Source organism: Nicotiana tabacum, chromosome 3 (assembly GCF_000715075.1).
Source record: "Nicotiana tabacum cultivar K326 chromosome 3, ASM71507v2, whole genome shotgun sequence".
Taxonomy (NCBI): domain Eukaryota; kingdom Viridiplantae; phylum Streptophyta; class Magnoliopsida; order Solanales; family Solanaceae; genus Nicotiana; species Nicotiana tabacum.
Window position 1 is genome coordinate 214,818,161 of NC_134082.1, and position 50,979 is coordinate 214,869,139.

The 50,979-nt window shown below is 39.1% G+C and overlaps 2 protein-coding genes across 2 annotated transcripts; both read left to right on the forward strand.

Annotated features, from left to right (window-relative positions):
• Positions 1-23,150: 23,150 nt before the first annotated feature.
• On the forward strand, positions 23,151-24,013 carry LOC142179328 (zinc finger BED domain-containing protein RICESLEEPER 2-like). The gene is made up of 2 exons (XM_075249018.1): positions 23,151-23,660; positions 23,711-24,013. The coding sequence occupies exons 1-2, from the start codon at positions 23,151-23,153 to the stop codon at positions 24,011-24,013; spliced, it is 813 nt and encodes a 270-aa protein (XP_075105119.1).
• Positions 24,014-24,090: 77 nt separating this feature from the next.
• Positions 24,091-24,868, forward strand: LOC107820052 (zinc finger BED domain-containing protein RICESLEEPER 2-like). Its single transcript, XM_016646260.2, has 3 exons — positions 24,091-24,492; positions 24,583-24,646; positions 24,729-24,868. Exons 1-2 carry the CDS (start codon positions 24,093-24,095, stop codon positions 24,627-24,629), a joined length of 447 nt encoding a protein of 148 aa, XP_016501746.1. The 5' UTR covers positions 24,091-24,092; the 3' UTR covers positions 24,630-24,646; positions 24,729-24,868.
• Positions 24,869-50,979: the final 26,111 nt, after the last annotated feature.

Consider the following 50,979-nt stretch of genomic DNA (forward strand, 5'->3'; position numbering starts at 1 on the left):
GATGCCTTGAGTAGGAAAGCGGTGAGTTTGGGGAGTTTGGCGTATATTCCTGTTGGGGAGAGACCTCTTGCAGTTGATGTTCAGGCCTTGGCCAATCGGTTTGTGAGGTTGGATCTTTCGGAGCCCAGTTGGGTATTGGCTTGTGTGATTTCTTGGTCTTTCTTATTTGATCGCATCAGAGAGAGCCAGTATGATGATCCTCATTTGCTTGTCCTTAAGGATAAAGTTCAGCACGATGATGCCAGAGATGTGACTATTGGTGAGGATGGGCTGTTGAGGATGCAGGGGCGGATATGTGTGCCCAATGTAGATGGGTTTCGGGAGTTGATTCTAGAGAAGGCCCATAGCTCATGGTATTCTATTCACCCGGGTGCCGTGAAGATGTATCAGGATCTGAGACAACATTATTGGCGGAGGAGAATAAAGAAGGACATTATAGGATTCATAGCTCGGTGTATCAATTGTCAGCAGGTGAAATATGAGCATCAGAGACCAGGTGGCTTGCTTCAGCAGATGGATATTCCGGAATGGAAGTGGGAGAGGATCACCATGGACTTTGTAGTTGGTCTCCCATGGACTTTGAAGAAGTTCGATGCTATTTGGGTGATTGTGGATCGGCTGACCAAGTCCGCGCACTTCATTCCTATGTGTACTACCTGTTCTTCAGAGTGGTTGGCAGAGATCTATATCTGGGAGATTGTTCATTTGCATGGTGTCCCAATTTCCATCATTTCATATAGGGGCACTCCGTTTATTTTGTAGTTTTGGAGAGCCGTGTAGAGAGAGTTGGGTACTCGGGTCCAGTTGGGCATAACTTTTCACCCTTAGACGGACGGGCAGTCCGAGCGCACTATTCAGATATTGGAGGACATGTTGTGTGCTTGTGTCATTGATTTTGGAGGGTCACGGGATCAATTTATACCGCTCATAGAGTTTGCTTATAACAATAGTTATCAGTCGAGTATTTAGATGGCTACATATGAGGCTTTGTATAGGAGACGGTGTAGATCTCTAGTTGGTTGGTTTGAGTTGGGTGAAGCTAGGCTATTGAGTACAGACTTGGTGCAGGATTTTGTGGAAAAGGTGAAGGTGATTTAGGAGTGGCTTCGCACCGTGCAGTCAAGACAAAAGAGTTATGTTGACAGGAAGGTTCGTGATGTGTCCTACATGGTTAGTGAGAAGGTTCAATTGACGGTATCACCCATGAAGGGTATTATGAGATTTGGGAAGAAAGGGAAATTGAGTCCTCGGTTCATTGGGCCTTTTGAGGTGCTTCAGAGTATTGGGGAGGTGGCTTATGAGTTTGCCTTATCAAGTGTGCATTCGGTATTTCTTGTTTCTATGCTCCAAAAGTATATTGGCGATCCTTCTCATGTTTTGGATTTCAGCACGGTCCAGTTAGATGGTGATCTGACTTATGATGTGGAGCCAGTAGCTATTTTGGAGCGTTAGGTTCGAAAGTTGTGGTTTAAGGATATAGCTTCAGTGAAAGTGCAATGGAGAGGTCGGCCCATGGAGGAGGCTCCCTGGGAGACCGAGCAGGAGATGCGGAGCAGATATCCTCAACTATTTGAGACTTCAGGTATGTTTCTTGACCCGTTCGAGGACGAACGTTTGTTTAAGGGGGGAGGATGTAATGACCTGGCCGGTCGTTTTATGAGTTACCGCTCCGTTTCCCCCATTTTTGCTTCTTATTGTCTTGTTCAACAGTGTTACGTGTTATTGGGTTCGTTGGTTCGGATTCGGAGAGGTCTTGTAAAGGAATGAGACACTTAGTCTCTTTTGAGTAAGCTTAGGTTGGAAAAGTCAACCGGATGTTGACTTATATGAAAAAGGGCTCGGATGTGAGTTTCGATGGAGCGTGATCGGAATGTGTTTTGGAGGTCCGAAGTAGATTTAGGCTTGAATTGGCGAAATTGGAGTTTTGGCATTTTTTGGTTGATAGGGGATATTTTGATATAGGGGTTGGAATGAAATTCTGGAAGTTGAAGTAGGTCCGTTGTGTCATTTGTGACGTGTGTGCAAAATTTCAGGTCATTCGGACGAGGTTTGATAGACTTTTTGATCGAAAGCAGAATTCAGAAGTTTTTAGAGTTCTTAGGCTTGAATCCGTGGTTGATTCGATATTTTGATATTGTTTTAGGTGTTTCGAAGATTGGTATAAGTTTGGATAGTGGAATATGACTTTTTCATGCTTTTGGTTGGGGTCCCGGGGGCCTCGGGGTGATTTCGGATGGTTGACGGGAGGTTTGGAGTTGGAATTTGGAGCTGAAGTGCTGAAACTCCTGTCATAACCACACTTGTGGCTTGGGGACCGCATGTGCGGGTACGCAGAAGCGCCCAGAAGGTCGCAGATGTGGAAATGGCCATGTGGAGCTGGAACCGTTGAAGCAGTTGTTCGAGCGCACCTGCGATAGCGCAGGTGCAGTTAGGGGTGTGCATTCGAATCGGTTTATCGATAAATCGAATCAATTATTTATTATCGATTTATCGATTTATCAATTTCAATTTCGATTCTAAAATTTTCCTTATTGAGTTATCGATTTTGATTTTTTCCTCTTCGGTTATCGGTTTATCGATGAACTGATAAGATATGCTAAAAAGACAAATATACCCTTATTCTATAATACCCTTTCCTTTACCCTAAGTCCCTAACCCTATTATTTCCTCTACCCTTATTCTTCAGTGCCACTTTTACCCATTCTGCCTGCCCCTTTAGAGCTCATAGTTTTTCTTCACTTTCTGCTTACTTGGTTCTTCTTTCACAGGTATTCCACTTTTACCTTCTCACTGTCTTTTCTTGATCATTTGATTTCTTTATGTTGGTAATGTAAATTTTGTTCCTTGAAGTTGCTTACACGTTCATTTAGCTTATCTGCATAATGTCATTTTCCTATTGACTCTTTCTTGGTTCTTTGGCATAGAGGTGAATATTGTTTAGATTTTCGCTATTTTTGTTTTGCTATTTTATTCTCTCCAAGATTGATAAAAAAAGATCGACTTTATTTTAATAATGTTGTATTTTAGATTTGTGATGAACCCATTTTCCCGATGGGAAATTTTATGATAAGTGTTATGAGTTTGTACATATATTCCTCTATTGTTTACATACAAGATGTCAAAGAAAACAATAGCTAGATTAGGTTGTTGCATTTCCTTTTCCTTTATGCCATGCTTGTTTATACATTTTTTCTTTGGAAGATAGTAACCAGAAAGAACCTTATAATTATTGTCTGGACTTACTCTGCACATTTTGCATCACTAATTGCGTTCTCATCGGATACTATATTTTTTCCAAAAAAAGAAGAGAGCCTTTCCATCATATACTGAGCATTGATCACAGCTTAGTGATCAAAGCTACTCAGTCAGATAAGAAATCCACTCCTGGCAGCCGTATAATTACTATTAAGTATTACTATTAAATTCCCTTTCTTTTGTTGGATTTCTTTCCAACCATAATTTTTAGGTCAAGAGCGAGGAGTGCTGACTTCGTCTTACTTTGCTTCATTCAACTCGTTTAAGACTGTAAGTTACATTCTTCATTCGCTTCACATGGCTGAAAATGATAAAATTGATAAAATGGTTGATGAAAGTAGAGGTTCTGAGACTACTGCTGCAACTACTCACTCGACAGTTACAAAACAAAGGAAAAAACGATCTCGGGCATGAGATTTTTTTGAAGAAAAAGTTGATGCTAAAGGAAATAATAAATATGTATATAGATATTGTGGACAAGAATATTTTGAGACGAAAGGCAAAAGTACGACACAAATGAATAGTCATATTAGTAAATGTCCAAGGAATCATTATAAAGTTGAAAAAGGTAAAAAACTATTACAATATCAAACATTACCGGGGGGTAATAAAGGTGATCTTATTCCATGAAAATTTGATCAAGAAGAGTGTAGGATGGCTTTGTGTCATATGATGATTGTTGATGAACTTCCATTTAGTTTTGTTGAGAAGGAAGGCTTTAGAAACTTTATGAAAGTGGCACAACCTTGTTTTCATATTTGTAACGACCCGGTTGGTCGTTCCGAGAGTTATATCGCCATTTCCCACATTTCTGCTTTTTTATGTATTGTTCAGCTGTGTTGAGTTGTATCAAGTGGGTAGGTTTGGGTTCGAAGTAATTTTGGAGTGAAATGAACACTTAGTCTCTTAGTTAGAAAGCTAAGTTAGAAACGTCAGCCTGAAGTTGACTTAGGAGTAAACGAATTCGGATTTGGATTTTTATGAGTCGGTTAGATTCGTTGGGTGATTTTAGACTTAGGAGTGTGTCCGAAATGTATTTTGGAGGTCCGTGGTAGAATTTGGCTTGAATTGGCTAAAGTTGGAAATTGGGCTTTATTACGTGTATATATATAAGGTACCATATTATATAAATAGATAGTGAGCCTACTTTACAAATATGTTAATAAAAATAGGATATGAATAAAATAGTGGGCTCAAAATCCACATCTGATGCACAACACGTTTTAGGACTTAAAACTTTTAATAGGGAAAATATTGATTCCTTGTTTCATTAGGAGATACCATAATACAAGGAATAACAAAGAGGGCATTGTGACGGCGGAAATATTTAGTGGGAGTTGACTAACCTTTGAAAAGCTTCTTAGTGGAGCTTTTGTGGAAGGAAAGGGCTATAAAATCAGGTACTTTATCAATTTTTGTACAATGGTATGCATGGAATTGAATTTTTTTGGCAGAGGATAGTTATTATATGTACCCTTAATTTCAATGATTTGGAAATAAATCCAAACCCTTCCTTTCAAAGCCTCTACTAAGACGTAGACCATCTATTTTCCTTGGTTGTTGGCATTAATTAACTAGAAATGTGGTAATGATTAGAAAGTATGAAGGAAATAGTAATAGCATCCATGATTGCATAGTAATATGGATAATGCAAATAGAAATATTGGGTTGAAATCTCTGCCATGGAAGAGAATTATGGTGATACAATTTCACCAGTTTTGATTTTTACCATTTTTGAATTTAGGAAACATAATACTTATGCCAATGATTTACGTAATGATTATAGTAATGATGATGGCAATAAAGTGAAACAATTATATAGTATAAGTCATGGCTTAGTTCATATAGAGCTTCTGTCTCGGTACTTTCGGAAGTACTACTGCTGACCGTGTTTGTGTACAAATTATTTATTAATTGGATCGGAGATTGACTTTTACTTTGACTTGTCCTGAGATTATGAAAATTATCCACCTAGACTAATTAGGATGTGTTATTCAATATTTTGGATAGATTCAGAGCTTTTAGAGATTGAGTCGAGGGACGAGGGCATCCCGGAGTAGGATTTTACGCGATTAAGGTAAGTAACAGTTTTAACTCTGGCTTTGAGGGTATAAACCCGGAGAAATTGATATCATGCGATTTTTTGGTGGTGATACCCATGCTAGGTGACGAGCATGTGGGTGTGCACCGCGAGGAATTGAGACTTGGTCCATCCCATAAGACTGTGAGGCCTAATGGCTATCATCTGTGTTTACGTAGTTACTTGTTGTTGAACTTGTTTGCCTTCAAGTTAGAGATCATGCTTAGGCTTTATTCATGCTCACATTATTTGTACTCAGTCGTAGAAATTATTATACATGTTTACCTCAGTTTCTATTATTTGCTGACATGTTGTGATACCTGATGTGGGTTGTATTCCCTTATTTGTTGATGATGGTGAGACTAGTGAGGTACATGATTGAGTAAGGCCGAGGGCCTGGTTGTGAGTATATTAATACCATAGCACGTGAGTTATCCTCGTAGCATGTGAGTTGACCGTGCAGGTCCAGGTATTGATACCATAGCGCGTGAGTTGTCTGTGTAGCACGTGAGTTGACCGTGCGGATCCAGGTATTGATATGATGGCACGTGAATTGTCCGTGCTTAGCGCTTGGGCTTTGGGAGCCCCTCCAGAGTCTGTACACACCCCCAGTGAGCGCAGAGTATTAAGTGTTGAGTGTGGAGTGCTGAGTGCGAGTGCTGAGTGATGGAGTGACATTGTTGTAAAGTTGCATTTACTTTTGTTGTTGCTGCATTTACTTGTTAACTTCTTTGTGGCATTTACTTAGTTCTGGAATTTACTTGTTTATTCATGTTTATTGTAAATTATGAAAATAAATAATTGGACTGTTTTACTTAGCTCGTCACTACTACTCAGTTCCTTAGTTATTTCTGTTACTACTGAGGTGGTTGTACTCATACTACACCCTACACTTTATGTGCAGAACCAGGTGAGTTAGAGCGTGGCGATCGTTGATTTCAGGCCGGCTATCTGTGGAGATTGCAAGGTAGCCTGCCAGCGTCCGCAGGACCTTGTTACCCCTCTTGTCATTTCTTCTTTTGGACAATTAAACAGTTTATATATCTTAGTTTATAGTTTTAGATGCTCATGACTTAGTGACACCCCGATGTTTGGGACTAGCTTCCGTAATTTTTATATTAATTATATTTAGAGTTGATTTAGTTTATGAGAAATTTGAATGTTGGTATTGTTTTAATAAATCCTTAAAATTAATTAGTAGTAATATTTTGGGAAATAGGCTTGCCTTGTAACACGATAGATGCCATCACTGTAAAGCCCCAGAAAATTTTGCTTAGTAATTTAAGACTTCGTGGTGCTAAGGTAGGCTAAATATTTTATCTTGCGTACAAATGAGGATTAAGGATATTATGGATATCAATTAGATATATTAATAAGTGTATAAGTCATATTAGAAGTGAATTGGGGTCTAAGGAGAGGCCTAAGTCTAAGCCAAGTTATAAAATTTCATAATAGACGAAAGTTGCAAATGAGTGCGCACAAGACCTCATTTTGGACAATTATATCTCCAGTTATATAAGGATTTGTGTGATTCAAAGCATATCAAATAAAATGTCTTTGAGTCTAGTTTCTAACGCTTCAAACCGTTCGTCATTCGGACATTCCTACATAAAGTTATGACCAAATTACCAAAGCAGCGCAGAAATTTGAACTACCGCGGCGCCCCATGCGTCGCCCAGCGCGCCGCGCCAGTAGTAATTCCAGTATGGTCCGAAATTTCATTTCCAGACACATTTTACACAGACGCCCCATGCCCCGCGGTGCCCCACGCAGCGCAGCGGTACAAAAAAATGGGTTTTTAAGACCCGAACCCCATTTCATTTAACTCGATTGAGGTTTATTTTTGGGGAAATTTCTGGTATTCTAGAGTGAAGGGAGAGCGATTCTAGAGAGAGGAAAGGGGAAAACTAAAGATTTCACTACTCTTCCTTGAATCACACCTTGAAATCGCATCAAAGGGTTGCTAAGGCTTCAAAGAGGTAAGAATTTCTTTTCCCCAATTCTTCAACTTTAAAATCTAACTAGAAATGGGTAATTAGTAAGATGATTCTTGGATGTGAGAGTATTCATTATTCATGCATGTACAAATTAGGTTTGTGGGAAGATTGTTGAATATAAACAAGTAAAGATTGGGTTGGGAAATGAAGGGAATCTTGTAAAAGAGATTTGAAATGCACAACTAGTAATTGATAAAATTCTCAAATGAGCTAGAATTATGAATATCGTCCTAATTTGTGTTCAAATTTTGTTATGTCTCAAAATAGATTGAATTTGCTAGAATTTCCGGAATATCGTAGTAATTAAAGGAAAGATCAAGAAAGGTATGTATGACTAACTTTGACCTTTGTAAAGTCACTTTGTTTGGTGTACGAATATTTGGTATGTGATATCTACGTGGATTATTTGTGGAATTCTTGTGATTGGTATGATTTGATTGATCGTGGTTAAGTCTTCCGATATAATGGTGTACGTAATTGGCAATAAACCAATTATATGGAAGGAAATCGTAAATGATGCAGTTGGAACAACTGTGGTAAGAACATATATAGATTGTATTGGCAATTATCGCGGTGACATAAAATGCATATGAGTTGTTGAATATGATGGAAATAGTATTGATGGCTATAGAAATTCTTTGAGAATTGTTGTTGTTGTTCTTTGTGAATTGTTGTTGTTGTTGTTGTTGTTGTTGTTGTTGTGTTGTTTGTGAATTGTGATTGTTCGGTGGGATCAGGTTGCGCGCCGCAACACGAAGTAATAAGGTGTGGGTTGTGGTGATAAGGGTGGCCGAGGTAATAAGGGTGGCCGAGGTAATAAGGGTGGAAAAGTGATCGAAATCACTATTGAAATGAAAATATGAGAAAGTTGTGAAATCATTGATGTGAAAATGTTGAAGGGGAAATGGAGAGATTGTAACTTGTTTGGCTTGATGGTTTTCTTTCATGTGTATTTGATTGTTGGTTCCATGACTACTTGTTACTTGTGTATGGTTTGAGTTTACTTAGGGCAAGTTTGTTCATACATACCAGTACAATTCAAATGTGCTGACGTCCCTTTTGCCGGGGGCGCTACATTCGTGTTATGATTGTAGGTGGATCCATAGCAGGTACTCCAGTCCACCGACCGTAGCTCCCCTTCACTTTCCGCCAGAAGCATTGGTGAGCCCTTTTCCTCCCGGGGCCTTGCGTGGCTCATGCCGCTTTTTATTTCGGAGTCTTGTTTTGGTTTTTGGTGTAAGGTATAGCCGGAGCCTTGTTACCGGCAAGTATTGTATCACTCTTTTATATCCCTAGAGGCTCCGTAGACAGGAAATGTGGGTTATGTACTTATGTATTTTGGGCAGTATAACTTGTAAACCACACTAAGTAACTATGTATGCTATGTAAATCTCGTAAGAATGTGTTTAAATTTATAAATGGGCTATTTCACTTGGTTAATGGGAAATAGAAATGCGGGGTAACACGTGGAATAGGAAAGGCACCCAGGTCCGCTTGGCTGGGGCTGCCCGGTCGAGCGCCGGTCGCGCCCCTCGATTTTGGGGCGTGACAAACTTGGTATCAGAGCCTAAGGTTTTAAAAGGGTCCTAGGATGTCTCAGAGCCGTGTCTAGTAGAGTCCTTCTTATTGGTGTGTTGTCGACCACATCTATAAGTTGGAGGCTACATGGGAATTTAGGAAATTACCTTCTTCTTTGTTACTCTATATCGTGCGGTGAAGTGAAAAGTGGAAGTAATTACCTCTAACTCGTGCTCTATTCCAAATTTTCAGTAATGGCACCTAAGAAGAGAGCTAGACTCAGCCTCGGGGCCAATGCCACCCCAAGTGTGGCTATGAATCATGTACCTAATTCCGTGGGTGAGAGTAACTCCCCGGTCTTGAATATGTCTGGCCCATTTATTCTAGATCTAAGTATTCCTATTCCAGCTGCGGCAGAGGGTGCTATCATCCCTCCCGCTGATATTCCAGATCCTGATGCAGTTCCAGCTTTCGGTCCCGGGGTTTCTGATGGGGACCTTAGAGGAGCCATCCATATGTTGACCCAGTTAGTGGCCGCTCAGGCCCAAAGATCCCATGATGCCCCTACGTCCTCCAGCAGACAGGGAGATTCCGCCAGCTCCAGAGTCAACCAGTTTCTGCAGTTGGCCCCTCTAGAGTTCACAGGCACAGACCCAGAGGCCGATCCGCAGGATTTCCTTGATGAAATGTATAAGACCCTTCGAGTGATGAAGGCTACAGAGATGGAGAGGGTTGAGTTGGCTTCATACAGGTTGAGGGGAGCATCGTATTCATGGTTCGAGATGTGAGAGGATTCTCGTGGGGAGGAAAGACCTCCAGCTAGATGGGATAAGTTTGTAGATGCATTCATGGACCACTTCTTGCCTGCCGAGACAATGGCATCCCGTGCCACTGAGTTTGAGGTCCTCAAGCAGGGCAGTATGAGTGTTTGGGAGTACCACATGGAGTTTGTAAGATTGTCCAAGTATGCTCCCCAGTTAGTGTCGACCATGGGTGATCGAGTTTGGCGATTTGTTTAGGGTCTTAGTCCCTTGGTGGTGAACAAGGATGATACAACGACCTTACACTCAGATATGAATTATGGGAAGATTGTGGGATTCGCTCAGGCCACAGAGGCTAGGAAGTTGAAAATACGGGCAGAAAGGGAGAGTAACAGCAGGGCCCGATCAGTGGGTCACTCAGGGAGACCAGTTCTGAGAAGGGGGCTATTAGGGTCATCCCAGTCATATGCTCAGTCCTCAGCAAGCGCACCGCCATCTATGCACAGTTATCAGCAGAGTAATCACTTGAGACCAGGTTCAGATAGCAGGAGACCCCATCAGTCCGATCGTCCAGGAGGGGGATCACAGCAGCAAGGGGGAGCTCTATGCCCCAAGTGTGGGAGATTCCATACGAAGGCTTGTTATTTGGATATCCCGGTGTGTTATATATGCGGTGTGAGAGGTCATATCCAGCGGGACTATCATGCGCCCAAACAGGGCATAGTTAGGGGATTTTCTCAGCCATCCGGTTCTTCAGCTGCTACATCATCCGCGCACCCTCCAGCTCCAGCAGGGCGTGGTGCAATTAGGGGTGGAGCTCGTGGTAGAAGTGGACCTAGCCAATTTTACGCTTTGAGTGGTCGCCAGAGTGTAGAGGCTTCTCCAGATGTTGTCACAGGTATCTTGTCTATTCAGGCCATTGATTGTTATGCTCTTATTGATCCGGGGTCCTCTTTGTCTTATGTCACCCCATTCATTGCTTCATGTTTTGGGGTAGAACCCGAACAGCTTCATGAGCCGTTCTCTGTATCAACTCCGGTTGGTGATTCTATCATATCCGCGTGAGTTTATAGGAATTATGTTGCCATGGTATGTGGTCGTGCTACCACGACCGATCTTATTGAGCTTGGAATGGTGGATTTTACTGTGATTATGGGAATGGACTGGCTTTATTCGTGCTTTGCTAAACTTGACTGCCGAACGAGAGTCATGAGGCTTGAGTTCCCTAATGAGCCGAAGTTATGAGGTAGAAGTTACATAAGGATGACTAATGAATGAAACTTGATCCTCATTTGAGGACGAATGATCTTAAGCGGGGGAGAATGTAAAGCCCCAGAAAATTTTGTTTAGTAATTTAAGACTTCGTGGTGCTAAGGTAGGCTAAATATTTTATCTTGCATACAAATGAGGATTAAGGATATTATGGATATCAATTTGATATATTAATAAGTGTATAAGTCATATTAGAAGTGAATTGGGGTCTAAGGAGAGGCCTAAGTCTAAGCCAAGTTATAAATTTTCATAATAGACAAAAGTTGCAAATGAGTGCGCACAAGACCTCACTTTGGACAATTATATCTCCAGTTATATAAGGATTTGTGTGATTCACAACATATAAAATAACAGGTCTTTGAGTCTAGTTTCTAACGCTTCAAACCGTTCGTTATTCGGACATTCCTACACAAAGTTATGACCAAATTACCAAAGCAGCGCAGAAATTTGAACTACCGCGGAGCCCCATGCGGTGCCCGGCGCGCCGCGCCAGTAGTAATTCCAGTATGGTTCGAAATTTCATTTCCAGACACATTTTGCACAGACGCCCCGTGCCCCTCGGCACCCCACGCGGCGCGGCAGTACAAAAAAATGGATTTTTAAGACCCGAACCCCATTTCATTTAACTCGATTGAGGTTTATTTTTGGGGAAATTTCTGGTATTCTAGAGTGAAGGGAGAGCGATTCTAGAGAGAGGAAAGGGGAAAACGAAAGATTTCACTACTCTTCCTTGAATCACACCTTGAAATCGCATCAAAGGGTTGCTAAGGCTTCAAAGAGGTAAGAATTTCTTTTCCCCAATTCTTCAACTTTGAAATCTAACTAGAAATGGGTAATTAGTAAGATGATTCTTGGATGTGAGAGTATTCATTATTCATGCATGTACAAATTAGGTTTGTGGGAAGATTGTTGAATATAAACAAGTAAATATTGGGTTGGGAAATGAAAGGAATCTTGTAAAAGAGATTTGAAATGCACAACTAGTAATTGATAAAATTCTTAAATGAGCTAGAATTATGAATATCTTCCTAATTTGTGTTCAAATTTTGTTATGTCTCAAAATAGATTGAAGTTGCTAGAATTTCCGGAATATCATAGTAATTAAAGGAAAGATCAAAAAAGGTATATATGGCTAACTTGACCTTTGTAAAGTCACTTTGTTTGGTGTACGAATATTTGGTATGTGATATCTACGTGGATTATTTGTGGAATTCTTGTGATTGGTATGATTTGATTGATCGTGGTTAAGTCTCCCGATATAATGGTGTACGTAATTGGCAATAAACCAAATGTGTGATTGTGAATGTGTTATGTGGTAAGAGTTGAGAAACAAATGATGGAAGGAAATCGTAAATGATGCAGTTGGAACAACTGTGGTAAGAACATATATGGCTTGTATTGGCAATTATCGCGGTGACATAAAATGCATATGAGTTGTTGAATATGATGGAAATAGTATTGATGGCTATAGAAATTCTTTGAGAATTGTTGTTGTTGTTCTTTGTGAATTGTTGTTGTTGTTGTTGTTGTGTTGTTTATGATTGTTCGGTGGGAACGGGTTGCATGCCGCAACAGAAGTAATAAGGTGTGGGCTGTGGTGATAAGGGTGGTCGAGGTAATAAGGGTGGAAAAGTTATCGAAATCACTATTGAAATGAAAATATGAGAAAGTTGTGAAATCATTGATGTGAAAATGTTGGAGGGAAATGGAGAGATTGTAACTTGTTTAGCTTGATGGTTTTCTTTCATGTGTATTTGATTATTGGTTCCATGACTACTTGTTACTTGTGTATGGTTTGAGTTTACTTAGGGCAAGTTTGTTCATACATACCAGTACAATTCAAATGTGCTGACGTCCCTTTTGCCGGGGAGGCTACATTCGTGTTATGATTGTAGGTGGATCCATAGCAGGTTCTCCAGTCCACCAACTGTAGCTCCCCTTCACTTTCCGCCAGAAGCATTGGTGAGCCCTTTTCCTCCCGGGGCCTTGCGTGGCTCATGCCGCTTTTTATTTCGGAGTCTTGTTTTGGTTTTTGGTGTAAGGTATAGCCAGAGCCTTGTTACCGGCAAGTATTGTATCACTCTTTTGTATCCCTAGAGGCTCCGTAGACAGGAAATGTGGGTTATGTGCTTATGTATTTTGGGCAGTATAACTTGTAAACCATGCTAAGTAACTATGTATGCTATGTAAATCTCGTAAGAATGTGTTTAAATTTATAAATGGCTATTTCACTTGGTTAATGGGAAATGGAAACGCGGGGTAACACGTGGAATAGGAAAGGCACCCAGGTCCGCTTGGCTGGGGCTGCCCGGTTAAGCGCCAGTTGCGCCCCTCGGTTTTGGGGCGTGACAATCACGATCATGGTTAGATTTTGGGTCATGACAAGTTGGTATCAGAGCCTAGGTTACGTAGGTCTCACGAGTCATGAGCAGGTTTAGTAGAGTCTTGCGGATCGGTACGGAGATGTCTGTACTTATCTTCGAGAAGCTGCAGAACCTTTAGGAAATTTCACATTCTTGGATTCTTATCATGCATTCAGTGTATTCTAGTAACTGAACATTTGTTATTTTATTCTCTTACAAATCGTGAGGACTCGTGCTACCGGTAAGGAGGGACAGTAATCAGCTCGGGCCGCGAGAGGCCAGGGCTGCGGTAGAGATCGTGGTAGGGGCGGAGATATCACCGATGCAGTAGCTGGGGCAACACCTGCAGTTCCCCCAATAGTTCCCACACAGGATCCGGTCCCCGAGGTAGAAGTTCCAGTGGGACCAGCTCAGGCACCACCTGTGCCTATTGCTATTCCAGGCCTTCAAGAGGCCCTAGGACAGATTCTATTAGTGTGTACTGGCCTTGCTTAGGCGGTCTCAGTTATTACGACTGCAGCTACTTCTCAGGCCACGGGAGGCACCCAGACTCCCACTGCCCGCACACCTGAGTAGGTTGTTCAGGGACAACATACGTCGGGGGCACCTCCAGTCCAACCGGTTGCACCTTCTTAGGACTATGTAGCTCCTATGATGCCAGAGGATGAGCAGCGTAGATTAGAGAGGTTTGGGAGACTCCATCCTCCGTCATTTAGTGGTTCTGAGGGTGAGGATCCACAAGGTTTCTTGGACAAGTGTTAGAGGATGCTTCGGACCGCGGGTATTCTGGAGACTAGTGGAGTCTCATTCACTACTTTTCAGTTTTATGGTGCCGCACTTAATTGGTAGGAGGCTTACGAGAGGCGTAGGCCAGTTGGCGCAATGCCCATTTCTTGGCAGCAGTTCACAGTTCTCTTTCTGGAGAAGTTTGTACCGGAGTCCCACAAAGAGGAGCTGCCAGGTAGTTTGAGCAGCTTTGTCAAGGTGAGATGTCTATTACACAGTACGAGATGCGATTCTCCGAGTTGGCTCATCATACGGTCTGGTTGGTTCCTACAGACCGAGAGAGGATTAGGAGGTTTGTAGATAGCTTTGAGTTTTAGCTTCGATTGCTTATGACCAGGGAGAGAGTATCTAGTGCTACCTTTGATAAGGTTGTCGACATTGCTCGATAGATTGAGATGGTTCGAGGTCAGGAGAGGGCTGAGAGGGAGGCTAAGAGGCCTCGTGGTTAGGGTGGTTTTAGTGGTTCTCCTCAGGGAGGTCAGTTTCAATAGGGTCAGTTTCAGCAGAGTCACTCATCATTCAGTGCATTGCCAGCGTAGGGTTCTCATTATGCCCCACCCGCTCAGGTATCATCGGGTAATTCTTTTGGGCATCAGGAGCAATAGTTTCGTCAGAGGAGGGGTTGTTTCGAGTGCGAGGATTTTGGTCACATTGTGAGATATTGCCCTAAGCTGTCAGGTAGGACTCCATAGCAGGGTGCTCAGCCACCGACACCAGCACCAGTTCCTCTACCTCCCGCCCAACCAACTAGGGGTGGAGATCAACAAGCGAGGGGTGGATCCCAGTCAGCTATGGGTCGCCCAAGAGGGGGAGGCAGATCAAAGGGTGGTTAGGACCATTTTTATGCCCTTCCAGCCAGGCCAGACACTATTGCTTCAGATGCTGTGATTTAAGCTATGTTCTTTTGTTGGACTCGTTCGAGGATGAACGTTTGTTTAAGAGAGGAAGGATGTAACGACCTAGTTGGTCGTTCCGAGAGTTATATCCCCGTTTCCCACATTTTAGCTTCTTTATGTGTTGTTCAGTTGTGTTGAGTTATATTAAGTCGGTAGGTTTGGGTCCGGAGTAGTTTTGGAGTGAAATGAACACTTAGTCTCTTAGTAAGAAAGATAAGTTAGAAAAGTCAGCCTAAAGTTGACTTATGAGTAAACGAATTCAGATTTGAATTTTTATGAGTCGGTTAGCTTCGTTGGGTAATTTTAGACTTAGGAGTGTGTCCAAAATGTATTTTGGAGGTCCGTGGTAGAATTTGGCTTGAATTGGCTAAAGTTAAAAATTGGGCTTTATTACGTGTATATATATAAGGTACTATATTATATAAATAGATAGTGGGCCTACGTTACAAATATATTAATAAAAATAGGATATGAATAAATAGTGGGCTCAAAACCCACATCTGATGCACAACACATTTTATGACTTAGAAATTTATATAGGGAAAATATTGGTTCCTTGTTTCATTAGGAGATACCATAATATAGGGAAGAACAAAGAGGGCATTGTGACGGCGGAAATATTTAGTGGGAGTTGACTAACCTTTAAAAAGCTTCTTAGCGGAATTTTTGTGGAAGGAAAGGGCTATAAAATCAGGTACTTTATCAATTTTTGTACAATGGTATGCATGGAATTGAATTTTTTTGGCAGAGGATAGTTATTATATGTACCCTTATAATAATATTTCAATAATTTAGAACTAATTCCTAACCCTTCCTTTCAAAGCCTCCACTAAGACATAGAACATCTATTTTCCTTGGTTGTTGGCATTAATTAACTAGTAATGTAGTAATGATTAGAAAGTATGAAGAAAATAGTAATAACATCCATGATTGCATAGTAATATGAATAATGCAAATAGAAATATTTGGTTGAAATCTCTACCATGGAAAAGAATTATGGTGATACAATTTCACCAGTTTTGATTTCTATCATTTTTGAATTTAGGAAACATAATACTTATGCCAATGATTTACGTAATTATTGTAGTAATGATGATGGCAATAAAGTGAAACAATTATATAGTATAAGTCATGGCTTAGTTCATATAGAGCTTCTGTTTCGGTACTTTCGGAAGTACTACTGCTGATCGTGTTTGTGTACAAATTATTTATTAATTGGATCGGAGATTGACTTTTACTTTGACTTGTCCTGAGATTATGAAAACTATCCACCTAGACTAATTAGGACGTGTTATTCAATATTTTGGATAGATTCGGAGTTTTTAGAGATTGAGTCGAGGGACGAGAGCATCCCGGTGTAGGATTTTACGCGATTAAGGTAAGTAACAGTTTTAACTCTGGCTTTGAGGGTATATACCCGAAGAAATTGATATCATGTGATTTTTTGGTGGTGATACACACGCTAGGTGACGGGCGTGTGGGTGTGCACCACGAGGGATTGGGACTTGGTCCGTCCCGTAAGACTGTGAGGCCTAATGGCTATCATCTTTGTTTACGTAGTTACTTGTTGTTGAACTTATCTGCCTTCAAGTTAGAGATTATGCTTAGGCTTTATTTATACTCACATTATTTATACTAAGTCATAGAAATTATTGTACATGTTTACCTCAGTCTCTATTATTTGCTGACATGTTGTGATACTTGATATGAGTTGTGTTCCCTTATTTGTTGATGATGGTGAGGTTAGTGAGGTACATGATTGAGTAAGGCCGATGGCCTGGTTGTGAGGATATTAATACCATAGCATGTGTGTTGTCCGCGTAACACGTGAGTTGACCGTGCGGGTTCAGGTATTGATACTATAGCGCATGAGTTGTCCGCGTAGCATGTGAGTTGACCGTGCAGATTCAGGTATTGATATGATGGCACGTAAGTTGTCCGTGCTTAGCGCTTGGGCTTTGGGAGCCCCTCCAGATTCTGTACACACCCCCAGTGAGCGCGTAGTGTTAAATGTTGAGTGTGGAGTGCTGAGTACGAGTGCTGAGTGATGGAGTGACATTGTTGTGAAGTTGCATTTACTTTTGTTGTGGCTGCTGTCGCACCCCCTTTTTCCCTCTTCGCATCGACAAATCGGGTTTATGACATTTTGGGTATGGGACAACTCATTCCTTTTGGGAACAGGGTTTGCATTTGAAGAGTCGCCACCTAATGATTTAAGGTGCATTAAAACACCTATATGGTTCATTTCTAAATTTGTTTGATAACCAGAGATAGGGTAAGGGCTTGAAATTATCCTAAGGGGAAGGTGTTAGGCACCCCTCAGGATCCACTAGTGTGGTTCCCGGCCAGACAATTTTTTGTGAATTTTGTACAATTAGCAGATAGACAAGTATAGACTCAAATAGTAGGAGATTTGAGTTTGAACACATAAAAGTTTGAAAACAATTATTAAAAGGCGAATTTTGAAAAGGAGTTACAGTTCTACAAGTACCTGAGAAAAGAAAAGGAGGGGGGTCCTAGGTTTATTTATAATATGGATCACATCAATGCGATACCTGGTATGACACTCCTCAAAACAGGGGATACACGTGGTATTAGCGCACCAATCATCATATCCATATCTACATTTCCCACCCTGTTAAGGTATTAAAGCGTGAATTGGTCTCGATCTCTATTGCATGCTATTACCCATCCTATTCCTATCAGTTCTGAAGGAAATTAGGACTACTATTCCTATGAGAGGGAGGATTTTTAGGCTGATCTTAGGTTTTAAAGGTAAAAGGCTAAGGCGACATACAAAACACGTAGGACTGCATATTAGGAGAAACATATAAACAATTAAGAGGCTCATATATTCCTCCGCAGACAATGCACATAAATAGCATGACTTAAATACAGTAGGGTCAGAATTTAAAGTACTAAGTCAGGGTATTTTAATTGTTGAAGCAGACCAATTTATTATATAACTCAGATAAAAAGTCCGAATCAGGCCTGCCTGCTAGTTGTAGCAGTTGCTAATTAAAAGCGGATTCAGTTTTGTTTTTATTACCTAAGGCTTGCCTAAGTGTGTATTGGTGGTGTCCTATAAGCATGATGCCTATTACTAACTAGGAGTGTAGCAAAGCAGTAAACAGTTTTAAACGAGCGATTTGGATCCTATAGGCATGCTTACTAAACCGTATTAATAAAAGGAGTAGGTTGTTTAAACTGATTCAGAACAGTACAAGTCAAACTGATTTTTAACTAAACTGGTTCCCGATCCTATAGACATGATTTCTATTATAGCTGATTTTAATTCCTACGAGCATGGTATCTAACTATTAAAGGCTGATTCTGGTCCTATAGGCATGGTATCTAGTTGAACGTGAAATGAAGCAGGCAGGATTTACAACGAGATTCCTATAGGTATGATTTCTATAAAAATACTGATTTTAATATTATAGACATGGCATCTAATTTCAAAGCTGATTTTAACCTTGTAGGCATGATATCTGATTATAGCCATTTAGATACTATAGGCATGGTGTCTAAGTGTGGAATTAAAACATGCAAAATTTATTAAAATAGATCTTATAGGCATGTTATCTACCCTTCTAATAGCTAAAGCATGTGTAATCACCCATCCCTTTTTACTAGCCAACCCTCAAAATTTGTTACAAATTATTACAAACCAAAAATGAATGAATTACACCAGAAAAACAAAATAAGAATTTATAACCATAGGAAGCCTGATTCTGATTTCCTCTCTGAGTTATGGAATAAACCACCTCAAATGCCAATGATGTTCAAAGCCTTTCTCATACCTGGGGTGTCAAAGTTCCCTAAGGGTCTCAAGGGACCCCGGGTAGTGCTTACACCCAGGTTGCGTAATCAGACAGAGATGAGTGCAGTGTGGAAGGGCCAACCCTTATGTGTCCAAGTTCAGAGGGAGCTCAAGGGTCCCAAGGCAAGGCTCACACAAGAGGGACAGAACCTAGGTTCTAAGAATATAGTGGAAGTGCAGAATACAGAGATTTATTTAAAATTGGAATGAAAATAGTAAGTGGTAAAGGTGATTTGAAAACAATAGTAGTAAAACTCAAACTACACAGAATCAGCAGTCACACAAAGGGGTCAGGGGTTTTGAGAATACATTGCATGAAACATATGACCCCAGAAAGGTTCAGGTTTGGTCATGCACAACAATAGATGATGCTGACATGCCCACAAACCAGCCAGAGAACACAAACAGATAGAGGGGATGTGGGGTTTGGGATTTATACACATAGGAGAGCATTAATTTAAAAGGGGAAGGGAACATATTTCACAAGCTAGTAATGTAACTTGATTGTAGAAACATAAGCAGAAGTAGACAAGAATGAAAGAAACTGAAACAGCTAAAGAAACATGTTGTTGTTGATGCTTGAAAATTAACTAGGACATACCAGTAGAGAAGCAAAATGCAAAAATAAGCAAGATTCCACAGTCTAACCTTGGCTTTCAGCCGGCTAGATAGAGCAGTAGCACAAGTAGTAGTAGAGAAAAGAAAGAAAGTTTTTGAGTGTAAGTGTGTGTTCTTAACTCAGATTGTTCGTGTGTTTTAAAGAAGAGGGGTGCAGGGTATTTATAGTTTTTGAAAACGAGTGAAAAGTAAGGTAATAAGTAAAGTCTTAACACAAATATGAAAACAATCACAAGTCAGAATCAATTAACACAAGTGATTCCCTTTAATTAAGGAATCACTGTTTAACGGGTAGTAGCAGGCTTAATTAAGGAAAGAAATCAGTTTGGGGACAGATTGATTATTGCCATATAAGGGGTAGTAAAAGCATGAAGTAAATAATCAAGTCTAAGTACAAAATATGTTTATTTTGGGAAAGGATTCAGCAAGGTAAAACATCACAGTAAAGGGAAAGGAATCAATTAATTTTAAATAGGCAAGTGAAATTAGGATTCATAAAAGAAAAACTTCTGTAATCAGTCACAAGATCAAGATCAATCAAGGAAGAAACTTCAGCATATAAATAGAGCGAACAAAAACATCAGACATGCGAGGCCAAACATATTGGCAAAAGAGATAGCACAAAAATACAGTAGTAGCAGAAATAAGATAGGATTCAATAGTAAGAAAAAATATTTGAAGCTTAGTAGTCAAGTAGGTCAAGTATTCATATAGAATCAATAGTGAAGAAGAACATAGTATCAAGTAAGAGAAATCAGAAACAAGTAAAGGTCTCACAGTAGTAATAAGTGAGAAAAACCCCTTTTAAGAAATTAGGGCTTCGATAGTAGTCGAGTTTTAGAGATGATAAGAACTCAAAATCAGATAAGCCAAATAAGGATAAAAGAGTCAGAAACAAAGAACTTAATAAAATAAGCACACATTTAGGCAAACAATTTCAGAACTCGGATAAGACAAAAAAGGAACTAGGGTTTTTAACATGCTGACTCAAGTAGAAGGAAAACATAAACAAGTAACATAGCAAAATCATGAAACAACACCAAAATCAGAGAAGAGATCTTTAAGAGAGAGGTTAAGAGAAACCCCAATCCAAAAAATGAAGAGTCATTTTGAAAGAAAAGTTGAAGAATCTTCGAGAAAACATTTAAGAAATTCATAGTAAGTACAGATCTAAGGTAGACCTAAAAGAAAATTGAAAGATCTTAAAGATTAGGGTTTCGGAAAACCGAGAAAAGGTGAGAAAGACCTTGAAAGTTTCCGATCTAACCAGGAAAGTCAAGGATCTGCCCTGAAAGGCCATGAATGGCCGGAGAAAGGTCATGGATGGCCAGAGAAAGGCCATGAACAGAAGTTGAGTAAGGACTGGACTAGATTCCCTCGAGGTCTGTCCATGAAACCATAGAAACAAGCACCTAGGAGCCATAGGAGGTTGATACATATCTCAAATAATCATGAGAGGCCATGGATTAGGTAGGGGTTGACGTGGATTAAGGTGGGATTAGATGGCGGCAACTAGGGTTCATGAGAGGTTTCAAAGAAAGTTGAGAGAGAAGAGGGATTCAAGGGCGGCGTTTGGTGAAGAATAAGGTAGGGTAAGGGATTGTTTAAGGTTAAAAATGGAAAGGGAGGATGGTGGCCGTTGATCTAAATGATCAACGACCAGAATTAAAATGGTTAGGTTGGGAATCCGGGTTAGGTCGTTTAAATTGGGTTAGGGGTCGAGTTTGAATGGGAATTGGGCCGGGAAATTGGGTTTAAGTTGGGATAAGATTTAGGCTACAATTGAAATGCAATTGGGCTATTATTTAAATAGCTAATTTTCCCCTTTTAAAATTATGAAAAATAGTAAATTAATTTTTGAAAATAAATTGAAAGAACTAAAATGATTTATAACATATAATTAACAATTTAAAAATACATGACTTAATTTTATGAATATAAAACACAATTAAATCTTAAAAGGGCTAATATTGCAATTATATGCAATTTAGCTTAAAAATACTAAATAAATTTGTAAAAATATGCAAAAATTATCTTAGCTATATTTTAGAATAGATATAAAAGTCCAACAAATGAATCACCAAAAAATGATAATTTTGGAAATAACTATTGGGTTTTTTTATGGATAAAAAAGGGGAAATAGATTGATTTAAAAACCTTTAAAAACTATGAAAAAATAATAAAATATTTGGACATGCTTATATATATATATATATATATATATATTCTATTTTGAAGGTATTTTGCATATTAAAAATATATAGGGAAAATTGGGTATCAACAACTGCATTTACCTGTTAACCTCTTTGTGGTATTTACTGAATTATGGAATTTACTTGTTTATTCATGTTTATTGTAAATTATAAAAATAAATAGTTGGACTGTTTTACTTAGCTCGTCACTACTACTCAGTTCCTTAATTATTTCTGTTACTACTGAGGTGGTTGTACTCATACTACACCCTGCACTTTATGTGCAGAACTAGGTGAGTTAGAGCGTGGCTAGACCTGTTAAATGGGTCGACCTGACCCGGATCCGAACCCATCGACTCTTGGCCTGTGGGTCCTTAACCAGGCCAGTCCAGTTCACTTTCTTATAGGGGCCGGTCCGGATTTGACCCATTAATCAAAACATATTGACCCGACCCGGACCCGTAACCCGGGCCTTAATGGGCTAGATCTAATTTAATTTAAAAAAGTTAAAAATTAATAAATCATAGAAATTTCAAACTTTATACATACATACAAATTTGAAATTACTACATCTCCTTGAGCCAGTTAGAATAAAAATGAAAGAAAAATCATACTATATTAACATTAAGGCTTGAGAAACATATGGAATCCGACTATAACTAGTAGTCTAAATCATATGGAATTCGACTATTTCGACATGACGTCTCATGGTGTTTGGTACTATATTCTTTCTTCAATGTCTGGATTCAATTTTTTACCACTTGTCTGAATATATATATATGTGAACTGGTCCGGGCCGGTTGGCCTGTGGGTCAGCTACCGATTTCGGTCTGGTCCGGTTTAGTGGGTCAAAATATTATAGCCCGGCCCAGGCCCCTTAAATTAATGGGTTGGTCCGGTTAGGGTTTCGTGGGTCATGGGCCGGTTAATGGGTCAATTTTAATGGGTTACATGGGCCAGTTAGTGGGTCGACCCGGCCCATTTGACAGGTCTAAGCGTGGCGATAGTTGATTTCAGGCCGGCTATCTGTGGAGATTGCAAGGTAGCTGTCAGCATCTGCAGGACCTTGTTACCCCTCTTGTCATTTCTGCTTTTGGACAGTTAAACGGTTTATATATCTTAGTTTATAGTTTTAGACGCTCATGACTTAGTAACACCCCGATGTTTGGGGCTAGCTTCCGTATTTTTATATTAATTATATTTAGAGTTGATTTAGTTTATGAGAAATTTGAATGTTGGTATTGTTTTATTAAATCCTTAAAATTAATTAGTAGTAATATTTTGGGAAATAGGCTTGCCTTGTAACACGATAGGCGCTATCACGACCATGATTAGATTTTGGGTCGTGGCAATATTCCTTCCCGTACTACTGTTACACGGGATTGTTTTGCTCTTTGTAATATGGAAAAAATAAATTAATGAAGTTTCTTAAAGGAACAAGTCAAAGAGTAAGTCTTACCACTGATATATGGACTTCTATTCAAAAAATTAACTATATGTGCATCACAGCCTATTGGATTGATAGTGAATGGATTATGCATAAAAGAATTATTAAATTTTCTCCAATTACTAGCCATAAAGGTGAAGATATGGCAATGTGTATTATTGATTATTTGCGTGAGTGGGGTTTGAAAAAGATTTTCACTGTCACAGTTGACAATGCTAGTTCAAATGATGTGACCGTGGAGAAGTTGTCTGATAAATTAGATGATTGGGGAACCAATTCCATGAATGGTCAACACCTTCACGTGAGATGCATATCTCATATTGTAAATCTTATTGTGAAAAATAGTTTAAAAGAGTCAGGTATTTCTATTGCTCGTGTTAGATGTACAGTCAGATATATTAGACAGTCTCCTGCTAGGTTGAGGAAGTTTCAGGAATGTTGTGAAAGTGAAAATATTGTCAAGAAGTCTTTATGCTTAGATGTTCCTACAAGGTGGAATTTCACCTACTTGATGTTGAGCAAGGCTATTGAATATGAGCGTGCAATTAAAGAATATTCTGATCGTGATACCGGCTTGTCACGTTATCTTATGTTTGATGCTATTTCAGATGGAAAGCCTGTAGGTATGCTTACAAGAACTGATCGGGATGATGTAAGAGAATTGCACAATTTCTTGAAATATTTTATAATCTAACTTTGAAGGTGTCCAGATCACTTTATGTAACATCAAATGCCCATTTTCTTGAAATTGGTCAAGTTGCTATTTACTTAAATCGATTAATAACAACTGAAGATGAACTTTTGAGTGAGATGACATCAAGTATGTGGAAAAAATTTGAGAAGTATTGGGGTAAACCAAAAAAAATGAACAAAATGATTTTCATTGCTTGTGTTTTGGATCCTCGCTACAAGTTTACTACTGTTAGTTTTGTACTTGAGAAGATGTTTGGAGATGAAGGGAAAATTATTGAAAGAGGTTCATACTTATATGAGTTCATTGTTTAATGAGTATGTCTCTAAATCGGTTTCAAAAAATATTGGTGGTAAAATGTCTACCTCTTTGCCAAACTTTTCATTCAGCACAATGGAAACTTCAACTCCTGGTTTAGGTGAACTTTTAGATGAAATAAGGAAACATAAAGTTGCAAGTGGAGGTGTAGATTCTAAAACAAAATTGAAAAAGTATCTTGCAGAAGATCCTGAAAATGAAAGACCGGACTTTGATATCTTGGCTTGGTGGAAGGTGAACTCACCTAGATTTCCTATTCTTGCTAAGATGGCTCGAGATGTGCTTGCTATTCCTATTTCAAGTGTGGCATCTGAAAGTGCATTTAGTACCGGAGGGCGTATTCTTGACCAATTTAGGGGTTCATTAACTCCTAAATTGGTTGAAACTCTAGTGTGCCTTCAAGATTGGCTTCGGAGTGAATCGCTTCCTGTAAATGTTGAGGAAGATTTAGATTTTCTCGAGACACTCGAGGAAGGTATGTATATTTTAATTAATTTTATTGTATTGCTTAAGATAGTTAAATAATATATTAATTGCTTGACTTGTTAATATATATTCTTATTAGATTTTACTCATCTTGGCAAAGAAGCTTCCACCAACGATGTTTGCTAGAGTTTGTTAGCTGCTATGTAAGTTCTCCATTTTAAATAATACTTGTAAAAGAATGTGATGTATTACAAAGTTCTTAATATTTTTCTTAATTTCTTCCAGGTTTAAAGGTTAGGACTTTCAGCAAGGGATACCACATTTAAGGAATGATCATATTTACAGCTCAAGGGAATGAAGTTCAAATTAATGGAAAACAGAATTAGCCATGATGATGTATTTTGTTTTGTTTTGTTTTTATACAGTTGGAGTGTTGGTGACATACATTTGATCCCTTACTTTAGTTTCGTTGCATGTGCTTGTTGACACAATTTTTATGTTATAAATGGTGTTGGTCTTATTTTAGCTTCTTTTTATCCATATTAGTTAGGCGTGCTTATAGCGATATACTTTCAGTGGAATCCCGCAAACTTTTTTATTGGTGTAATCGATAAGCCCCAAAAATTGAAAAATCGAAATCGAAAAAATTGAAACCTTATTGAAACAATAACGACAAGCATATGTACAAATCAATAATCGATAAGTAATTATCGATAAGGGTCAAAATCGAATCGATAAATCGAATTCACACCCCTAGGCGCAGTATTGTGATCGCAGGTGTGGTCCTATAACGGATAAGTGGATTCCGTAGATGCGCACCTGCGACCGCAGGTGCAAGATTTTGTACCGCAGAGCAGAACATATATATTTGGCCCTTCGTGATTTTGAGTGATTTTTCACCATATTTCATTCGGGAGAAAGCTTTGGAGAACAAATTGAAGAGGGAATTCAAGATGGTTTTGAGGAGGTAAGGTTTTTGGACCCTAAACTTGTATCTATGATGAATTTTAACATTTTAAGCTTGAAATCTATGAAAAATCAGTAGCAAAATTGGGGTTTAGAGCTTGAGAATTGGAGACCTAAATTTAGGAATTTGAGGGGTCATTTGTCGTTGGATTTTGGTATATTTGGTATGTATGAACTCGTGAGGGTGTAAAGATTCCAGTTTTGTGAAATTTATCGGAACCCGAGACATGGGCCCGGGGGTCGGGTTTGGCCAATTTTGGGATTTTGATGTAAATTGATTATTTTCGAGTGGGCTTTATTTCCTTAGCATATTTTTGATGGTATGAATCTATTTTGGTTAGATTTGGAGCATTCAGAGGCCGATTCGAGAGGCAAGGGCATCGTGGGCTAGAATTTGGACCGGATTGAGGTAAGTAATGATTTTAAATGCTGTCATGAGGGTATGAAACTCCGGATTTCACATTGTGTGCTACCTTGAGGTGATGCACATGCTAGATGACGAGCGTGGGATCGTGCACCATTGGGGATTGTGACTTAGTCCATCCCATACGACTGTTAAGTTGCGTATTTGATTGAAAACTGTTTGATATCATTGTGTTTTGGAGATTATTACCATGTTTTGGGCTGAATGCCATATTTGGGCCTTGTGCCAACTGTTTTGGACCCTTAGGGGATTTTTACTACTATTCCTCACTGTTTTAACTTCATATTTATACTCAGTCATGTTGTATTCTACTGTTTTCATAACTCACCCATATTTACTCGTTTTTGATATTTTAAATGCTATTTTGGGCTGAGCATCATGTTTTAATGTTGCACCAGTGGCTTGAGAGATTTCTGACTGAGTGAGGCCGATGGCCTGTGTTGTGAGGATACTATGGGATCGGGCTGTGCGCCGCAGGAGTGTTTTATTGATTCATGATTTTGAGGTTGAGGGCCTGATTGTTATGGCACAAGGTGGCTTGTTCTGAGGCCGAGGGCCTGTTTGATTATGCCACGAGATGACTTGTTATTGTGCTTGGGCTGTAGGAGCCCCTCCAGGAGTCTGTACACCCCCAGTGAATGCGGGTACCCAGTGTGAGATGTGATATTGCCCGAGGGGCTGTTGTTGTTTCATGTTATAGCCCGAGGGGCTGATACGAGTGATTGTGAGGTAGCACGAGGGCCTGGTTTGGCTGACATTGTGCCCGAGGGGCGGTTGTGGTATATGTTTTGCCCGAGGGGCTGATTTATATTTCTATCCTTTTTCTCACTGTTTTCATCACTCGTTTGCACTACTAGAAGTTGTTTTAAAGAGGTTTCTACTAAACTGAAATGTTTTTACGAGTTATACTATTTTACTGCATTGTCCTGGATTTATACTGTTTTGTTGTAACGTTATGCTGTGTTTTCTTACTGCTCAGCTTCCTTTACTTTTACTACTTACTGAGTTGACGTACTCATATTACACCATGCATCCTGTGTGCAGATCCAGGAGTCTCGAGTCACGCTAGCGAGTGCTGATTTGTCATCTAGCAAGCTTTTCGGAGTTGACTAGATAGTTGCTTGGCGTTCGCAGCCCGATGCTTCTCCTTCCTATATTTATTTTGCTTTGTACTAGCTTTGTATCAAACTATTTTGTCTTTTCATATTCCTAGATGAGTTGTAGATGCTCATGACTGGTGACACCTGGATGTCGGGTTTTTTTTTTTTCGCATTGTTTTATCCTACTTTATTCTATGGTATTTTAGCTTATTAATGTCTATAAATGACTTATTATAATTGTTTGGTTAGTATGGGGGTTTATGTTGGCTGGCCTAGTTTCACGATAGGCGCCATCACGACCGGGTCCGCTTAAGGGTCGTGACAATAAAGATGTAGACGTGACGATTGTAGATTTGTTAAAGGAAAATTACACCCAAAACCTTATAACTGAGAAATTTTTGGCCCTATTTGCAGCACATGTTTTTGTCATTCAATTAAAAAAGAGAGGCTTACCTCATAATATTTGGAATAAACTTAAGAGAGGCGCATGCTTATTATTTGGTATTATATTGTGTAAATTTTTTATACCAAAGTTTGTTTTAAATTATGGAAGCAGTTAGTAGGATAAAATTATGTAGTAGAGGTTGTAAATTTAAGGGTCCCGTAGTCTTAATCATGATAACAAGGTTCAAGAGTTGATAATACGATCAATATATCTATGACTACTAATGCAATAGAATTATCATAAGTACCAATTTCGGAGTTCTGTTGCCTTTTGGATTGTTGGATTGATTAACACACTGCCGACAGGAATAGTTGATATTCCAAAATTTCCTAATTAAAGAAGTTGAAATTATTTAGAATAGTTTTAGTACATAAAGTGTGAATAATATAAATACAGGCTAAAGTGTGAATACTATAATACAAACAATTGTTGGTGTTTATACCTTTGTAAATTGAGACTCTAACATCACAAAAACCAAGGATTGGTTTATTGTGTTTCATCTTTCAAGAAGTTCACCATCATTTTCAGCAAAATCTCCCCATAAAGTGATAGATATAAGATCAAACCTGTGTTTTAAATTACAAATTATATTAGTTGTATTACCTAACCTATATAATGTGGGACATAACTAAATAATAAGGAAAATAAAGGAAAGAAACGAAAAGGAGATGATTCCCGAAACTTAGGGCTTAGGCGGTGGACAAAACCAATTTTTCTAAAGTTGGTTTTCTGATTGAAGATTCCAATCTTTGATTGGTTAGAGGTGCAGTGGCTTCTCCTATAAATAGAAGTATTCAGTTTCATCTGAAATACACCCAAATAACGAGAGAAGCAGAAAGCTGTGAGATTAATCCACAGATTATTGTCAGTGAGATAACTAAAGAGTGGTAGTAATATTGTAGTGAGGTATTTTAAATAAAGAGTGTTATTTCTTTCAAAGTTGTAGTAGTCTCTTGACACTACTGAGTTGTAATATTATAGTGGTAATATTGCTCCACTCGGGTATTGTATTTTATCCCGCTAAAATATTTGGTGTCATTATTACTCTTTTGTGTTATTATTATTTGCCGTGGATATTATTCCTGGGCGGGATATATTATTTTTTATCCCAACAACGTGGTATCAGAGCCATGGCAAATAATGGTCCGTTATATTTTCAGTACCCCCGTCTGACAAAAGATAATTATGAGAAATGGTGTCTACGTATGAAAGCCATTATTGGCTCTTAGGATGTGTGGGAAAGCGTAGATAGAGGGTATGAAAAAACAGATAATGAGGAAGCTCTGCCTCAAACTGAAAAAGAAATCTTGGCAAAAACAAGGAAGAAGGATGAACAAGCCCTCATGCTCATCCACCGATGTTTGGATGATGCCATGTTTGAGAAGGTGGCAGATGTTACCACCTCAAAGGAAGCTTGGGGGATTTTACAAAATTCTCTTCAAGGAGTTAACAAGGTGAAGAAGGTAAAACTTCAAACTCTAAGGGCTAATTTTTAAGCTTTAAAAATGAAAGAATCCGAATGCATCTCGGATTATTTTTCAAAAGTGAAGGCTGTTGTAAATCAACTAAGAAGATACGGGGAGGACATAGAAGATGTCCGTGTGGTAGAAAAGATCCTTCGCACTTTAACACCTAAATTTGATTTTGTGGTGTGTGCTATTGAGGAGTCTAAAAATTTAGACTCTATGATGGTGGAGCAACTGGAAGGTTCTTTACAAGCCCACGAAGAAAAGATCAAAAGGAGAAAAGAAGTGTCATTGGAGCAACTTCTTAAAACTCAGGCATCCTTCAAGGATTATGGAGGTGAAACAAGCTATCGCGGAAATAGACGAGGACGAGGACGTGGCGGTCATGTAAGAGGAAGAAGTAACGGTAACAACTTCAACAATGAAGTTAAAATCCACCAAACATTCAGAGGTCGTGGTTGTGGACATAGAGGAGGAAGAGGATGTGGCTACTACCAAGAAAATAATGGACAAAGGTATGACAAATCAAAAATTGAGTGTTATAATTGTCATAAATTTGGCCATTACTCCTGGGAATGTCGTAGCAATGTTGAAGAAAAAGCTAACCTTGTTGACAACAATAAATAAGAAAATGAGTCAACGTTGTTGATGGCACTTAAGGAAGAAGACAGAGATGATTGCAGCTCGTGGTATTTGGACAATGGAGCAAGCAATCATATGTGTGGATGCAATGAAAAGTTTGTGGAGATCAATAAAATGGTGAGAGATAATGTGTCCTTTTGAGATACCTCAAAGTTCAAATCGAAGGGATATGTACGATTCTGATCTCCTATAAAGATGGTAGTCACAAGTTAATTCAAGATGTTTATTATGTACCAAAATTAAAAAGTAATATTTTAAGTTTGGGCCAATTTCTTGAAAAGGAATATGAAATCCACATAAAAAAATGCATCTTTGGCTTAGAGATTCAAGTGGAATTCTAATTGCTAAAGTGCATATGTAAAAGAATAGATTGTTTTCTCTGAATCTTAAAACAATTGATTCAAAGTGTTTGAAGGCTAATGTGCAAGATGAATTATTGTGTTGGCACATGCGATTTGAGCACTTAAATTTTGAAGCGCTCAAATCAATGGGAGAAAAGAATATGGTGCATGGGATTCCATCAATCAACCATCCCAATCAATTGTGTGAAGCTTGTCTTCTTGGAAAACATGCAAAGAGGAGTTTTCCAAAGGAAGCCATGTCAAGATCAACCAAACCGCTTCAACTTGTTTACACTGATGTATGTGGACCAATCAATCCACCTTCTTTTGGTAAAAGTAAATACTTCCTGCTTTTCATTGATGACTTTAGTAGAAAGACTTGGGGTTATTTCTTGAACCAAAAATCTGAAGCTTTTTTTGCCTTTAAAATTTTCAAAGTACTTGTGGAGAAAGAAAGGTGCTATGAAATTAAAGCTTTAAGGTTTGATAGAGGAGGCGAATTCACTTCAAAAGAATTTAATGATTTTTGTCAGTCTCATAGAATTTGTCGCCCTCTAACGGTACCTTATTCACCCCAACAAAATGGAGTTGCAGAGAGAAAGAATCGAACGATTCTTAATATGGCTAGATGTATGTTGAAAGCTAAAAGTATGCCCAAGGAATTTTGGGCCGAAGCTGTTTCTTGTGCAGTTTAATTGAACAACAGGTCTCCAACAAGAAATATTAGAGATCAAACCCCTCAAGAAGCATGGAGTGGAAGAAAGCCAAGTGTCAAGCACTTGAGAATCTTTGGGAGCATAACCTATGATCATGTGCCACATCAAGGGAGAGCGAAGCTTGCCGATCGAAGTGTCAAATATGTATTTGTTTGCTATGATGCGAGTTCAAAAGGCTACAAGTTATACAACCCAAGAAGCGACAAGGTGGTGGTAAGTCGCGATGTTGAATTTGATGATGCATTGGCATGGAATTGGGAAGCTGAGGAAGAAACTTCATATGATTTTCTTCCATACTTTAGGGATGAAGAAGAACCAGAGACCGTAGAACCTGCATAGGACATAACTCCACTGCCTTCTCCAATAAATGTTGCATCTCCCTCTTATCAAGAAAGTTCAAATGAACAACTGCAAAGGACAATGAGCATTCAAGAGCTCTATGATGACACAGAAGAAGTTACTAATTTTGATTTTTTATATTGTCTCTTTGCTGACAGTGAACCAATGAACTTTGATGAAACTGTTTCACACAAAAAGTAGAGACATGCCATGGAGGAGGATATCAAGTCAATAGAGAAGAACAAAACTTGGGAGTTAACAACTCTTCCCAAGGGTCATCAAGCAATTGGAGTTAAATGGGTATACAAGACAACGAAGAATGCTGATAGAGATGTGGAGAAATACACAGCACGATTTGTGGCTAAAGGCTATAAGCAAAGGCAAGGCATTGACTATGAAGAAGTTTATGCACCTGTTGCCCACATGGAGACTATTCATTTGCTGATCTCTTTGGTGGTGCAAATGAAGTGGAAGATTCATCAACTAGATACCAAGTCAGCCTTCTTGAATAGATATCTTGAAGAAGAAGTCTATGTTGAACAACCATTGGGTTTCATGGTTAAAAACCATGAAGATAAAGTGTTGCTGTTAAAGAAAGCTTTATATGGATTAAAGCAAGCCCCGCGAGCATGGAATAGTTGCATCGACAAGTATTTTCAAGACAACGGGTTTACTCGTTGTCTCCATGAATATGCTCTTTACCTTAAAGTTCATACTAATGGAGATATATTACTTATTTGTCTTTATGTTGATGATCTTATTTTTACGGGTAATAACCCAAGTTTGTTTGAAGCTTTTAAGAAAGAAATGTTCTATGAGTTCGAGATGATAGATGTAGGGCTCATGTCATACTACTTCGGCCTAGAAGTGAAGCAGATGGAGGATGAAATTTTTATCTCTCAAGAAAGCTATACAAAAGAGATATTGAAGAAGTTCAACATGCTCGATTGCAACCCCGTGAACACACCGATGGAGCGTGGGACAAAATTGTCCAAGTTTGATGAAGGAGAAAAAGTGGATCCCACATTTTTCAAAAGTCTTGTAGGAAGTTTGAGGTACTTGACTTATACCAGGCTAGATATACTTTTTGTAGTTGGAGTAGTAAGTCGCTTCATGGAAGCTCCTACCTCCACTCACTTCAAGGTTACTAGAAGAATTCTTCGTTACCTAAAACGTACGATCGACTTTGGGTTATTTTATTCTTCTTCTAATGATTTCAACCTTATGGGATTTTGTGATAGTGATTATGCGAGAGATATTGATGATAGAAAAAGCATAATTGGCTTTGTGTTTTTCTTGGGTGATTTTGTTATTTCTTGGAGTTCAAAGAAACAATCAATTGTTACACTCTCGACTTGTGAAGCTGAATATATTTCAATAACATCTTGTACGTGTCATGCTATTTGATTAAGAAGATTATTGCAAGAGCTCAATTTTCCACAAATTGGAGCTACAGAGTTTTGTATTGATAACAAATCCGCACAAACACTCGCCAAGAATACAGTATATCATGATCGAAGAAAGCATATAGATACAAGGTATCATTTCATCAGAGAATGCATTGCCAAGAAGGAAGTCGAGCTCAAATATATGAAGTCTCATGATCAAGTTGCAGAATATTCACAAAGCCTCTCAAGTTTGAAGATTTTCAGAGATTGAGATCAAGTCTTGGAATGAAGAAAAAAAATAAAAATTAAGGGAGAGATTTGTGGGATATAACTAAATAATAAAGTAAATAAAGGAAAGAAACGAAAAGGAGATGATTGCTGAAACTTACGGCTTAGGCGATGGACAAAACCAATTTTTCTAAAGTTGGTTTTCTGATTGAAGATTCCAATCTTTGATTGGTTAGAGGTGTGGTGGTTTCTCCTATAAATAGAAGTATTCAGTTTCATCTGAAATACACCCAAATAACGAGAGAAGTAGAACACAGTGAGAGTAATCCGCAGATTGTTGTGTGTGAGATAACTAGTGAGTGGTAGTAATATTGTAGTGAGATGTTTTAAATAAAGAGTGCTATTTCTTTCAAAGTTACTCTTGACACTACTGCGTTGTAATATTATAGTGGTAATATTGCTCCGCTCGGGTATTGTATTTTACCCCGCTAAAATATTTGGTGTCATTATTACTCTTTTGTGTTATTATTATTTGCTGTGGATATTATTCCTGGGCGGAATTATTATTTTTTATCCCAACAACGTGGTATCAGAGCCATGTCAAATAATAGTCCGCTATCTTTTCAGTACCCCCGTCTGACAAAAGATAATTATGAGAAATGGTATCTACGTATGAAAGCCATTCTTGGCTCTCAGGATGTGTGAGAAATCGTAGATAGAGGGTATAAAAAACCAGATAATGAGGAAGCTCTGCCTCAAACTGAAAAAGTAATCTTGGCAAAGACAAGGAAGAAGGATCAACAAACCCTCATGCTCATCCACCAATGTTTAGATGATGCCATGTTTGAGAAGGTGGCAAATGCTACCACCTCAAAGGAAGCTTGGGGATTTTACAAAATTCTCTTCAAGGAGTTAACAAGGTGAAAAAGGTAAAACTTCAAACTCTAAGGGCTAATTTTGAAACTTTAAAAATGAAAGAATCCGAATGCATCTCGGATTATTTTTCAAAAGTGAAGACTATTGTAAATCAACTAAAAAGATACGGGGAGGACATAGAAGATGTCCGTGTGGTCGAAAAGATCCTTCGCACGTTAACACCTGAATTTGATTTTGTGGTGTGTGCTATTGAGGAGTCTAAAGATTTAGACTCTATGACGGTGGAGCAATTGGAAGGTTCTTTACAAGCCCACGAAGAAAAGATCAAAAGGAGAAAAGAAGTGCCATTGGAGAAACTTCTTAAAACTCAAGCATCCTTCAAGGATTATGGTGGTGAAACAAGCTATCGAGGAAATGGATGAGGACGAGGCCGTGGCGGTCATGGAAGAGGAAGAAGTAACGGTAAAAACTTCAAAAATGAAGTTAAAATCCACCAAACATTCAGAGGTCGTGGTCGTGGACATAGAGGAGGAAGAGGACGTGGCTAATACCAAGAAAATAATGAATAAAGGTATGACAAATCAACAATTAAGTGTTATAATTGCCATAAATTTAGCCATTACTCTTGGGAATGTCATAGCAATGTTGAAGAAAAATCTAACCTTGTTGACGACAAGAAAGAAGAAAATGAGTCAATATTGTTGATGGCACTCAAGGAAGAAGACAAAGATGATTGCAGCTCGTGGTATTTGGACAATGGAGCAAGCAATCATATGTGTGGATGCAAAGAGAAGTTTGTGTAGATCAATAAAACGGTGAGAGGTAATGTGTCCTTTAGAGATACCTCAAAGGTTCAAATTGAAAGGATAGGTACGATTCTGATCTCCTGTAAAGATGGTAGTCACAAGTTAATTCAAGATGTTTATTATGTACCAAAATTAAAAAGTAATATTTTAAGTTTGGGCCAACTTCTTGAAAAGGAATATGACATCCACATGAAAAATATGCATCTTTGGCTTAGAGATTCAAGTGGAATTCTAATTGCTAAAGTGCATATGGCAAAGAATAGATTGTTTTCTCTCAATCTTAAAACAATTGATGCTAAGTGTTTTAAGGCTAATGTGCAAGATGAATCATGGTGTTGGCACATGCGATTTTGGAACTTAAATTTTGAAGCGCTCAAATCAATGAGAGAAAAGAATATGGTGCATGGGATACCATCAATAAACCATCCCAATCAATTGTGTGAAGCTTGTCTTCTTGGAAAACATGCAAGGAGGAGTTTTCCAAAGGAGGCCATGTCAAGATCAACCAAACCACTTTAGCTTGTTTACACTGATGTGTGTGGACCAATCAATCCACTTTATTTTGGTAAAAGAAAATACTTTCTGCTTTTCATTGATGACTTTAGTAGAAAGACTTGGGTTTATTTCTTGAACCAAAAATCTGAAGCTTTTGCTGCTTTTAAAAATTTCAAAGTACTTGTGGAGAAAGAAAGTGGCTATGAAATTAAAGCTCTAATGTCTGATAGAGGAGGCGAATTCACTTCAAACGAATTTAATGACTTCTGTCAACTTCATGGAATTCGTCGCCCTTTAATGGTACCTTATTCACCCCAACAAAATGGAGTTGCAGAGAGAAAGAATCGAACGATTCTTAATATGACTAGATGTATGTTGAAAGCTTAAAGTATGCCCAAGGAATTTTGGGCCGAAGCTGTTTCTTGTGTAGTTTATTTGAACACCAGATCTCCAACAAGGAATGTTAGAGAGCAAACCCCTCAAGAAGTATGGAGTGGAAGAAAGCCAGGTGTCAAGCACTTGAGAATCTTTGGGAGCATAGCCTATGCTCATGTGCCACATCAAGGGAGAGCGAAGCTTGACGATCGAAGTGTCAAATATGTGTTTGTTGGCTATGATGCGAGTTTAAAAGGCTATAAGTTATACAACCCAAACAGCGACAAGGTGGTGGTAAGTCGCGATGTTGAAATTGATGAAGAATTGGCATGGAATTGGGAAGCTGAGGAAGAAACTTCATATGATTTTCTTCCATACTTTGTTAATGAAGAAGAACCAAAGACGTAGAACCTGTGCAGGACACAACTCCACCGCCTTCTCCAATATATGTTGCATCTTCCTCTTCTCAAGAAAGTTCAAATGAACAGCCGCAAAGGACAAGGAGCATTCATGAGCTCTATGAAGACACATAAGAAGTTACTAATTTTGATATTTTATATTGTCTCTTTGCTGACAGTGAACCAATGAACTTTGATGAAGCTGTTTCAGACAAAAAGTGGAGACATCCCATGGAGGCGGAGATCAAGTCATTAGAGAAGAAAAACACTTGGGAGTTAACAACTCTTCCCAAGGGTCATCGAGCAATTGGAGTTAAATGGGTATACAAGACAAAGAAGAATGTTGATAGAGATGTGGAGAAATACAAGACACGACTTCTTCTAATAATTTCAACCTTATGGGCTTTTGTGATAGTGATTATGCGGGAGATATTGATGATAGAAAAAGCACAACTGCCTTTGTATTTTTCTTGGGTGATTCTGTTATTTCTTGGAGTTCAAAGAAACAATCAATTGTTACCCTCTCGACTTGTGAAGCTGAATATATTGCAACAACATATTGCAACAACATCTTATCCGGGAGCGACTGTTAACAACTCAGAGTCGACAGAAGTCATATTCTGACATGCGGCGACGAGATTTAAAGTATGAGGTTAATGACTGGGTATTCTTAAAGGTGTCACCTATGAAAGGTGTAATGAGATTTGGCAAGAGAGGCAAGCTTAGCCCACGGTATATTGGGCCTTATAGGATCATTCGGAGAGTGGGCCAAGTAGCTTACGAGTTATAATTGCCCTCGGAATTGGAGTCTGTTCATCCAGTTTTTCACGTATCTATGTTACGGAAGTGCATTGGAGATCCTTCCCGAGTAGCGCCCATGAATGATGTACAGATTACAGAGAACCTATCATACGAGGAAGTTCCGATTGCCATCCTAGACCGACAAATCCGCAAGCTGCGGAATAAGGAGGTAGCCTCCGTGAAAGTACTTTGGAGAAACAATAAGGTGGAAGAAATGACTTGGGAGGCCGAGGAAAACATGAAGTCTAAATATCCCTACTTATTTCCTCCTCCAGAAAAGGATCCGACTGAGACATCATAATCATAAAGTATGTGTATAAATTCTTACGTTGGTTATTGTCATTGGTCATGAGAGGCCATAGCCGTTATTCATAATTATGGTCTTGTGTGTCGTTAGATTATTAAGCTCCTACGGGGAGAGTTGGTAGTGGTGTTGTTACAGAGGCGACCTTGCCAAAGTTATGTAGATCACGGGGAGTTGAACATTCGAGGACGAATATTTCTAGGGGGGGGGAGGATGTTACATCTCGCATTTTCGTACGTTAAAATTTCATTTTCAGTTAACCGACGTAGGCTCGGTGGTGAGATCATCTTGACAATTAACGTACTCAAGCTATTTATAACAAGCGAAAAAAATAAGTTCCATGAAGGATAAAGGATGCACGAATTAGGGAAAAGGAGTTTCGTTGAAAGTGGTCAATTTAGAATAAAATACGGGTTGAGCGATAATACCCGATAATTATAAACTAATACCATGTAAGGTACCATATGATCACGGTAGTATAATATATAAAGTATATATGAAGTATTTTAAAAATAAATAAAATTTTAAGTAATTTGTGATAATTTTTAAATTATGCGGGTAATTGATTAATTACCGAGTAACAGGATATTATCCCGTTAACTAATAAATGGATAAAACTTCATTAATTATAGGACATGTGGCAGCACTAACATGAAGTGACTAAGCTATTGAATATCCTAGGTGTCTACCTAAGAATATAACCAAACTATGACTTAAAGTGAAGTCTGAATGAGACTTGAAAATTCTTGTCCAAAATAGACATTCTGATTCTAGCCTCATTTTAGTGTCTTTGTGCTCATTTTGTTACTTTGGCCTAAGACCAAAAGTCTTCAATAATTTCAAAACCAAGAAGAAAACGTAAAAGGCAGAATCTTTTCGTCAAAATGTTTAAATCCAAGCAAAGTTCAACTTCAACAAATCCAAGTAAGTTAAATTTGTCTAATTTCAATTCAATCCTTAGCCAACATTTCGTTCAAAAACGTTAGAAGCAGAATAATTTCGTCCGAGATTTTAAGTTCATCCAGATGTAAATTTCGCAAAAGCAGATTCGTTCAAATAATTCAAGAGAAAGGTATGTTAAGGCTAAGCTCTTCCTTCATTTTGGCATGATCTTGTCATTACACAAGTTTGATAACGAAGTATAAGGAAAAATTCATATCCCGGAATTTACGTATATTTGTCTATTTAAATAAGTAGTCCTGTATATATACTTTTCCCTCTAATAACGGGAAGCGTGTTCATAAAACCAATTGTTAATTTGCATTTCATGTTTGAATGTACAACAGAACCTTTTCAATTAAAGGTATCCATGATATTCCTAGAAAGAAGTGAAACAAATAAAGAACCAAATATAAGTTAGTCTTATGCACAAAATTAGGTGCAACCTCCTGGGAAATACTACTGCCTTCGTCATATGATTAAGAAATTTAGGTTGACAAAAGGCTCATATATGATTAGTACTGCAAGTGTTATTATAGGCAACTACTTTAAATACATGCAGGAGGTTAATATTTTCCTAGTTTTGTAAGTTACCATATTCTTCTTTTCAGGACTTCATATTCAGTTGAGTATTTCCTTCTTCCAGTCAAGAGAGCAGAGAAGTTACATATATACAGTATTAAAAGTATTTTTATTACCATCGAGCTATAATCGATGGGCAGACTCCTATTGAGTAACCTCTGATCAGATGGTAAGTTATATGACGATCCTACTGTGGCCGAGCGCATATGGGCTAGCCTAGTTGGTCGAGATACAGAGCCTAGTATGGCCGAGCGCTTATGAGCGAGCCTACTGCGACAGAGCAGATATATATATATATACCGAGCCTTATAGGGTCGGACAGCTATTTTACTTACTATATTAAGAGAATTGAGTCAGTATTATCAGATGAGCATATCCTCGAGTTTTCTTTGACTCCCAGTTGTTCTCAGTTGTTATATTATCAGTTCAGTTTCAATTTCAGTATATTACCTTGCATACTCGGTACATTATTTCGTACTGACGTCCCTTTCTAGGGACGTTGCATTTCATGCATGCAGGGTCAGACAGACGGACGGGTAGACCTCCTCAGTAGGTGTTGCCCGAGATCAGCTTTATCGATAAGCTCCCCTTCTTTCAGAGTTACCAGGGCTAGCAGTGTGGTGTGTATCTTGTGTATATATGTAGATAGGTTATGGGTAGGTCGGGGCCCTGTTCTGATCATAGTACATCTATTATTAGAGGCTTGTAAATATGTCCTGTCAGTTAATACAGTATGTTGGACTGGTAGGCCCTGTACGTATATTTTGTTGGCTTGTCAGTTGTAGTAAATATGACGGCCTTGCCGGCCCAGCCTTATGTTGATGGTTAGTCAGCGTTAGTCTCTATTCAGTTTTATATTTTACATCGTACATTTTCTTGCAGCCCATGGCCAAAAACATGACATTACATGTTCAAAGTCTCTGAGTCAAAGGTGATACGCAAGGATAGTTGAGGCACTGAATGCCAGTCTCGCCTCTAGGCATGGGGCGTGACAAAAGTGGTATCAGAGCAGTTATGTCCTAGGGAGTCTACAAGCCGTGTCTAGTAGGGTCTTGTTTATAAATGTGTGGTGCACCACATTATATAAGCAAGGGACTACAGGGCATCTAGGAGTTAGTTACCTTTTTTTCAAATCTAAATCGTGCTGTAGCACTGAGTTGTAGAAAATTTGAGTTAAACTTACGTATTGTCATTTGCATGCACAGATGGCGATAACTAGGAAGACTATAGCTAGTCAGAGGAGAGAACCAGCAGTAGGTGAGGGGACTAGCAGGGTACCCCAACAAATGCGGCCCAATCGGAGTCGCAGGGAGAGACCCCTACTCAGTGATTACCGGCTCCTCCGCCACCTGAGGAGATTTCTAGGGAGACCACACATCCAGCTCCCCCTCCGCTTCCATCAGATCAGGACTTGAGGGGTGTGGTGCATTTGTTGGCACAATTGGTAGCTACCCAACAATAGGCTAGGGCATCCTCTAGTGCAGGACCTTCTGAGGGATCTGGGAGTTCAAGGGTCCAAGAGTTTATTGCTTTGAATCCCCCAGAGTTCATGGGGACAGATCAGAGGGAGGACCCGCAGGATTTCATAGATCAGCTTCATAGGATTTTTCGGGTTATGCATACTACGGAGAAAGAGGCAGTTGAGTTAGCAGCTTTTCGACTCCGAGATATAGCCATCCTTTGGTATGAGGTATGGGAAAGGTCCAGGGGACGTAATACCCCTCCTGCTATTTGGGAGAATTTTTCAAATGCCTTCCTTGACCAGTACTTACCACGAGAAATCCGACAGGCCTGACTCGATCAGTTTCTAGCACTCAAGTAGGGCAATATGAGTGTTCGAGAATATAGTCTCCGTTTTGACTCCTTGGCCAGATATGCACCATCCATAGTTGCTACTATGCGGGATAGAATCCACAGGTTTATAGCGGGGTTGGCCCCAGAGTTGACCGAGGTGTGTGCCACCGCTGCATTACAGGATAGTATGGATATCTCGCAAATTCAGGCATTTGCCCAGAATATAGAGAAGGGTAGGCATCGGCAGCAAAGTGCGGAGAGTACTGAGTCAGGGCAGCGTAAGAGGATGAGATTTGTCAGGTCGCAGGAGCAGTCTCAGGGGAGCTACCGACCCCAGTACTTCAAATGACCACCTAGACCTCCACCACCTCAGCTACAGGGGTACAGGTATGACCATTATACTCAGTCAGGACCAGGTGAGAGCCCCCAAGCGTCAGGGTTGCAGCAACAACGAGGTTTGAGACAGACAGGGCCATTTCAGACACGATGTGCCATCAGCGGTCGAGGACACTTGGGCCAATGCCGAGCCGGTTCTGATGCTTGTTATACATGTGGACGTCCCGGGCATATGATGCGAGATTGCCCAAATAAGGATTATGGGGATATGGCGCAACCAGCGAATTCAGCAATAGGATCAGCTATGTTTGTGCATCCTTCAGGGCACGAGTCTCGATCTTTGGCTGGTAGAGGTCGAGGTAGAGGTAGAGGGTTCAGTTCAGGTAGTAACCAGAATCGTATCTATGCGCTAGCAGGTCGACAGGACCAAGAGTCTTCACTAGACGTTGTGACAGGTATGTTGACTATTTGTTCTCACGGTGTTTATGCCTTGATAGACCCAGGATCTACCTTATCATGTATTACCCCATTTGTCGCGCGAAAATTTGGTATAATGCCTGAAATACTAAGTGATCTTTTTACGGTATCTACACCAGTCAGAGAATCGATTATCGCTAGACGTGTTTACCGAGGTTGTACGATAACAGTTTGTGGTCGTCAAACCTAAGCCGACCTAGTTGAACTAGAGATGTTGGATTTCGATGCTATCATGGGCATGGACTGGTTGGCAGCTTGTTATGTCACGGTTGATTGTCGATCAAAGACAGCTAGATTTCATTTTCTGGGTAAGCCAGTCCTCGAATGGGTAGGTAATACAGCGACACCCACAGGCAGGTTTATTTCCTATTTGAAGGCAAGAAAAATGATCGAAAAAGGGTGCAACTATCATATTGTGCGAGTTAAAGATGCTGATGCTGAGAAATCTATACTTCAGTCTATTCCAGTAGTAAAAGAGTATGCGGATGTATTTCCAGATGAACTTCCAGGTATTCCTCCAGAGCGAGAGATTGATTTTGCAATCGATTTGCTTCCGGGAACACAACCAATATCCATCCCTCCATATAGAATGGCACCTGCCGAATTAAAGGAGTTGAAGGAGCAATTAAAAGATTTACTGGAAAAAGGTTTTATTAGGCCTAGTACCTCACCTTGGGGTGCACCGGTATTGTTTGTACGAAAAAAGGATGGATCGCTAAGGATGTGTATCGACTATAGGCAACTGAACAAGGTAACTATTAAGAATAAGTACCCCCTTCCAAGGATAGATGACTTGTTTGATCAGTTGCAGGGAGCTAGATGCTTTTCAAAGATAGATTTGAGGTCGGGGTACCACCAGGTTAGAGTTCGGGAGAAAGATATTCCCAAGACCGCCTTCAGGACCCGATATGGCCACTTTGAGTTTCTTGTTATGTCCTTCGGGTTGACGAATGCACTGCCATATTTATGGACTTGATGAATAGCCTATTCCGGCCATGTTTGGATCTGTTCGTGATAGTATTTATTAATGATATTCTGGTTTATTCACATTCAGAGGATGAGCATGTGGATCACCTACGAGCAGTACTTCAAACTCTCCGCGATAATAAATTGTATGCTAAGTTTTCTAAGTGTGAATTCTGGCTAAAATTCATAGCATTCTTGGGGCACATTGTATCCGACGGAGGTATAAAGGTAGACACTCAGAAGATTGAGGCTGTGAAATCCTGGCCTAGACCTACCACTCCGACAGAGATTCATAGTTTTCTAGGCTTAGCAGGATATTATCGGAGGTTCGTAGAGGGGTTTTCTTCTCTTTTAGCACCATTAACAAAGCTGATGCAGAAAGCGACTAAGTTTCAGTGGACAGAGGCCTGTGAGCAGAGTTTCCAAGAGCTTAAGAACAGATTGACCTCAACGCCAGTTCTGGCACTTCCAGATGGTCCAGATGGTTATGCCATGTATTGTGATGCCTTAGGTGTCGGGTTAGGATGTGTCCTGATGCAACATGGAAAAGTAATTGCATATGCTTCAAGGTAGTTAAGGAAGCATGAGCGGAATTATCTGACCCACGACCTCGAGTTAGCTGCGGTTGTCCATGAACTTAAGATATGGCGGCATTATTTATATGGTGTGCATGTTGATATATTCACGGATCATAAGAGCCTGCAATATATCCTCAAGCAAAAAGAGTTGAATTTGCGACAAAGACGATGACTTGAATTATTGAAAGACTACGATGTTAACATTCTCTACCATCCAGGGAAAGCTAATATTGTAGCAGATGCTTTAAGTTGCCGATCTATGGGTAGCTTAACACATGTAGAGGCTGAGAAAAGACAATTGACAAGAGAGATTCATCAATTGGCTTGTTTGGGGGTTCGATTAGTGGACTCTGGCAATGGAGGAGTTGTACTCCAAAATACTGCAAAATCATCTCTCATAGCTGAAGTAAAGGAGAGGCAATACGAGGATCCAGAGTTAGTCAAGTTGAGAGAGAGGGTTCCACAACAGAAGAAGCCGTTGTTAGAACTCAAAGGAGATGGGGTTCTCAGATACAAGGGTTATTTGTGTGTTCCATAGGTAGCAGGGCTACGAGACAGGATTATGTCAGAAGCATATTATTCATGGTATTCTATTCACCCTGGGTCAACAAAGATGTATCATAACATTAAGGATGTGTATTGGTGGAACGATATGAAAAAGAACATTGTCGAGTATGTCGCTCAATGCCCTAGTTGCCAGCATGTGAAAATAGAGCACCAGAAGCCCGAAGGGCTAATGCAGACTATAGAGATCCCGACATGGAAATGGGAGGCGATTAACATGGACTTTATCACAGGTTTACCTCGTTCCCATCATAAGCTTGATTCTATATGGGTGATAGTCGATAGGTTCACGAAATCAGCTCATTTCCTACCGGTCAGATCTATCTATACAGTAGAGGATTACACAAAATTATATATTAAGGAGATAGTGCGACTACACGGAGTACCCGTATCTATTATATCTGACCGTAGGGCCCAGTTTACAGCACATTTTTAGAGGTCGTTTTAGAAAGGTCTAGGAACTCAGGTGAATCTTAGCATAACTTTTCATCCACAAACAGATGGACAAGCCGAGCGCACGATTCAGATGCTCGAGGATATGTTGCGAGCATGTGTGCTGGATTTTAATAGAAGTTGGGATGACCATCTACCTCTTATCGAGTTTTCATATAATAACAGTTACCACTCCAGTATCCAGATGGCTCCGTACGAGGCTTTGTATGGGCGCAGGTGCAGATCTCCCATAGGGTGGTTCAATGTTGGAGAATTTGGGTTATATGGGCCAGACCTGGTTCAACAAGCCATAGAAAAGGTCAAGCTTATCTGGGAGCGACTGTTAACAGCTCAGAGTCGACAGAAGTCATATTCTGACGTGCGGCGACGAGATTTAGAGTACGAGGTTAATGACTGGGTATTCTTAAAGGTGTCACCTATGAAAGGTGTAATGAGATTTGGCAAGAGAGGCAAGCTTAGCCCACGGTATATTGGGCCTTATAGGATCATTCAGAGAGTGGGCCAAGTAGCTTACGAGTTATAATTGCCCTCGGAATTGGAGTCTGTTCATCCAGTTTTTCACGTATCTATGTTACGGAAGTGCATTGGAGATCGTACCCGAGTAGTGCCCATGGATGATATACAGATTACAGAGAACCTATCATACGAGGAAGTTCCGATTGCCATCCTAGACCGACAAATCCGCAAGCTGCGTAATAAGGAGGTAGCCTCCGTGAAAGTACTTTGGAGAAACAATAAGGTGGAAGAAATGACTTGGGAGGCCGAGGAAAACATGAAGTCTAAATATCCCTACTTATTTCCTCCTCCAGAAAAGGATCCGACTGAGACATCATAATCATAAAGTATGTGTATAAATTCTTATGTTGGTTATTGTCGTTAGTCATGAGAGGCCATAGCCGTTATTCATAATTATGGTCCTGTGTGTCGTTAGATTATTAAGCTCCTACGGGGAGAGTTGGTACTAGTGTTGTTACAGAGGCGACCTTGCCAAAGTTATATAGATCACGGGAGTTGAACATTCGAGGACGAATGTTTCTAAGGGGGGGGAGGATGTTACATCTCGCGTTTTCGTACGTTAAAATTTCGTTTTCAGTTAACCGACGTAGGCTCGGTGGTGAGATCATCTTGACAATTAACGTACTCAAGCTATTTATAACAAACGAAAAAAATAAGTTCCATGAAGGATAAAGGATGCACGAATTAGGGAAAAGGAGTTTCGTTGAAAGTGGTCAATTTAGAATAAAATACGGGTCGAGTGATAATACCCAATAATTATAAACTAATACCATGTAAGGTACCATATGATCACGGTAGTATAATATATAAAGTATATATGAAGTATTTTAAAAATAAATAAAATTTTAAGTAATTTGTGATAATTTTTAAATTATGCGGGTAATTGATTAATTACCGAGTAACAGGATATTATCCCGTTAACTAATAAATGGATAAAACTTCATTAATTATAGGACATGTGGCAGCACTAACATGAAGTGACTAAGCTATTGAATATCCTAGGTGTCTACCTAAGAATATAACCAAACTATGACTTAAAGTGAAGTCTGAATGAGACTTGAAAATTCTTGTCCAAAATAGACATTCTGATTCTAGCCTCATTTTAGTGTCTTTGTGCTCATTTTGTTACTTTGTCCTAAGACCAAAAGTCTTCAATAATTTCAAAACCAAGAAGAAAACGTAAAAAGCAGAATCTTTTCGTCAAAATGTTTAAATCCAAGCAAAGTTCAACTTCAACAAATCCAAGTAAGTTAAATTCGTCTAATTTCAATTCAATCCTTAGCCAACATTTCGTTCAAAAACGTTAGAAGCAGAATAATTTCGTCCGAGATTTTAAGTTCATCCAGGTGTAAATTTCGCAAAAGCAGATTCATTCAAATAATTCAAGAAAAAGGTATGTTAAGGCTAAGCTCTTCCTTCATTTTGGCATGATCTTGTCATTACACAAGTTTGATAACGAAGTATAAGGAAAAATTCATATCCCGGAATTTACGTATATTTGTCTATTTAAACAAGTAGTCTTGTATATATACTTTTCCCTCTAATAACGGGAAGCGTGTTCATAAAACCAATTGTTAATTTGCATTTCATGTTTGAATGTACAACAGAACCTTTTCAATTAAAGGTATCCATGATATTCCTAGAAAGAAGTGAAACAAATAAAGAACCAAATATAAGTTAGTCTTATGCACAAAATTAGGTGCAACCTCCTGGGAAATACTACTGCCTTTGTCATATGATTCAGAAATTTAGGTTGACAAAAGGCAAAGATGACCATATATGATTAGTACTGCAAGTGTTATCATAGGCAACTACTTTAAATACATGCAGGAGGTTAATATTTTCCTAGTTTTGTAAGTTACCATATTCTTCTTATCAGGACTTCATATTCAGTTGAGTATTTCCTTCTTCCAGTCAAGAGAGCAGAGTATTAAGAGTATTTTCATTACCATCGAGCTATAATCGATGGGCAAGAGCTATAATCGATGGGCAGGCCCCTATTGGGCAACCTCTGATCAGATGGTAAGTTATATGACGATCCAACTGTGGCCGAGCGCATATGGGCGAGCCCAGTTGGTCGAGATACAGAGCCTAGTATGGCCGAGTGCTTATGAGCGAGCCTACTACGGCAGAGCAAATATATATGTATACCGAACCTTATAGGGTCTGACAGCTATTTTACTTACTATATTGAGAGAATTGAGTCAGTATTATTAGATGAGCATATCCTCGAGTTTTCTTTGACTCCCAGTTGTTCTTAGTTGTTATATTATCAGTTCAGTTTCAGTTTCAGTATATTGCCTTACATACTCGGTACATTATTTCGTACTGACGTCCCTTTCTGGGGACACTGCATTTCATGCATGCAGGGTCAGACAAACAGACGGGTAGACCTCCTCAGTAGGTGTTGTCCGAGATCAGCTTTATAGGTAAGCTCCCCTTCCGGGGCTAGCAGTGTGGTGTGTATCTTGTGTATATATGTAGATAGGTTATGGGTAGGTCGGGGCCCTGTTCCGATCATAGTACATCTATTATTAGAGGCTTGTATATATGTCCTGTCAGTTAATACAGTATGTTGGACTGGTAGGCCCTGTACATATATTTTGTTGGCTTGTAAGTTGTAGTAAATATGACGGCCTTGCCGGCCCAGCCTTATGTTGATGGTTAGTCAGCGTTAGTCTCTATTCAGTTTTATATTTTACATCGTACATTTTCTTGCAGCCCATGGCCAAAAACATGACATTACATGTTCAAAGTCTCTGAGTCACAGGTGATACGCAAGGATAGTTGAGGCATTGAGTGCCAATCTCGCCCCTAGGCATGGGGCGTGACACGACGTATATGAGGAATCAATAACCAATGGTTTAAAGGTGGGATTAGGGATAACGAAACCTTGGGTGCAATCTAAGTGAGCTGTAATTAAAGCAGCTAGCGTAACTCGGGAGAGTATGTCTAGTAAATAATAGTAATTAATCTGGAGAGAATTACAACACGTAGAGCGCTCATGATCGGTAGAGAATACTTAGGCGAAATTATAGAAGACATCGCGGGAAGGATTCCGACAATTGGGGAAATCATAACTCTAGACCTCCTTAATCTTGTCTCTAACCCTTAGTATCTGTTGTTATTAATTTATTATTTTAATTTGTTAGTTAATTAGTTAAAAACAAGAATCTTAATATCTACAAGTTAGGAACTGTTCAAGCTTGTCTTCTTGGTGATAGTGAACAGTTGTAGCTAGGCCTTAGTTCTATGTGGGATTCGACTCCGGACTTGTAAACCGGATTATATTTGCAACGACCGCTTAGTCCTTTTTATAAGGCATAGTTGGGCATGATCAAATTTTGGCGCCATTGCCGAGGATCTAACGGTGTAGTTGTAGGTGTACATATTGCTAGGTTTCAAGTTTGAACTTTTATTTTTTTGTATTTGATTTTTATTTTTGTTTTACTTATTAATTTTAGAAACATGGAATCATGGAAAAAGGAGAGTTTTGATATTGGTAATTCTACTTTTAATCCTCCTTATGCATATTGTGAAGGAAACCACCCATGGCAAAATTATCAAAATATTCCCGAGAGCGAGTTTTGTGCACCAACTCAATCTTATGTGTGGAATGTGTGTGATATGTGTAGTGGTCAAGATGGTCACTTTCATGGTTGTGCTTATAGTTCTTATCTTCCCCCAACCCCTTACTTTGATGGTTCTTCTTTTTCTTGTGAAGTTAATAGGAACAAATAACCCAGGTATGAGGACCTGAAAGAGATCGAGGATATGCTAAAGTGCCTTACGGAACAATATGATGAGATACAACTGCAGGTACAAAGGCAAGGGGCAACTATTCACAACTTGGAAACTCAAGCGAATAAATTAATTGAACCTTGTAAAGCGCAACAAGTTGACATTGTAGATAGTAGCCAATATGAGCATGAATTAGCTGTAGAAATTGCCATTATACTGGAGGATTTAAAAAAATACGAGGATGAGCTAGAGGAGGAGGCTAGACTAGAACACCAACAATCAATCGCACTAGATTTTGAGGATGTCGATGTTGTAGAAGAGATACTAGAGTCAACCAAGGATATTGAGGATACATATTTAGTTGACTCTATTGTCATTAGTGTTGAGAATGTAGACAGTCCCAATGTTCATGTAATTGAGTGCATTGGTCCTCACTCCAAGCATTTTTCCACATTGTGTTTAGATGATGATATGGAAAGAGAGTCGGCCGAGCCATTTGAGGAATCAAGGAATGAGGAACAAAGTGCTTATATTCTGGAATTCTTCTTGCCAGAAAGTCGGGATTACATACCTCATCTAAAGGCCAAGAAGTGCAGAATACTACATTATTTTATTGGGTCAGCCAAATTCGTTCCACCACTCCAGGAGCATGATAATAGAGCAGAATCAAAACTTGGGCTCCGATTCATAAGTTCAAATTGGAGGCAGAAAGTGATTCACGTCGTGCCGCGACGTTAAATCAAACGCTTGTTAGGAGGCAACCCAGCTTTATTACTTTCTTTTATTTATTTTTTATTTTTTTAATTGTATTATTTTTGTAGTGTCAATTTTTTATTTTCTAGGAGCATGGAAATCAAAGGTATTGGAAGGATGCAACAGCAAACCAAATGGTTAGAACTAAGTGTGAGGTACCCGCACGAAGGACCAAGCTTGGAAGAAGTCTGAGTATCCCATGAGCTGCTAGTGCTTCGGCCTTTGGCCTACCAGGGAGTTTCTTTTACCCTCTTATTAGTATGGTGTGCATTGGGGACAATGCACAATTTTAAGTGTGGGGTGAGGAGATTATCTGGGTGACTTTCGATGCTATTTTAGTTGTGTTAGTTTAATTGAATTTTTATTTTTTACTTTTTAGAAAAACAATAAAAAAGATTGGACTTTTCCCGGCGATGGATATCCTAGACAACTTTCTTGAGGAATTTAAGTTTAAAAAAAATAAAGAGATTTTCTTTTGTTAGGTAGTATAGCAATTACCCCTTGGTTTTTCTTTAAACCACGGTTCTTTTCCAAGGGTTTTATTTGAACCGGGTGTAGTTAGTTTTTTTTGGGAGTAAGAGTCATTGTGTTGTGCTTTGAATTGAAGCAATATCTCTTGACTTGGTTATGCCTTGAGAATAGTGAGTACTTTGGTTGTGACGCTTAGGCTCAGTTTTTGACTCTTGTAGAATTACCTTAAATTGTATTATCTTAACTTTGCTTAACTGCTTTGACTAGAGTGTCTATGAATCCAATCCTGAGTGAGTTATGTACCATGTGTGTGTAAGGTTTTGCTTTACTAAATGCATTGCATTTGATGCCTAGAACTTGCCCTGTGTGTTTGTAAAGCGAAATAGTAGTGTTGTTCAGTCTTGGAAGTGATATAGGCATTTCTTTTGAGCCAGATATGTATATTTACCCACCTAATTGTTATGTATCGTAGTTAATCCCTTTGAGCCTGTAATCTTGTTTCTTTGACAAGCACATTACAGGCCTTACTCATTTGTTTGAATTAACCATCTATTTGAATCTTCTAACCTCTCATGAGCACTTGAATTGTGATGATTTATGTAAAAGTTAAAGTGTGGGATGGTTGGTTTGGCTTTTGAGTGGAACTAATGAAATCAGGAGAAAGGTGCTCTATTTTGAACAAGTAAGAGCCACTTGAATTGAAAAAAACAATATAGTTGTATTGTTGTGAAAAAAAAGTATTTCTTTAATAAGTGGTGACTCTTGCTATAATTGTGCTTAAAGAAGTATGGGGTAATATACATTGATGTGAAGGTGGAGTTTGGTTTGACATAAGTATAGGGGTTGAATGTTAAAGTATATGTATTAAAGTGCTTAGGGAGGTGTAGTTACTCTTATATCTAAATATATCCTACCCGTCCCGTAGCCTACATTACAACCAAATAAGTCCTAATTGATCCTAGATTGAATGAGCCCGATTAGTGGAGTAGTACACTATGGGCAAGCTTATGGTGTATCTTTTGTGGCATATGAATGTTATTTCTGAGAGTGAGTGAATTCTTTCTATCTTGAGTTCCTAAGTGTTCTTAAATTTTATTGTGTGGAACTACTCTCTTTAGTTGTGTGAGGGCACTTGATTCATGAAGGAAATGTAATGTCAGTGACCTCTATGTTAGAGTAAGTGGGTGAGTTGTGAATAATACGTGGTACTTGTGAGTCAAATCCTGAGGTGAAAATGTTACGTTTTTGTGCTTAGTCTATTTTAAATACTCTTGGTGTGATGAGTTAGGAGAATTGTTTAAAAAGCTCGTGTCTATAAAAAGTGTAGTTTTATTGCTCGAGGATGAGCAATGATTTAAGTGTGGGGTATTGATTATAGGCTATAATTACGTATTTCAGTCGTTTATTACACTCTAATTTACTGCACTTCAATTGAGTTTGAGCTTTAATCGCTAGTGTCTTGCGCTAACTGTGTATTTTATGCCTTGTAGGAGTGATTTGAGCTATATAGATGTTATGGAATGAATTCAAGTGATTTGGAGCTTTGAAGTCTGAGTAAAAGTCCAAGGAATTAAGCCGGGATCGTGTCAGGGGTCAACTTTGATAGTTAAGAACAAACGAAGACTCGAGTAGGCATATTGTACACTGTTTAGTAAAATGCATATAACTTTTTGCTCAGAACTCCATTTGGACTCCACAATATATGGTTGGAACGTTAGATCAAAGGGCTACAACTTCATGTTTTACGAGTTTCCAAATTCCAAACAGAACAGGGTGAAAAGTGCGCGTCAATAGCGCGGCCGCGCTCGTCAGGCAGAATACTAGGCAATATGCGCGGCCACTAGCACGGTCACGAGCGTGGCCGCGCTAGTCAAACCGGGGAAAAGTTTCCTTTTTCACATTGGAGAAGGTATAATTATTTGGGCCCAACCCTACTTGGTATATATACATGGGAAAACTGTATTTTGAGGGAGGAGACCAATATTTGACACAGATTCGACCTAAGGAGGCAGAAACTCAATATGAGCAAGGCGGAGAATTCTTCTACGAGTTTTTCCTTCCTATTCCTATTTTTCATTGTTGGTTATGACTTTTAGTATTGTAGTTTTACATACTATTATGAATAACTAATTTGTTATCTAGAGTTTTGATAGAATCTTTTGTAGAATAAATTCTTGTTATGTTTTTATATAATTGAGCCGTAGTTTTTCTCTATTTGTTCAACTACGTTTATATTGTGGTTGGTTGAAGAGCTCT

What these genes read in the sequence shown, in the direction of transcription:
- LOC107820052 (XM_016646260.2), top strand. Translation starts at nt 24,093, where the DNA reads ATGGAAACTTCAACTCCTGGTTTAGGTGAACTTTTAGATGAAATAAGG. An exon ending in TCTCGAGACACTCGAGGAAG is followed by an intron (nt 24,493 to 24,582) that starts GTATGTATATTT and finishes TATTCTTATTAG; the next exon opens with ATTTTACTCATCTTGGCAAA.
- LOC142179328 (XM_075249018.1), top strand. Translation starts at nt 23,151, where the DNA reads ATGGCAATGTGTATTATTGATTATTTGCGTGAGTGGGGTTTGAAAAAG. An exon ending in CAAGAACTGATCGGGATGAT is followed by an intron (nt 23,661 to 23,710) that starts GTAAGAGAATTG and finishes CTAACTTTGAAG; the next exon opens with GTGTCCAGATCACTTTATGT.